This window comes from Hevea brasiliensis, chromosome 1, assembly GCF_030052815.1.
Source record: "Hevea brasiliensis isolate MT/VB/25A 57/8 chromosome 1, ASM3005281v1, whole genome shotgun sequence".
Lineage (NCBI taxonomy): Eukaryota > Viridiplantae > Streptophyta > Magnoliopsida > Malpighiales > Euphorbiaceae > Hevea > Hevea brasiliensis.
The window spans coordinates 16,209,399-16,281,487 of NC_079493.1; the positions used below are offsets into that span (position 1 = coordinate 16,209,399).

Genomic DNA, 72,089 nt, shown 5'->3' on the forward strand with positions numbered 1-72,089 from the left:
GCCCCAAGAAAAGATCATTCTTAATAAGGACGAAAATACGATAGTTACCAAGCTGAAGAGCCAGGCGAACACTCATTGTTACTTGTGCTCGGATGTAATCTCAGTCGAGGTGAAGTGGTGGCTTATGAACGTGATCGCCCAGGAGAGTGTTCTGCTCTAGCTCTTTGATCTCGGGCCCGAAAAGGGTAAAACCCCTTTTCCCAAGTCCTATGATCAATATGATCTCACTTTGTTTCTTTTTGTGTGCAAATATGGTGGGAGGCGATGCTAATAAAGTAGCTCAGAAAAGGAAAGAAAGCTCGCCAAGAAAGTCCTCGAAAAGAAGGAAGCCACCACCACTATCGCTGCTGCTACTGCTACTATTGTAAGGGCCAAGCTAGAAGCCCAAAAATGAGCTCGAGTGGAAGGAACGTGCTCCCCAGCCCGAGCTCAAAATGAAACAATTGACAAGAGATGGCTTCCGCTCCAAGTCTGCCCACGCTTCAACCGCTGATCTCTATAACTTCTGAGGGTAGCTCTTCTGAGCAAGCGGCTCCATTTCGATGACCACTCTCCTGAGGTGCTCAAATTTTACTAAGTTCTCTAGAGAGAAATCGCATCATAAGGGTGAACATTGATTTTGCTCGGGTTACTGGTGCTACTATATGCCTCTCAAAGGACTAAACTCGGACGGCCCCCAAAAGCATTGAAGATCTCCTCCACCAATCCATGAGCCTGAGCTGGGAGGTGGTTCCCACCCAGCACATGATTAAGGAGAAGGTCAATTTCCTAAGGGCGGAAATGTCAAGGGCGGTCCACGAGGCCTTAACTTACATGACCTAACTTTTTTCTGCCAATACTTGGGTGCAAGAGCTCGAGCAACAGATGCAGTCTTCTGAGGGGCTCGTGGCTCAATTACAAAAGGATCTGGAGGACACCCAAGCTAACCGAGCTATTAACTTGGCTAAGTTCTTCAAGGAGCTAAAAGTGAAGGAGAATGAAGCCCTCGAGAAAGAAGCCAGTGCCTATGTGCAGACTCACGGCGATCTCCTAGCTAAGCTATTTAAGCGCTACCCTCAAGAAGACATCTCTTAGCTTGAGAAGCTCACCTCGGGTGTTGAGGATGAGGGTGAGAGTGAGCAAGAGGAGGATAGTGTAAATGTATCTAAAGCTCAGGCTGGGGAAGACCTGCCCACTGATTACCTTTGTAAATTTTTAAAAGGTTCAACAAAACATCTCTTCTTTGAGATAGATCTTTTAACACTTTATGCTTTCCAACCTTTATATTTTAACTGAGATTGGATAGTCATAAGGTGAGTCAATAGAGCTTTATTGAGATCGGGTAAGCAGCATAAAGAGACCGAAACTCAAAACAAAATTGAACTTCAATTGAAACAAATGAAATATGAAATTGAACTTTATTGAGATCAGATAACCTCAAGACCAAGCTTTTACTTGCAACAAAATTAAAGTAAAATATTATTGAGATCAGGTAATTTACATACGGAAATCGAACTTGAACTAGGAAATCAAACTTCAATTAAAACCAACTGAAACTCAAACAAGAATGAGGTTAAGCTCGGAGATCAAATAATCAACACTCGAACTTTGATTAAAACTAGAACAAGTTGAAGGAGCGGAAGCATGAAAAACACAAGTTTATACCATTGAATTCAAAAATTTTCACCTAGCGTCACATGCATCATGCAATATTTATTTTTATCTATTTGATTTCAATGATAAACAACATATTAAAACTCTTTTAATATATTTTTGGATCTGTATTTGCCATTTAAGATTTTAGAATTAATCAGATTAATTTTAGAACCCTAGATTAAATAAACAACAAATACACTAACCTCTTGATGCACTGCAGCATATTTGTACCTTTGGGATGCGTCTTTAGGACATCAGATGTTGTCCCTCTAGCTTTTCCACACCAAGATCACCTATGGCAGCCCTTGAACAGCTTTTAAAGCTTTTTCTATTAATTTAGAAAATCAAGTTTTGCCTTTTAAGAGATTAAAGATGTAAATAGGACACTAGAAACAATTTCTAGTATTTTTAATTCAAGAGATTGTTTGCTAATCTCTTGGAATTGATGAGGGATGAAGAAGAAGAGAGAATGGGAGCCTCAAGGGTGGCGGCACAAATGGGAGGCAACAGCTGGTTGTTTTTTTTTTTTTTTTTTCATAACAACACTTATATAGCTAGGTCACCACTTAAAACCCTTGCCATATGTCACCTTCTGATTGGTTCTAGGTTTAATTGACCCAATCATATTGTGCCAAGTGTCAAACCTATATTTAATCTTAATTTTAATCATCTTACATGATTAAAAGACATTTGGCAAGTTTATATGTAGTGCCATGTGTCACCATCTCATGGTGCCATATGTCACCCTGTGAAATGACCAAAATGCCCCTGTGTCTTAATTTTGAGTTCTCAACCCAAAATAATTATTTTTCTTCTTCTAATCAATTTATATCAAATATAAATAAATTAATTAATCTCTATTAATTAATTTTTCATTAATTAAATTCATATTTAAAGACTTTAAATATAAATTTAACTTATACTGTACATCCAATAACCTAGATTTGGTTTCAAGTCATGCTAGGGACTTTGCAATCTAATTGCAAACCAAACATATTTAATTAATCAATTAAACTCTTTAATTAATTAATTAAATCATATTTAATTTGGTGATTACTTGTGTATGTGTGTGACTTACTAGGCTCATCACTAATTGGCAATGAGACATGATATCAACTCTTAATATCATCAGAACTCTTTCTTACCATAAATGATTTCTCTAAATCATTTTATGCACCTCATAGACCATGGTTAACATCTAGCATAGCATGCCATAGGCACCCAATTAGTAATAAGGTTTACCTTAAATGAACCTATAATCATATGTTACCATGCACTAGAATCTCTCTGTTACAAAATCCTAACTCAAGCTAGAGTCATGATTTATGTCAAACCTCATTTGCTATGAATATTATGTTCTCTTTTAATTCCAGTTCTTGATTAAAAGATTTTCTCATCAGAAACTCTTTTCTGATTAAATCTATCTGTCCTGGCCAGGAACCTAAAACATCAAGAACAATTAAATGAACATAGGATTTTATCCCTATTTACTTAGAGGAACAGATTCTATCTTGATCAACACCTACCTCCATATATAACTAGTAGGAGCCAACACATGCCCATATACCCATACACAGTACAAGTATGAAAGCAGTACTAAACTCAAACCACCTATATACAAGATAACTGTGCTATCTCAGGTCTAAAGATTATATGCATTGATATGATTTATGACAATACATTGACAAGAGTAAACTCCATGTGCTTGTCATAAGTGTCACTGGTTCGGCCTACTTGTCTTGTATAAGTGCCTATCATGTTTGTTATATGGCATGAGACTCACCATTCCATCTTATTTATATCTCATATAAATAACTTGAGAACAAACATGAATACAATCTTTCTGGATAAGTCATGTCCTTATTGTGAAGTATCCTCGATTGTTAACCTATTTATGATACTCTGTGCTAGAAATACTGTCACTTATATTCTTAACAACTTAAGAATAGAATTTCTAACAAAATATTAATGGACCTTTTCTATTACACATAAATATATTATGTAAACAGAAAAGTGAAAATGCCTTTTATTAATAAAAGATGTACAAGATACATACTAAATGATATGCTCTAGGGCATACTACTAACAATCTCCCACTAGTACTAGAGCCATTCATTATAATATCTTAGACCCATCTTCTCAAGATGTCGGTCTAGTTGAGTCTGTGACATGGGCTTCGTGAATGGATCAGCTGGATTTTCAGCTGATGCTATTTTCTGCATGGCTACATCGCCTCGCCCAACTATTTCTCTGATAATGTGGTAGCGCCTTTCTATGTGTTTGGATTTCTAGTGAAAGCGGGGTTCCTTAGCCTGTATGACTGCTCTATTGTTGTCACAGTAAAGTGGAACTGCTGACTCAATGGAAGGAACTACTGCAAGTTCTGTCACGAACTTTTTTTCCAAACAACTTCCTTTGCAGCATCTGATGCAGCAATATACTCAGCCTCGGTAGTGGAATCTGCAGTCGTGCTCTGTTTGGAACTCTTCCAACTGACTGCACCTCCATTACAAATGAACACATATCCAGAGGTAGACTTTCTATCATCGATATCTTATTGGAAATCAGAATCAGTATAACCATCCAATTGCAAGTCTCCACCTCCATAGATCAAGAATAAATCCTTAGTTCTTCTCAAGTACTTAAGGATATTCTTGTGACTATCGATGTTCCAAACACGGATTGGATTGATACCTGCTAGTCAAACTAACAGCATATGCGATATCTGGCCTAGTACACAACATTGCATACATTAAACTTCCAATAGCTGAAGCATATGGAATCCTGGCCATTTTATCTCTTTTTTCAGGTGTCTTTAAAGACATCTCTTTAGAAAGATGGATACCATGTCTCACTGGTAACAATCCTCTCTTGGAATCAAGCATGTTAAACCTCTTTAACACCTTTTCAAATATAGACTTTGGGATAAACCAATTATTCTTTTCGCTCTATCTCTATAGATGCAAATCCCAAGAATATAGGTTGCCTCCCCTAAGTCTTTCATGGAGCATGTATTTGACAACCATACCTTTACAGTTGTCAACATACCTATGTCATTACCCATCAACAGTATGTTATCCACATATAAGACAAGGAAAGTGATAGCACTGTCACTAACCTTCTTATATACACATGGCTCATCCTCATTTTTGATAAAACCAAATGATTTAATGGCTTCATCAAAATGGATGTTCCAACTCCTCGAAGCTTTCTTCAACACATAAATGGATCGCTTTAGCTTGCGCACTTTGGAGCCATCTTGGGATTCAAAACCCCTAGGATGTTCCATGAAAATGTTTTCTTCAATGTATCTATTGAGAAAAGCTGTTTTGAAATCCATCTGCTAAATCTCATAATCATAGTATGCAGCTATTACTAATAGAATCCTAATTGATTTAAGCATGGCAACAGGCGAGAAAGTCTCCTCATAGTCGATACCTTACCTTTAGCAAAACCCTTTCGCTATTAGCCTTGCCTTATAGGTCTCTATCTTTCCATCAAAATCAATTTTCTTCTTGAAAACCCATTTGTTTCCTATAGGTACAATACCTTCAGGTGGGTCAACAAGATCCCAAACTTGATTCTTATACATGGAATCAATCTCGGATTTCATAGAACCAATCCATTTTGAAGAGGCTATATTTGATATAGCTTCTTCAAATATAGCCTCTTCACAGGTAAGTGGATCATCTCCATGATCTACTTCTTCATGAGTAGACAACTCTTGTTCTTCTTCATGAAGGAAACCATATCTCACTGGTGGGTGAGATACCCTGGTTATTCTACGAGGAATAGCTGTAGATGTTTCATCAATGGGTATAGGTTGACTAGATGGATCTATATCCATCTGATCTGTTGGTTGGTCAGAATTCTCCAATTCTAACTCTATTTGCCTTCCTTTGCCTCCTTCTTGAACAGACTGTTGTTCAAGAAATATGGCATCTCTACTCACCACAACCTTTTATGAAGTAGGCAAATAAAAATAATATCAAAAACTATCTTTTTGATATCTAACAAATCGACCCTTTTCTGATCTGGTTTCCAATTTATCAGTGTTCAGCTTTTTGATATAAGCTGGACAACCCCAAATCTTAACATGCTTAAGACTTGGTTTTCTTCCATGCCATATCTCATAAGGTGTGGAAGAAACTGATTTTGATGGAATCCTATTCAGAATATACAAAGTTGATTCTAATGCAAATCCCCAAAAAGAGATTGGCATATCAGTATAGCTCATCATACTACGTACCATATCCAATAGGGTATGATTTTTCCTTTCAGATACACCATTCAGCTGTGGCATTCCTAGAGGAGTCAGCTGGGAAACAATGCCGTGCTCTCTCAAGTATTCATCAAATTCAGTACTCAAATATTCACCTCCACGATCTGATCGAAGAGCTTTAATACTTTTTCCTGTTTGATTTTCTACTTCAGATTTAAATTCTTTGAACTTTTCAAAGGATTCATGTTTGTATTTCATCAAATACAAATACCCAAACCCTGATTTATCATCAGTAAAGGTAATAAAGTAATGAAAACTGCCTCTAGCCATTTCCTTAAATGAACCACATACATCACTATGTATTAGTTCCAAAATATTTTCAGCCCTTAGCCCTTGTCCAACAAAGGGTGATCTAGTCATTTTGCCCTGAAGGCAGGATTCACAAGTTGGAGTAGGCTCAGAGCGCAATAAGGATAAAATCCCCATTTTCTCCAATTTTGCAATCAACATGACCTAATCTTAAGTGCCAAATATATTTTGAACTTGAGTTGATTTTCATCATGGCATTGCATTCTTTTTTATTACTTGCATGCATTTTGTGTTTGTCATTATTATCTAAATAATAAAGACCATCATTCATATAACCCGAACCAACATATTTATTTTCAAAATAAATATTACAAACATCATATGTGAACTGAAATCCATAGCCATTTCTAGTCAAACTAGATATAAAAATGATGTTCTTAAAAGCATCAGGTACATATAAAATATTATCCAAACACAAAACATGTCCAGACATGTAAAAAGATTTAGATCCTATAGCTAAAGCTTCAACAGTTGAGCCATCGCCAATCCGGACTCTAACATCTCAAGAACGTAAGCTGCTACTATTTGCTAGTTCCTGCATATCATAAGAAATGTGAGAACTGGCACCAGTATCTAAAACCCAAGCTGTAGATAAACTATGAGTATCATCAGAATCTAAATAACAAGATATGGACATATCGTTCGAAAGTGTATCCTTCTTGTTCTTCAGAGAAGCAAGATACTTTGGGCAGTTCTTTTTGTAGTGCCCATCCTTCTGGCAATGGAAACACTTTCCTTTCCCTCCATCAGCTTTAGTCTTCCCTTTCTGTTTAGCTATTTTCTTGGAAGGACTAGGAATCTGAGGTTTCTTTTTCTTATTGCCCTTCTTCTTGTTGGACTTTTTAGTAGAAGAAGATGCAATCAAAGCTACCTCTTTTCTTTTATTGCCCGGCATATTCTTTTGGGCAATAACCAGCATGTTGAGTAAACCAGCCAAGGTGAATTCCTGTTTAGTTATATGAAAATTTGTCACAAAATTCCCAAAAGACTAAGGAAGGGACTGAAGGATCAAATACGTTTGCAGTTGGAAATCCATGTTAAAGTCAAGATGTTCCAATTGCTCAATGAGCCGAATCATCTTGTGGACATGATCCTTAACATTCTATCCCTCAGACATCCTCATGCGGAATAACTGTCTAGATATCTCATACCTAACATTCCTGCTGTGCTCACCATACAACTCTTGTAGGTGAAGGAGGATCTCACTCACACTCTGCATGTTTTCATACTGCTTCTATAACTCATTACTCATAGAAGCAAGTATGTAACACTTAGCTCTCATATCATGCTCCTTCCACTTGTCCAAAGTTTTATATTCCTCTGGAGTGGTATCTGGAGGTAAGGGACCAGGAACATTTGAATCTAGAAAATATCCTATATGTTCAAGGTTCAGGGCAAGTTTCAAATTTCTTAGCCAATCAGATAGATTTGGTCCTGTTAACCTATTTCGATCAAGTATGCTTGCAAGGATATTGGATGGTGGTGGTTGTTCTATGCTCATTGTTATCAGAAAAATAACTGCAGAAAATAACTAGATTTATTAGTAAATGCATCATGTAATTAACCAAAATGATTATGGTCTTTTAATCAAATTGGTCCTCCCACTAACTTAGCAAATCCTACACTTCCAAAGTAGAAAACGGAAATCCTAGTTGGATGGATTTCTAGTGGGTGATTGAATTCTTATAATTCTATTGATCATCCTCAGGTACATCCATTATTGGAATTACAATAAACTATAAAAGTGAGCAACTCCTTGCCCATCACATCTCATGTGAGGTTCAATACTTTACCTAGCCCCTAATGCTCAAAATCTCAGGTACATCCATTATTGACTTATCTTGCATTAGTTAAGTTGATCCCATTGAGCTAATAATTATGCAAATAATTTTAATGTCCTCAGGTACATCCAATATTGGCCACCAAACCATTTACATATTTACAACATCTCATGCTTAACAATTATTCTTAAGAAAATCTCTTAAATTAATTACATTTTATGCAAGTATTTAAAATTTCTTAAAATAATTGCCTCAATAGAGGGCGCATGTTATAATTACTTTAATTATAACATTTCCAACTTAATAATTTATTTGGAAGATTTTATGGTCATCCTAATTACTATTAAGGTCTCACTTTGCACATTATCCATTTAGCATGCATATATCATATAATTGCATACATTCCCATACATCTCATGCATTCATGGATAAACAGTAAATATGGTATGATCATGGACTTTCTAAGGGATTCAATTCTGAGCCACCAAGAATTGAATCAGGGCATTCCTAGGTGCATTTCATTTATTCATATTACAAGAGTTGTTGAAAGAATACATAATCAACACTTGATCTTAAATTCCTCCCACTGGTCTCACCAATGCTCTTGACCTCCTTGATCTTCTTGCAATCCATTATTACATAGTAATCCTTGGCATACCAAGACGAATTTACAAGAACTAAATAAATGAAATTACAACCCAAAATTATTACAACCTTAATAATACATACCCAAAATAAATTAAAATAAATAAATTAATTTATAATCCCAAAGAAACATAAAAAAATAAATCCAATCACATTGGTCTTTTATAGTCCATGATCATCCATCATGCACATCACCATTTAACAATTAAATAAAACATACATACTTAAATTAAATTAAATATCTCATATTCAACTTAAAAATCTAGATTTGAATATGATTCAAACAAATTTAAAAATTCAGATTTGAATCACATTGAAACAAATTTAAAAATTCATATTTAAATCACATTCAAACAACCTTAAAAATTCAGATTTGAATCACATTCAAACAATTTTTAAAAAATCAGATTTGAATCACATTCAAACAATTTTTAAAAATTCAAATTTGAATATGATTCAAACAACTTTAAAAATTCAGATTTGAATCACATCCAAACAACTTTTAAAATTCAAATTTGAATCACATTCAAACAATTTTTAAAATTCTGATTTGAATCAAAATTTAATTGTGTGATTAAAACTCTAATTAAACAATTTAATTAGACATAGGATGAGTTTTTAGATCATACAACAATTGCAAATTAAAAAGTCAAACCTTGCGCCACCCATGAAGGCCAAAGATAGCGCACCAATGATGGTGTTCTTCACCAAAACCGCCACCTTTCTTGCAACCAGCAATGGATCTATCATCTCATGATTATTCCACACAATTAAATCATATAATCAACAATCTAAATAGAAAATATAGTAGCTCTGATACCAATTGAAGGAGCGGAAGCATGAAAAATATAAGTTTATACCATTGAATTCAAAAATTTTCACCTAGGGTCACATGCATCATGCAAGATTTATTTTTATCTATTTGATTTCAATGATAAACAATATATTGAAACTCTTTTAATATGTTTTTGGATCTGTATTTTCCATTTAAGATTTTAGAATTAATCAGATTAATTTTAGAACCCTAGATTAAATCAAGAACAAATACACTAACCTCTTGATACACTGCAGCGTATTTGTACCTTTGGGATGCGTCTTTAGGACATCAGATGTTGTCTCTCTAGCTTGTCCACACCAAGATCACCTATGGCAGCCCTTGAACAACTTCTAAAGCTTTTTCTATTAATTTAGAAAATCAAGTTTTTCCTTTTAAAATATTAAAGATGTAAACAGGACACTAGAAACAATTTCTAGTATTTTTAATTCAAGAGATTATTTGCTAATCTCTTGGAATTGATGAGAGATGAAGAAGAAGAGAGAATAGGAGCCTCAAGGGTGGCGGCACAAATGGGAGGCAGCAGCTGGTTTTTTTTTTTTTTTCATAACAACACTTATATAGCTATGTCACCACTTAAAACCCTTGCCACATGTCACCTTCTGATTGGTTCTAGGTTTCATTGACCCAATCACATTGTGCCAAGTGTCAAACCTATATTTAATCTTAATTTTAATCATCTTACATGATTAAAAGACATTTGGCAAGTTTATGTGTAGTGCCATGTGTCACCATCTCATGGTGCCATGTGTCACCCTGTGAAATGACCAAAATGCCCCTGTGTCTTAATTTTGAGTTCTCGATCCAAAATAATTATTTCTCTTCTTCTAATCAATTTATATCAAATATAAATTAATTAATTAATCTCTATTAATTAATTTCTTATTAATTAAATTCATATTTAAAGACTTTAAATATAAATTTAACTTATACTGTACATCTAATAACCTAGATTTGGTTTCAAGTCATGCTAAGGACTTTACAATCTAATTACAAACCAAACCTATTTAATTAATCAATTAAACTCTTTAATTAATTAGTTAAATCATATTTAATTTTGTGATTACTTGTGTATGTGTGTGACTTACTAGGCTCATCACTAATTGACAATGAGACATGATATCAACTCTTAATATCATCAGAACTCTTTCTTACCATAAATGATTTCTCTAAATCATTATATGCACCTTATAGACCATGGTTAACACCTAGCATAGCATGCCATGGCCACCCAATTAGTAATAAGGTTTACCTTAAATGAACCTATAATCATATGTTACCATGCACTAGAATCTCTCTGTTACAAAATCCTAACTCAAGCTGGAGTCATGGTTTATGTCAAACCCCATTTGCTATGAATATTATGTTCTCTTTTAATTCCAGTTCTTGATTAAAAGATTTTCTCATCAGAAACTCTTTTCTGATTAAATCTATCTGTCCTGGCCAGGAACTTGAAACATCAAGAACAATTAAATGAACATAGGATTTTATCCCTATTTACTTAGAGGAACAGATTCCATCTTGATCAACACCTACCTCCATATATAACTAGTAGGAGCTAACACATGCCCATAGACCCATACATAGTACAAGTATGAAAGCAGTACCAAACTCAAACCACCTATATACAAGATAACTGTGCTATCTCAGGTCTAAAGATTATATGCACTGATATGATTTATGACAATACATTGATAAGAGTAAACTCCATGTGCTTGTCATAAGTGTCACCAGTTCGACCTACTTATCATGTATAAGTGCCTATCATGTTTGTTATATGGCATGAGAATCACCATTCCATCTTATTTATATCTCATATAAATAACTTGGGAACAAACATGAATACAATCTTTCTGGATAAGTCATGTCCTTATTGTGAAGTATCCTCAATTGTGAACCTATTTATGATACTTTGTGCTAGAAATACTATCACTCATATTCTTAACAACTTAATAATAGAATTTCTAACAAAATATCAATGGACCTTTTCTATTACACATAAATATATTATGTAAACAAAAAAGTAAAAATGCCTTTTATTAATAAAAGATGTACAAGATACATACTAAATGATATGCTCTAGGGCATACTACTAACACAAGTATATGGGATTGAGCTTGATTGAGATAGGGTAATCTTAAGATCGGACATCAATTAAAATGAAACAATTTAAAACCAGTATTATTGAGTTCAAACAATCCTAAGATCGGGCTTGAATTAAAACTTGGACAATTGAAACCTGTATTATTAAGATCGGACCTAGATTAAAAATTAAAATTCATGAGTACATAAAATTGATTAACATTAAAACTTCATCACAACTTATAGAATCAACCAATTGCATGTTAATTAAACTTTGATTTTTGTTTTTGCTAAATGAAGAATTTATTGACCGGCCAAAATATGGTGTCTACAGGTTTGATAAAAGGGCTTTATGTTTCATCATAGTCTGCACAAGTTTTTTTATCTTTTATTTTTCTTTTGATGTCATGAGGTATATCCCAGCTATTAGCCAATCAGACTAATGACCCTCTGGGCCCTTACAATAGCTTGGAAACCACTGGAGCTAAATAGCTAGTTGTAAGACCCAAAGTCAAATGGTATGCTTATAGTCCCTAGGCTCGAACTTGGGATCTCTTCTAAGCCCACCTCATCATTAACCACTAGGGCAATGAATCATTGTTTAGTCTAAACAAGTTGCTCACTGTATGTCTTGAAATCACATATGCATACATATGAGAATAAGAAAAAGGAAACAATCAAAAGAGAGACACGTAAATTTTACTTGGTTGGACAATTTGCTTATATCTAGGAGTCATTTGCTACCTTTTTACTATGAGAAAATGTACACAAATGCTATAGCTTACACCTTCTATTAATTATACTAAGGAAGCCATTTTATATGGCTAAAGTTATAAGGGTCCAAAATATAATTTAATCTCTTTCCCAATAGTATAAGTTAGCCCTGACTCAACCTTCCTAATTAGAGTAAGAATTCTAACTTGATCTTCCAAGAATCATGATCTCAACTCCTACATGGTCATGGGAGGTTATATAGCTAGACAACATAACCTACTAAACAGTACCTCTCATATCGATCAACATCAACATGGTTGTGGCATTTTGTATGACTAGGCTGTGTGACTTTCTAGGTAAAACCTGTCGAAGCATATAGTGTCCATATGGCCTTGGGATTTTACACGCCCAGGCCATGTGATTTTTTGGACAGCATTGCTAATTGCATATGGATAGATACACTGCCATGCAACTTTTTTGGATCTAAAGTGCTTCTCATACGGCTAAGTTGTATGTCTTCCTCATATCACATGCCCAATCGTGTGGCTTACTACCTTCCCTTGCTTTGAAGTCTCTAGCCTACTGTATCATTCTATGGAACGTTATTCCATACCCCTAACTACCTTTTAATTTTCATCATTTGTAATTCTTCATTCCAGGACCTTTAGGTGTTTAACAAATTCTTCTGAATATGAGCCACAATAACTCAATAAACTATATACCTTTGCAACAAATCATGCTTTGTAGCACTTAAACCACCATTAGCTTTGAAAACCTAATTACAGCCAATGACATTAACATAAGATATTAGTTTGGAAATAAAGGACCAATTTTATGAATAAGGTTTAATTTGAGTCTGGTTAGTTCTCAAGAGGAGGGTATGAATAAGGTTTAATTTGAGATGAGTAGGGAGAACCTTCCAGTCATGTCTTGTGCCACACCTCAACCAGCCTCAACTTTAGTATCTGAGCCTTCACCTTCTACAAGTTTAGTTAATCTTACCTCTTCTCTATCCTTATCCCTTTCTTGTAGAAGAACTCTGTCCTCTAAAATAGATAATTTTGTTGAGATCTCTCACATCTTTGAAGGTGCTCAAGTGGAAGAATCTCTTCTTCCCCCTTTAAGCCCTTATAATATATACAGGAGATCTGGTTCCCTTACCAAAAATATTCGATCTCTAATCTCTTCAAGAAGATCTATTACCAAAAAATGTGTATAGACTTCTCATCTTGACTATTGTGCCCTCAGATCCACTATGCTGAATAGTATGTCACTCTGGAGATTCCTTCTCCTTTTATCCCTCAGTAGAAAAGACAAGGATACTCTCATCTGCACTTTGGAGTAGTCAGAATAGTCTTCACTCTACATAAATGAAGAGGACTACTAGTTATGGCCAGACTCTCTTTAATGGATACCAGATTTCTCAAATATGAATACGCTGTGATTGGCACTTGCATCTCCACTCTCTATGGTAGAAGCATGGTACTTACCTTTTTCTCCAATAACAACATGTCTCTGCACAATCCAAATCTTCTCACATCCCTAAAAGTTCAAGTTCAACTAGTTTGAGCTAAACAGACGATATCCTCTATGGCAGCAACCCTTCACCAACAAATCATTTATTTCCTTCAGGATCATGCTATTGATTTGTCCCAACCAGGAGTCTCTTCAAATGCTCTGTATATCTTTGCAGACACAGAGTCCACTCCCATAATTGTTCAAATTCCACGACAGTTATCTAGAGATGAGTTGGTAAAGCTAATCCTTACGGAATGGCTGACCAACTATGAGAAGCTCCACAACAATTCCCATCCTATACAGGCTACAGAACCTTCATTCCATAGACAATCTGATGGAACCATTAAAATGGTGTTCAAAGCTCCAAAAAGCTCTTCTGAATCTTCATCAGCAGTTTTTCACACTATAATGATCTCTCCTATCACAAAAAGGAGAGACAAAATTCCTATTCATGCATTTATGACAAATGGAACACCTGTTTACACTGATAAAATCAATAAACATTTCATTTGAGATGTCCCTGGATTAGAAATGTGTAATGAAGGTTGCAACTGCATTCATGAAATTGAAGAATATGATGAGTGTCGCCATAAAAGATGAATAGTGCAAAAAAAATTCTCTTCATGTAAGACCTACAAGCCATGAAGAGGTTCATCTCCAGATTTTGGTCCATGGATCAGCATTAGCAAAGAAATACAATGGCAGCAAAGAAATACAATGGTGTAATCCTTTGCCAATTTATGAAATGGCTTTAGAAATTTTGAGGAAAGAAAGAGAAAAAGAGAATAAATAGAAAATTTCTTCACCTCCTGCACTTCCTTTAGTTTCTCCTTGTATGATGTTCTCTCTAGAAGACTTTGAAGAAAATTTTAATTTTCCTTCTTTATGCCACAATATTGATGCCATCTAAAGGTTGGCTTCTCATCCTTTTGTCCAGTTATCCACTATTAATCTAGAAGGCCAGTCAAAACCTCTATCCCAAGCAGAAAAAGTGCTGAATTGGTAGACTTTAAATGCCAAAGCTTAAAACAATTTTCTTGAGAAGATTAACTCAAAGATTGACTTGGTGGTTAGTCAAACTCCGTTAACAGAAGCCAAGGTTGATACTTTGTCTGTTAGTAGTATGCCCTAGAGCATATCATTTTATATGTATCTTGTACATATTTTATTAATAAAAGGCAATTTCACTTTTCTGTTTACATAATATATTTATGTGTAATACAAAAGGTTCATTGATATTTTGTTAGAAATTCCATTCTTAAGTTATTAAGAATATGAGTGACAGTATTTCTAGCACAAAGTATCATAAATTGGTTTACAATCAAGGATACTTCACAAAGGACATGACTTATCCAGAAAGATTGTAATCATATTTGTTCCCAAGGTATTTATATGAGATATAAATAAGATGGAGTGGTAAGTCTCATGCCACATAACAAATATGATAGGCACTTATACATGATAAGTAAGCCGATCCAATGATGCTTATGACAAGCATATGGAGTTTACTTTTGTCAATGCATTGTCATATATCATATCAGTGCATATAATCTTTAGACCTAAGATAACACAGTTATCTTGTATATAGGTGGTTTGAGTTTAATACTGCTTTCATACTTGTACTGTGTATGGGTATATGGGTATGTGTTGGCTCCTACTAGTTATATATGGAGATAGGTATTGATCAAGATGGAATCCGTTACCCAAAGTAAATAGGGATAAAATCCTATATTCATTTAATTGTTCTTGATGTTTCAAGTTCCTGGCCAGGATAGACAGATTTGTCAGAAAAGAGTTTTTGACAAGAAAATCTAATTAATCAAGAATTAGAATTAAAAGAGAACATAATGTTTATAGCAAATGGGGTTTGATATTAACCATGGCTCCACCTCAAATTGGGATTTTGTAACGGAGAGATTCTAGTGCATGGTAACATATGATTAAAGGTTCATTTAAGGTATTCCTTATTACTGATTGGGTGGCCATGGCATACTATGCTAGGTGTCAACCATGGTCTATGAGATACCTAAAATCATTTAGAGAAATCATTTACGGTAAGAAAGAGTTCTAATGATATTAAGAGTTAATATCATTTCTCATTGCCAATAAGTAATGAGCCTAGTAAGTCACACATCTACACAAGCTAATCACCATTTAAAATGTGATTTAATTGATCAATTAAAGAGTTTAATTAATTAATTAAAGAGGTTTGGTTTACAATAAGATTGCATAGTCCCTAGCATGCCTTGAAACCAAATCTAGGTTATTGGATATATAGTATAAATTAAATTTATATTTAATTTGATTAAATATGAATTTAATTATAAGAAATTAATTAATGGAGATTAATTAATTAATTAATTTATATTTGATATAAATTGATTTAAAGAGGAGAAATTATAATTTTAGGTTGAGAACTCAAATTAAAAAGTAAGGGCAAATTGGTCTTTTCACATGGTGACATGTGACACCATGAGATGGTGACACATGGCACCATATGATCTTGCCACTTGTCTTCCTATGATGGAAGACCACATGTCATGATTTAAATGGAGCTTAACACTTGGCTTCATAGGATTAAATCAAATAATAACAAGATGGGATCTTGTGATGATATGTGGCAAGGAAGTTAGTGTTTGACCTAAGTATATAAAGAAAGGTTATAAAGAAAAATCAGCCACTCCTCTCTTTTCTCTCATGTTGGACAACAACATGGAGTCTTCTCCTCTTCTTCAATTTCTCAATTGATTCAAAAGGAAAAACTTTGATTTCCTCTTGAATTAAAATTATTAGAAAGTGTTTCTAACACCCAATACATTCATACAACCTTCACAAAGCATAAACCCCATCTCATAATTGGTTGACAAGGCTTAAAAAGCCAATCTAGGGGCTGCCATTGCAAACTTTGGTGTGTGCTTGTGGTGGACAAACTAGAGGGACAACATTTGAGGTCATAAGTACATCCTAAGAGGCTTCAATTGTGCATCAAAAGGTTAGTACCTAAAAATCAATCTTTTAGTTAGGGTTTAATTGAATTAAATGTTAATTTATAATCTTTAATGGCAAATGAAATTTTAATGCATGCTAAAATATGTTTTGGTATACAATTGGGCATTGAAAATTGATTAGGATCATAAGATACTTGGTATGGTGCATGTAACCTTAGAAATAATTTTTGAAATTCAAGGTTCTAATGCCCTAAGTCCACGTTTCTACTCCTTCAATTGGTATCAAAGCCACTATATTTGCCATTAAGATTGTTTATGAGGTTTAATTGTGTGATTGGATCAAATTTGGATTGATTTAAAACTGGTTGGGTGCTCAAGAGAGACGGTATGAATGAGAAACACGCCTCAAGGGTGTGTTTGAATTTTGGGCTTGGTTTTTGGGCCCATTATGTAATTGTTGTGTATTTTAAGTCCCACAATTAAGCCCATACCTAATTAAATTGTTTAATTAGGAATTTTAATCACACAATTAATTTATGAAAATTGTTTTCATAGAATTAAATTTAGAAAAGGGTTTCTAAATTTAAATTATTTGAATAAGATTCAAATCTGAATTTTTAGCTGAATATGTGATATTCAATTTAATTTTTAGTATGTATATTTTATTTAATTGTTAAATTTTAATATGAATGATGGATGATCATGGACAATAAAAGTGCAATGTGATTGGATTAATTTCTTTTATTTTTCTTTGGGATGTAAAATAATTAATTTTATTTTAGTAGCATGTATTATAAATGTTGTAAAAATTTAGGTTGTAATTTCATTTATTTGAGGACTTTAAAGTTCATATTCTTGTAAACTCGCCTTGGTATGCTAAGGATTACAATGTAATTGGATTGCAAGAAGATCAAGGAGGTCAAGAGCATTGGTGGGACCAGTGGAAGGAAATCAAGATCAAGTGTTGATTATATACTCCTTTTTGCAACTCTTGTAAAATGAATGAATGAAATACACCTAGAAATGCCGTGATTCAATTCTTGGTGGCTAAGAATTAAATCCCGTAGAAAGTCCATGATCATACCATATTATTTATTTATCCATGTATGCATGAGATGTATGTGAATATATGCAAGTATATAATATATGCATGCCAATTGGATAATGTGCAAAGTGAGACCATAATAGTAATTAAGTCGATCATAAAATCTTTCAAACAAATGATTAAGTTGGAAATGGTATAATTAAAGTAATTATATCATGGCCTTCCATTAAAGTAATTATTTTAAAAAATTTTAAATACTTGAATGTGATGCATTTATTTAAGAGATTTTCTTAAGAATAATTGTTAAGCATAAGATATTATAAATATGTAAATGGTTGGTGGCCAATTGGGGTGTGCAAACGGTCGGTTCGGTTTTGAACCAAATCGAACTGATAAAATTGAAAATCGAAAATCAAAAATTTTAAAAACCGAACCAAACCGATTAATAAGAAAAAATCGAACCGAACTAAATCGATAAATATCGGTTCGATTTGATTTTAAACCGATCAAACCGAATTTTATAAAATTTCATATTTTCAACATTAAATCTAAATAAAAAAACATAAAAACAAAAAAAATTAGAAATAAAAACTCAAAAATCTTAGGGTTCGGTTCTGTTTTCTTCGATTTCCTTGATATATATATATATATATAAAATTTTGGTTCGGTTCGATTTTTTTATTTTTTGTAAAAATAACCGAACCGAACCGATTAACCGAAATTATTAAAAATTATAAACCGAACTGATTGAACCGAATTGACTCGGTTCAGTTCGGTTTTTCGGTTTAAACCGAAATCTGCTCTCCCCTAGTGGCCAATAATAGATGTGCCTGAGGACATTAAAATTATTTGCATATTTACTGACTCAATGGGATCAACTTAACTAATGCAAGATAAATCAATAATGAATGTGCCTGAGATTTTGAGCATTAGGGGCTAAATAAATTATTAAACCTCATATGAGATGTTATGTGTCACACCCTATTCCTTGTAAAAAGTAACATGCTCCCGTAGTACACCTAATGAATTACCGTACTTTGCCTACCGATAACCCATTAAATATACTACAAGGGATTTTAAAACCATTTTCTTACATTTTGGAAGTGGTAAGCGTTTTGGTAGAAATTAAAAACATTTAATTGAAGTTTCAAAATTAGTAAAAAATTTTATCCATTTTTATTTTTCGTAATTTTTACAAAAATTTCGGCAGAGTGCCGTCTATATTTGAGAAAAACAGTTCTTCAAAACCTGTGAAAAGTACTTCCAAAAAATTAATTTCAACCCCGTTTGCAACAACCAAACTTCAAATCAACAGCAATAGCAACACTTCAATTCAAAATCCAAATTTCAAATCAAGAATTGATATCTCAAAACATTTCATAAACTCATGCACATTGCATTTTAAATATTTAATTTACATTCATAAGTTAATTTACAGACGCAAAATCTTAAAAATAATATTATTATACATTGACTGTAAAACTACTCAATCTACCTTAATACATATGACATTAAACCATTTACATCAAATAATTACAAAGGTATTAACAAATACCTGTACAAAATCTCCAAACTGTGCCCCTCTCTTACTGTAGCAGCTCACTCTGCTGCTATGTCCTTTTCTCTATCTGCGACAGCAAAAGAAGCTATCGCTGAGTATAAAAATACTCAGTGGTGCATAATATAAAAAATTTATGAACAATTCATAATTTAAAAATCTCACAATCACATTTCACAAATTTTCAAATCACAATTATAGCAAATCATAATTTTCAAAGCTTAATATAACACAAATTTAATCAAACAATTTAATAATCATAGTGTTGCCAATCAATAACACAACTTAAGCCATGACACAAAATTTCCAAACATGCCGTGTTGTGCACCACGACAAGGCAAACTCACCCCACTAATCGAAATCAATGAGGGAGGTGGCTAGCTAGGTAATGAGTACTAATCCAAACTCACCCCTCAGACTGGGAAGCGAGAGAGGGAGGAAAGTGATCAAATATCAAACTCAACTCCACAAGTGGAGGAGGAACATATTAATATTGCCATGCCAAGTGTGAATTAAAAATAATTTAAATCAAGTTATTCAAATATTTTATGCAAAACACAATCAATTTCCAAAGTCAAATTTCTATTCTCAAAGTGGCAACACAGTAGTTCTCAAAACCCATAATTAACACAATAATTTCACAATGCATTACTAAACAAATTTTCTATGAGAAAACGATAAATTAAGATTTATTGTGCACAAACCTAATGTGAGTTGCCTATTGGCCTTGACTCGATGTTTCGGGTTCTTTCCCGGTATTCTTTTCAACTGAACCACACAATTTCACAGTGTTTCAGTAGCACAACTTATCATAAGTCCAAAACTAAAATCAAATCTATTTATACCTAGCTTTAATATGCTAAACTTTACATTCTTTAAAATTTGTATTTCAGAGTTACTATTCAAGACACTATTCAAGTTAATTTGTTGACTTTCTAATGCTTAAAAGGTATGGGAACTCTAATTATACCCACATACCACATTTTAGTTACCTAACTTATTGGTTTTGGTCACTTTTTGGGCATGATTCCTAAATGAAAAATGTGTCATTTTGTGTCTAGTTTCATTCCCAATTAGCCTCACACCAATTGGGTTGGTAAATTTTTAATTTTGGTCCCTGAAAGGGACCTTGGTCATGCTACCTGCAGAATGACCATATCCAATCCGAATTTCAATTTAGTTCTAACACTTCCAACACACCACAATTGGTCATACATGACCATTCTTCAACTCAAGCAAGGTCAAACACACCATTTAACTAATTCTCACATTTTTCCTCCCAAAACCCTAGGTGCCGAACCCTAATTTTCATGCAATTCAAATCTAATGCATTCCAATCACCAATACATAGTTTACATATATAATTCAACTTAAACACCCATTCAAATGCATCAAATTCATTCATTCTCAAACCCTAACCTACTGCTGGCCGAATTTCTATTTGGTCCACCATGCTTGATTTTGTTTAATTTTTCCACAATTTCTAGATTAACTCATGCATATAAACATAATTCTAAAGAAAAATCTAGTGGTTAATTATTAACCTTTATGCAGAATTTTTCACCTCTCCAAACTTCTTCCTTTCTTTTTCTTTTTGTTGTCAAACTCCTTATCAAGATTTAAATACAAGATTTAATGATGGAAAGTAAGGTTTCTGTGGTGGGATTTAGGGTTTCTTCAAGCTCAAAATGAGCTTTAATGGAGGATGAAGTGAGAGAGCTTTGGGAAAGAGAAGTGGGACGGCAACCTAGGAAGAAGAAGACCAAAATAATTTTTCTTTTATTTTGTTGTTTTATGTGTATTTATCATAAATTGACTTGGTCAAATTAATTCATTAATTTAATAATTATTTATGAGGTCATCCATGATGTTATGGAAGGTGATGTCACAAACTTGTTCTTTTTTTCTTTTTCTTTTACATTTATTTTTTCATTAATTTTTTAATTTAATTCTTGATCCCAAAATTTTCTTTGCTCCAATTTTGTTTCACAGTTAGATCAGGAGTCAGCTCTAGGGGTCAATTGACCAAATTGCCCCTTGCCGGTTTGACCCGGTTTGCAAATAATTTAATATTTCTTCCAGATCCCTGACCTAATTATTTGACCTACTTAACAATTCTTTGTTGTGATTTTCTCTTTTTCACTGTGTTCACAATAGTCCTAAGGATCGCGGCGTCACATTTTACGGTTCGAAATTCGAGTTTAAATCGACCTCGCAGTCCTTCCCGAGAAGGTCACCCATCGCTGTGACTCTCGGCTCATTTAACTTCTTGTGTTCTATTTTTCTTATTTATACTTAACTATTTGACAATTACTAATTATTTGTGTTCAAGGTTTATCTAATTGTCTTAGACATGGTTCTAATCCCCTTAATTATCCGGACCGACACCGTTCACCGGAACAGTATAATTTACTAGGCTATGCAAATAGGGGTGTTACATTATGGGCAAGGAGTTGCTCACTTATAATTTATTGTAATTGCAATAATAGATGTGCCTGAGGATGATCAATAAAACTATAAGAATTCAATCACCCACTAGAAATCCATCCAACTAGGATTTCCATTTCCTACTTTGGAAGTGTAGGATTTGCCAAGTTAGTGGGAGGACCAATTTGATTAAAAGACCATAATCATTTTGGTTAATTACTTGATACATTTACTAATTAATCTAATTATTTTCTACAGTTAATTTTTCTAATAATAATAAGCACATAATAACCACCACCATCCAATATCCTTGCGAGCATACTTGATCACAATAGGTTGACGGGACCTAATCTTTCTGATTGGTTTAGAAATTTAAAACTTGTCCTGAACCTAGAACGTATTGGATATGTTTTAGACTCAAAGGTTCCTGGTCCCTTACCTCCAGAGGCCACTCAAGAGGAACTAGACACTTTGGACAAGTGGAAGGAGCATAATATGAGAGCCAAATGTTACATGCTTGCTTCTATGACTAATGAGTTACAAAAGCAGCATGAAAATATGTAGAATGCAAGTGAGATCCTCCTTCACCTACAAGAGTTATATGATGAGCACAGCAGGAATGCTAGGCATGAGATATCTAGACAGCTATTCCACATGAGGATGTCTGAGGGACAGAATGTAGGAAATCATATCCACAAGATGTTCGGCTTATTGAGCAGATGGAACATCTTGATTTTTACATGGATTTCCAACTGCAGACGGATCTGATCCTTCAGTCCCTACCTGAGTCATTTGGGAATTTTGTGGCAAATTTCCATATGACAAAGCAAGAGTGTACTTTGGCTGGGTTGCTTAACATGTTGGTTATTACCCAAAAGAATATGGGGTTTGACATTAACCATTACTCCACCTCAAATTGGATTTTATAATGAAGAGATTCTAGTGCACGGTAACATATGATTAAAGGTTCATTTAAGGTATTCCTTATTACTGATTGGGTGGCCATGGCATACTATGCTAGGTGTCAACCATGGTCTATGAGATACTTGAAATTATTTAGAGAAATCATTTACGGTAAGAAAGAGTTCTAATGATATTAAGAGTTAATATCATTTCTCATTGTTAATAAGTAATGAGCCTAGTAAGTCACACATCTACACAAGCTAATCACCATTTAAAATGTGATTTAATTGATTAATTAAAGAGTTTAATTAATCAATTAAAGAGATTTGGTTTGCAATAAGATTGCATAGTCCCTAGCATAACTTGAAACCAAATTTAGATTATTGGATGTATAGTATAAATTAAATTTATATTTAATTTGATTAAATATGAATTTAATTATGAGAAATTAATTAATGAAGATTAATTAATTAATTAATTTATATTTGATATAAATTGATTTAAAGAGGAAAAATTATAATTTTGGGTTGAGAACTCAAATTAAAAAGTAAGGGTAAATTGGTCTTTTCACATGGTGACACATGGCTCCATATGATCTTGCCACTTATTTTCTTATGATGGAAGACCACATGTCATGATTTAAATGGAGTTTGACACTTGGCTTCATAGGATTAAATCAAATAATAACAAGATGGAATCTTGTGATGACATGTGGCAAGGGAGTTAGGGTTTGACCTAAGTATATAAAGAAAGGTTATAAAGAAAAATCAGCCACTCCTCTCTTTTCTCTCATGTTGGACAGCAACATGGAGTCTTCTTCTCTTCTTCAATTTCTCAATTGATTCAAAAGGAAAAACTTTGATTTTCTCTTAAATTAAAATTATTAGAAAGTGTTTCTAACACCCAATATATTTATACAACCTTCACAAAGCATAAACCCCATCTCATAATTGGTTGACAAGGCTTGAGAAGCCAATCTAGGGGCTGCCATTGCAAACTTTTGTGCGTGTTTGTGGTGGACAAACTAGAGGGACAACATTTGGGGTCCTAAGTACATCCTAAGAGGCTTCAATTGTGCATCAAGAGGTTAGTACCTAAAAATCCCTCTTTTAGTTAGGGTTTAATTGAATTAAATGTTAATTCATAATCTTTAATGGCAAATGAAATTTTAATGCATGCTAAAATATGTTTTGGTATGCAATTGGGCATTGGAAATTGATTAGGATCATAAGATACTTAGTATGGTGCATGTAACCTTAGAAATAATTTTTGAAATTCAAGGTTCTAATGCCCTAAGTCCACGCTTCCACTCCTTCACTGTCAACTTAGGTTCATCAATTGGTGGTTAGTCAAACTCAGTTAATAGATCAGTCAACTTGATAAAGGCCTCACAGCCATGATTCATTAAAAAAGATTCGGACAAGACTTCATGCAAAATGATTCAGAAATCAAAAGATTTAAATCTCAGATTGCTCAAATAGAAGCAGACCTTGCCTATCACAAATAAACTCATACACCTGTTGATAATCTATTTTCATCTTACAAACTATCTCCTTATCAACCTAAATCATCTATGACTTTTGGACCCTCTATTTTTAATATAGCCCCTAAACCATTTCAGGAAACTTCCACACCTAAACAACTATCTTTTAATCCTTTTCAATCATAATCCCAACCATCAAAAAACATTTCTTCATCTGAATCAATGGAGGAAGAAAAACCTTTGCCAAGAGACCATAAAAATAAAAAGCCCATGTATCCTCAAGACCTACCTCCTCAGATGACCATCCAAATACCACAATCTGAGATAGGAGAATCTTTTGAATCTTTAAAGGACGAATATTTTGATTCTGACCCTAAAGCATACCTGACAGACATTATCAATATTCTCATGGCTAATTCCACTGGGTCTAATGCAAATGAAATCCCTCAAGAGACTATGGAAGAAGAAACATATCCTGCCCAAACTTCATAAGCAGGATCTTATACTTCCAACTAGTAAACCCTAATTTATACTTGATGATGTTCCTCCATCAAAATGGAGAGAAAGGATGCTTGAATTTGTAGCCTGGATTGATCTACAGCTAACCAAGCCCAATGCCCTTATCGATAACTCCTTGATAATTTACCACTAGAATGACTGGATCACTCTGAGATTGGTTCTCTTTCTTGGGACAATACAAACAGCTTCAATTTTACTAGATGCCAGACACTTGAACTTTCCTTAGAACTATCCATTCAGAGTCCCTGGGTAACATAGACCTGGGAGAATAATAGAAGAAGTAAGATTTTTTTGAAATGAAGTGTTGCTCTTTAAAAAGGAAAGATCTTGAGTTCCACTATCAGCACATGTCCTAGCTCTTTTATAAGCTTAGTGGACTGGATGATATTAATCTCAAAAGCACGTATATTGCCTCTCTCCTTGAGCAAATACAGTTTGATTTGTATCGAACAATTCAAGCAACTAGCAGGAAATTAACATAGATCTCTATTGGAGAAATTTACTAGATGCCTGTCCACTCTTGATAAATTATGTGAGCATAAAAAGTTGTTCAAAGAAATTATAAACAAGACTAAGTTTTTGTAGAAAGCCTATAATAAGTCCCATCTTTAGATTAAATGCAAAGAAAAAGCCTGTGCCTACAAAAACAAGAAGAAATTTCATCAGAAGAAGTATATGCACAAGCCAGAGAAAGGTCCCAAAAAGAAAGCTTTTCAGTTCTTCAAGAAGAAACCCGTTCGAGGCAAAACAAAATCAAATAGATGTTTTATCTATGGAAAGAAAGGTCATTTCTCTAAAGAATATCCTCAAAATCCGAAGAAGGTAGCAAAAAATGATTCAGCAAATCCATCAGAGCACTCATTTGGATCTGGAAGACACAGATATTGAATCCCTATTCTCAGCGCAAGATGAAGCTGACAAAGAAACTATCTTTACTCTTGAGATTGTTGAACCATAATCTACATCATTTGATAATATTGATACAAATGTCTCTGATATAGAATTTCTAAATATTCATGCTGCTTCTTTACGCTCTTCAGCTCAACCAGCTACTCTAATTCCTTTAGTCCAGATTCATGTTCTTTCATCAAAATATGAATGACCTGTTTCTGTTATTGGATTCATTGATGTTGGAGCTCATAAGAGCATGATTAATCCTGCAGTTCTTCCTGAAAAAGATTGGATTCCTCATTCCAAATACTTTCATGTAGTAGATGGAAAGGTATTCAAGACTGATCTTATTACAAAAAATTTATTAGAATACAATTTTTTTCTAACTGTATTATTTGGACAAAGGTAATTGGCACAGACCTCCCTGATAAAGACTTGTTGATTGGTTTTGATATATATCAACAAGCTCAAAAACTTCAAATCCTACCCACTTAGATAAAATATAAAAGGTTTTTTAAACCTTTTATCACAATTTAGAAGATGTTCTCACTCTCTAAAGCTCCTTTAGACTTTCAAAAGCGTAAGGATCTTTTAATGCCTTCTTGTGTGGACTCTCATGCAGATTTTTCACATCCTACGCCATTATAGAAAAAAAAAAGTTCTTTATTAAGCTTCCCTTTAAGCTCAATGAAGACATTAATTCCATAAAGGCAACTCATCATAGAATGACTCATTCAGATCTCTCTTTGGCCCAACAAGAATGCTGGTAGCTCCTCCAACAAGGTCTCATTGAACCACAAACTCAGCATGGGCGTGCTAGGCCTTCTATATAGAGAAAAGATAAAAAAAAAAAAATCAGAGGAAAGAAAAGGCACGTGATTGATTATAAGCCTTTAAATCATTTTTTGAGAGATTACAAATTTTCTCTGTCCAAAATCAACTCCCTGTTCACTCATCTCTATGAGGCTCACATCTTTTTAAAGTTTGATCTTAAAGCAGGATTTTGGTAATTGGGTGTTGATGTAGAAGATTGATACAAAATAGCTTTCAAATGCCTAGTATCAGTGGACTGTTATGCCCTTTGGGCTTAAGGTGGCTCCATCCATATTTTAAAAGGCAATGATTCGGATTTTTGAATCTTACAAAATGACTTGGTCTACATTGATGACATCCTATTATTCTCGAAATATGTCTCAGCCCATAAGAAACTTCTGGCCCAATTCTAAGCTTTAGTCCAGAAGTATGGGATCATGTTATTTGAAAAAAAGAGTCACTTGGCTGAGACCAATATTAAATTTTTGGGAATGCAATTTAAAAATGGAAAATACCATCTTGGACCCCACATTGCTCAAGAGTTATTAAAGTTTCCAGATAAGGATTTACTACTAAACAAATTCAATAGTTTCTTGGAATTATCAACTATCTGAGATATTTTTATTCCACATGTGTCCAGATACACTTCCCTCCTATCAAAAATACCGAAAAAATAGGCCCCTCCTCAGAGCATTGCACAAATGACAGCTATATAAAAATTAAAGAACATCACACAGAATCCACCCCCCTTAAAGATCCCTAGCATGAGAAAAAGGATCATACAAATTGATACTAGTGATGAATATTGGGAAGCTATTCTTCTCAAAGAAATAGAAGGAAAATGACATATCTATGGTCATGCTAGCAGACAGTTCAAAGATTCTAGAAAGCATTACCATACAATCTATAGAGAAATCCTGGTAATAAATAGAATAAAAAAATTTGAATTCCATCTCATAGGGCACTGTTTCCTACTCATCATGGACAACTCATCCTTTCCCAAGGTACTAGACTTTAAACAAGAGCCTTCCTGAATCACATCTCTTAAGATTGAAAAATTGGTTTTCCAAATATGAATTTACTGTCTAGCATATAAAAGGAGACCTCAGCTTGATTCCTGATCTCTTCACCCGATCACCTTCTATCCAACTTCTTACTTCTCTTCAAATAATTTCTCTAATTTTTAAGAGGACTCCTCCAGCTCCTCTAAAGCTCAAATATCACAATTCCTCATCCCTGCAATAGAAATATTTCATTTGGATGCACACCAACAATGACCATGTCCCAAATCGTTGAATTTGCAAAAAAACCCATATCTTTCATTTTCAAAACTTATCCAATGTCCTTAGACAACATAAAGAAAGCCAGACTCAGTTCCGTTTAAATGCTCCATTTCTCACAGTTTTCTATTTTAGTCCCTAAGATGACCTACTACTTGAAGAAAAATAGTTCTTATGGTGCATGATGACTCTCTATGCCATTGGTTTCGAAGTCCCCACCATTCCCACATACTATTCCTAAATGACAAAAACAACCAGCAATAAAATCATATGAAATTTTCTTGAATGGTTCAAGACAATCCCTTAATGGTGTAATGACTTAAAAAAGATCATAAATCACTATTGTCTATGGCATAGATCATCAGACATTGGTAAGAAATTCTGCTCACTGTTCATCCTACATCATCATTTTTTCAGAAATCCTAAAGGGATGCTCTGGACTCAAAATTCAATATATGAATATCAGAATTATTTCAATTCCATCACCACAAGGGACCCTTCCATTATTCTTAGAAAGAAAATTACAGCCTATCTACATAAGCTCAACTAGTTCAGACCAAGGCTCACGTTTTGGAATCAACTTCTATAGGTCCAAAAGCAAAGCCTAAAGAAGTTTCAGACTACAGTTCAGAGATATGGCAAGATTCACAGGATAGGGACACTAAAACCAAACCCTTTGATGAGTCTGGAAGCTCCTGGAAGAAGAATCTGTATGGCAAGGACATTGATTCTGATGACTTAGATTATTATAATAATAATTTAAGTCCTCGTCGGAATTTCTTCTAGACAAAACAGGACCAAAGGATGCCTAGAAAATCTAAAATTAAGCCTAAAAACTGTATTGTCACAAGCTTCATAGTGTATAGCCCATGACAGATGCCATCAGAATCCTATGTGAATTGACAGTAGACTGTCCCCTTGAAGCTAGAAAGATATATATCTATATAATTAATTTTAGTAAGATAAGTTATTTGTCTTCATGTATGACTTAGCCAGGCATAAGTCATGTGCCTACCTAATTAGTGCACAGTGTATAGCCCGTGACAGATGCCATCAAAACCCTATGTGAATTGGAAGCAGGCTATCACCCTAAAGCTAGAAAGATATATTACTGTATAATTAATTTTAGTCACATAAATTATTTGTCTTCATGTATGACTTAGTTAGATATAAGTAATGTATCTACTTAACTAGTTCTTATCTTGTTAGATGTCTTTACCTAACTATTAGGTAGACATGTGTTTGTATGAAAAGTAGTTGTAATAGTTTCAACTCTTCTCCTATATAAAGGGAGCTTTGGTTTCATTTATAGTAAGACTTAACAAGAAATAATATTTCAGTTTTTTTGTCTTATGGCTTTCTAAATTTCTCTCCCTCTCTTGAAAGTCAAAAATTCTATCTTATTCATATAATCCTCTACTAAGGCATGAGTATGCTCTACACTTGTCACACTTAGTGGATCCTGTGTATTAGAAAATGCTAGATCATTGATCCATTGCTACGGCCCTCTAAATCTAGTTCTGTATAATAATATAAAAGGGTAAAGCCTTGAGATTTGTTTGGCCATAGTGACTTATTGCATCTCGACACTACATGAGCATTATTATGCTTAACTCAGATTTTGGGGCTCCAACCAGCCATATTAAACTGAATCAAATCGAATTTTCAACTAACCAAACTTTTAACTGATTTCAAAAATACTAATCGAATCAAATCGAAATTAAGAATTGAAAAAAATTGACATTAATCGAAATAAAAAAATATTTGATCGGTTCTCGGTCATAACTAAATTAACCGAAAAATACAATATATATTTTAAATGATTAATTAATAAAATATATTAAATAATCATTTTTTATTTATAAAAGTAATAAATATGATTTATTATTAACAAAAGAATATTTACAAGTTAAATGTTATTATAAAATTATAAAAATTATAATTATAAATAATATATTATTAATAAAATTAAAATTAATATATTAATTAATGAAAATTTAATTATTTTAATAAAAGGATAACAAAATCAAATTTATCAAAATAATTAAATTTTATTAATTAAATTTAATTATTTAATTATAACCGCATAATAAATACCAGTAATCAATCATGCTGAGCTGCCATGGCTTGAGGTCATTATTTTTATTTTCTTACTTCACTATGGCAGGACCAAAATTTACTTTCATCTCGTAACTATCATCAATTCCTCGCATGAAGGTCACCGATCTCGACCCTAGGCACTCGTCCTTAAGGCAGTAGGATTCAGGACAAAAACGGCGCTGTTGGCGCATTAGAGGAGAAATTGAAGCGGCAGAGAATGTGCGTTAGCATCGTTATCAAATCCGATTGTCAATTTTTTTTTCCAACTTTTCTTTTTTTAAAGGAAAATTTTCGGCTTCGATTCGCAACCGAACCAGTTAATTCTGGTTTGATTCAAATACATTTCGATCAATTTGCATTTGATCAATTTCATATTAAACCGGTCTGATTTCAGTTTGGACCGGACCGTGGCCGGGCGCAGGGCCATCTAATACGCGGCCTGCAAATTCAATTTAAAAAAAAAAAAAATCCATGGCTGCAGGAAACTACAGTTGCTAGTGCAAGTAGTGCTACATCAATTCAAAGCGAAAATGGCAGTGGACGCCAACTTTGCTTCCTTGTTGGACAATCTGAAGGTCGAAGATCCATGGCTTCCTCCTACAACTTGGGAGTCCATTCCTTCTCAAAATGGCGCTCGTGTCTCCTCTTCTCTTCCCCCAAATTCCTCTCCTCCACAACCGCCCCTACATCGGCCATCCTCCGTCTCCGTAAGTGGGTTCAAGTGTAAACTCGTTAATTTAGAGAAATCTATGAGCATATGTGTTGTGTGTTAATGTGTTGCTCTAGATTTTAGTTTGGGTTGATTGTTGTTAGCTTGAATGGATCAGTAATTTTCAAAATCCCAGTTGAAGATATAGTTCAGCTATGTTTGCGATGTAAACGTTTCTTTGATTTCTATGTAAATTACGTGTTGATTTTGTAAGATGATGCTTTTCTATGACCCAATTTTACATTTTGTGGTTAAAGTGACAATGGAGGTTCTGCTTTGATCCAATAATAAATGGATTTTTCACTTCTTTATCAGAAGTGGTATGTAATGCGTAATGTGTATTGCATCTCTCAAGTCATGGACATGATTTTTTTTTTCTCAGGAGGCAAGTTTAGTGAGATTAGCGTTGAACGCACTGCAAGGGATGCAATCAGCTCTTCTTAGTATCGAAAACCTTTCTGCTGCATTTTGTTCTGATCCTGCTGATAGGTCCTACCATCAAATTCCTAGTCTATGGAACCGGTCTTCAAGCACTCATGCATTGGGAAAGATTCTCAATTCCATAGGCTGCTTGGGTTCTCTGGTATTTCTTCTCCGTAAATTTGTAGATAATTTTATGTATATGAATGTGGATGTGCGTTCATCAGGAAATGGGTATGAACATTCTGAATCAGTATGTGAAAGCCAAAATGACAGTAATGTGCAAAAGCAAGAGCATCTTTCTTACAGTCTAGTTAATCAGGCATTTGCTGTAGCTGTAGGAAAGGTATTAGATGGGTACATATGCTCTCTGAATACAGTATATGCATCGGCAAGATTGAGGCGTTCGTCAAAAATTGTTGATGTGGCTTTGCAAGAGTCTTATGAGGAAGCATGCCTCACAAGCATAGTGCATTCTAAAGTTACGCTATTGGAGGTGTATATGCACACAAAGGAATTGAGGACTCGGATTGAAGCTCTTGGAAACATATGTAACCTGTATAATATAGCACTTTCCTTCTCAGTGATTTCTCTAGAGGAGTTAACTGCTAAAGCGGTCTTGGAGTTTTCTAACTTCTACAGAGGAGGATATCTTCTTACATACTTATATATGCAACTAAAGGTCTGGTTAAAATTGTTCATAATGTTTCTTCCTTTTATTCTTCTCCAGTTCTCCCCCTTGTTTTCTCTTGATGCACAAAAGTAACAATCTCAAGACTGTTTGTTTAAATTAATTTTGCTTATTTTAGTTATGAACCTCTACAAAGTAAACATCTTTTTACATGGTAATACATTTTGATATAGAAATTATTAATCTTTTTATTCAAATACCAGATTCTGGTATCGTACTAACTTTCAACTGTTGGAGAAGTATATGAGGTCAGGATGAATCAAGTGCACTCATTTCTTTGTACTGTTGTCTCTGTAAAAGGAGATGTATGGATGGCTTCTATCACAAATGTTGCATTTATTACTTACTATGATGTCAAGGATCATATTTTGTCATGCTCTTCCTTTTCAAAAAAAATTCAAGTTCTTTTTTCTTGCAAGTCATTCTTAACTGCTTCCAAGTTCTGTATTTTTTTTTTCTGTTAAAACTTGTTTCATGTTTCTCATGATTCATTTGAAACATACTTGTGAACATTATCCTGTAGGTTGCTGATCCTGCTCACCATGCTCTACTCAAGTTCCTCTTTCTTCGCTCATGCGAACCATATTGCGAATTTATAAGATCATGGATATTTAGGGCTGAGACTAGTGATCCATATAAGGAGTTCATAGTAGAACGCATTGATAATCCACCGGCTGATCTCCATTGTAATGCTGGCGTCCCTTTTGATTTCCCATCAGCGAGTGTTAGGGTATGTTTTCATTATTGACTGCTTTCAATTCCAAGAGTCTTTTGTATTTGATTTACTCTCACTATTCTAAGTTAATGATGTTTCTCATGATATGGTTGGGTAGCAGGATGGAGTTGCTGTTCCTTGCTTTCTGAAGGACTTTCTGATTCCAGTTATCAGGGCTGGTCAGCAGCTTCAAGTACTAAAGAAGTTGCTTGAATTATGCAATTATGGTGGCCCTGGTGACTATACTTACGAGGATTTTCTTCCCATTTGCAGTGGATATTTAAGTGATGATTTGTTTTGTGCATCTCCAATGACTTTCAGCAAAGGACATTTAGAAGCTATGGTAACTGCAAGGAACAACCATTACAGAAAATTGTTGGAAAAACTTGAAAATCTGTTGACAAAGTTGGAGTTTAGATATCAGCAGGTAATGACTGTTGTACTAGGGGCTCTTTTAACACTTCTGTGTTTTCTGCTATACTTAATTAGCTGAATAGTTTGACATACTCTCTCTTGTTGTCACATGTTGCTGTCTAAGTGCGAATAGTGATGGACTTGGCCATTGGCTGGCATGGCATTTTCAGTATAATTTTTTATCTAGTGGCCAGTATAATAAAAGACCAACAATTTTCATTATATCCATTAAAACTATGATCCAGGATGAGACCATTCATAATTTCATCCCTCATTAAGATCAAGTATTTTCTGCTATAAATCTACCCCTTGGTTCATTCCATCACTCAAAATGTTGAAGTCTTTTTCACTTCCTGTTTCTCATAAGTAATATGTTGTACCATGATGCATACTATCTTGATTGTTTATTTCTTAGCCAGATATATGTTTAATTCTCCTGCTTAACATCAATTTTGCAAGTTTAATTCTCCTGCTTATCATCAATTTTGCAAGTGAATATAATGCTTTAACTGATTAGCGTTGTATGAAGCACAAAAATATCAATGCAACTTGTTCAACCCTTGAATATTTATCAAACTTAAATTTTCTAATGCATCTACCAGAGTTTTGTTGTTCTAATTGGTGAAGATGTTATAACATTTGTATTCAGCATATTGAATTGTTTTCCATGAAGCAATTCTTTTTCCCCTAGAAAACAAACTGCAAATCCCCTGCCTTCTAGCACAAGGCACTATTTTTCTCATAAATTGTTCTTTTCCTATGCTTGTATCTATATGTTCTTTTGTCTGTTTATAATGCATCTTTTTCTTGCAATGCTTAATTTTTGAAGGAAACAAGATGCCAATAATTCTGTCAAATGCTCAATATTTCATAAACTTATAATAGAACTGTTATTTCAGCATTGAGACTTTCTCATTTTTTTCCAAGACTTCCTTGTTTAACCTTGCATCACATGCTATTTTATTCCTGGAAGTGATTTTCATATAAGATCAGCATTCCAGCATATGATGTTGTCACACTTTTGCATTTGTTAAATCACATTGTTGGTTCCCTTGTTCACCAGAAGGTCTCTTTTACTGCACGTGCTCTTGGTTTGCTATAATAATGAGTCAACCAGGTTTTGTGAAATTGGAAATGTTCTTTCATGACAAGTAGTTGATTGTTTAGTGTACATGCATTTTAGGTAGTTCCACATGGTGCTATGCCTATCTTTGTTGACAGCAGTGGAGGGAGTTTAAAGAGTGAAGTTTCATTCACTTTGAATGATGGGTTGATTGTCCCTTCAACAGCTAACAAATGCAGCTCAAATGTGTAATCTCTCTCTTTCTCTCTTTCTGTTTATTTTTGATTCATGTGGCTGTGTGTTGTTAAACTTTGTCTGTAGGTATATATGCACTTAACCTTACCAACATTAGGAGAGTGCTTGAAGCATTCGTTATGAGGGTGAATGGGTGAGAATCCACAAGGGTTCACTGTTTAGTTTGGTCAGTTTTGGATGTGAGTCCTAAATTGAACCATCAAGTTGGTTTTGGCACTATATATATCAATTTGGATGGAGCAAATATGCCAAGTCAATCAAACCATGCCTAGATGGTTGGTATGGGTGTTCTTAAAAGCCCAAATTATTGGATTATGCAATTGTAATTTGAGTTTGCAATATCTAAAATCTCAAGTTTGTATCCATTTATGCAACTTGGGCTGTGTGGTTTTAGATGGGAATATAGACTATACGCAAAACAATGGGTTTTATCATTAGTATCAGTTCAAGTTGTCCAATTTTAAAATTTCAGGATCTTTTACTGGTTCAAATTTTCTGATTGAATGCCTATAAGCCTAAACGACCATGCTGTTTTTAAAATTGAAATTTTCAGGTCAGTTTTGAGTTTGATGGTTTAGTTTGTTGCTCACCATAATTATCTTGTGACCTGAATTTTATTCATTAAAATATTTCTTTCATTGTCATGGTTTTTTGTGGGTTATTTTCCATTTTCAATTTCTGTAATAGGCTGGTTTATTGTTAGATTTCTCTGCTTCTCAGGGCTGCTGATAAAACAGGTTCTAATCACTCTAATACAAGAGATGAATTCTATTGGTTGGATACATCTGATGTGTCTGAGTGTTCGTCTTTAAGTGGTTCTGAAGAGCATGTTGATGCTGAGCAACTGTCTGAGCATCCTAATAGCTTGGTAGGGCAGGAACAAAGATATTTATCTTCATTAAGGTTTTCCATAAGTATCCCCATTGACAATACATTGCAAAAGAATCCTCAAAGTGAAATGTCACGTGATTTAGAAAGCAATTTGCCTCAAGATTGTCTAAAGAATTATGCTCTTAGCTACTTTGTGCAATCCTATCATAATAAAAAAACTTTCAGTCACATGTTTGTGCCACCAGGTTTGAGGGAGTCAAACTTGCCGAGGATGTCTGATAGTCAATATACAGATTGGTTAACAAATAAATGCTGGTCAATTGACTTTCCAAATATTTTATTTTGTGATGATGAAGGGTATAGATCTTACTGGAGGTTACACCAATGGAACTCGGCCCTAGAAGTGAATAAAGAAGATATGGAATCCATAAATGAAGGTCTACCATATTTTAGCAAAATGACTTCTACGATGGATGTTTCAATAGAGTCGTTGGGTGAGGATCAAATTGCAAATGGCTTTCATACTTCAAATTCATCTGCATTGCAGCCGTGGAAGGATAATTACCACAGCAGTTTTTTCAGTAGAAACCCAATGCTGAGAAAAAATGCATTCTTTCACCCTACGAACAAACCTGGAAAGAAATGCAGCACAGTGTATGGACGGTCATTACCTTGCTTTGACTTTTCAACTGTAGAAGTCCCTTGCAATGTATCTGTGGAGAAGCTAGCTGGCAGTTCAGGACAAGAATTTGAGTCTCAGCTTCCTTCCCCTGATCCCACTGGTAAGAGTCATGACAAAGATAAACAAGACTATGGTGGAGATAGTTTTTTGATCGATAATGCCAGAATGTCTTGTCCTTGCTCACCCTTAGACTCAAAGAAACAAGACCAAGAAGGTCATATTACAACAAATCTTCTAGGTGGGAGGAATTGGGAGAGTCTTCTTAGTAATTATAGTTTCACTGAAAAGGAAAGTGCTGGACAGCACAAGGAGGGCTTGTTGGCCATGTTTCAGATTCCACTTGATATCATTATTGACAAATGCCTGCTGCAAGAAATTTTGTTCCAGTATCCTTTTATCATTTTTCATTTCCTTAGGATGAGACTTTAATAAATATATGCGTCTATGCATGTATATATGAGTTAATTTTTATATGCAAGTATGTGCACTTGATGTATAGGAAAGATTTTTCTGCTAATGCTTGGTTTTTTGTTCTTATATATCTATTTAATGGTACACAAATGACTTCAAACCTAATGGGATATTTGTTTGTGAAGAGACATGTAGCTGTGATCATATTGGATTCACCATGTTTACTTGGTATTTGTTCTCTGTTGGCCATAGCTTTTTTTTTTTTTTTTTTTTGCATTATGCTGTCTAGATGGCATGGAAAATGGATAGTTATTATTCACTTTTTAATGCATTAAACTAGCTGAACAATTTGCCAGGTAAATGTGGTGTGAGTATATAAGAGGGTGTCCCATCACACAAGGTTTCCCACATTTAGTGCTCCAGGATGGGTTAGATATATGGAGTCGTAATTAGCACTGCAAGGAGTGATTTAGTGGTTTGAACCTATGACTTCTAAGTCACAATGGATCAACAATGCTGTGACACCATGGCTTTTATGCTATGGATGCAACAGTATAATACTGTCAATTTTCTAATATCCAGTTGTGAAAAGCATGTTTGGAGTGCCTTGATTTGATGTCATCATTTATAATGTGCAGACCTTTAATTTTTTGCCCTTTTTCGTTTGTTTTGAATTCTTGTATGCTTTCACCATACTAACAATGTCCTTTTATCTTCCTTTGACTAACTTTGTTCTTATGAAAATTTCTTAAAAATCAGCACATTGTTATATATCCATTTGTTGGTTTGGGATTTTGCTATTTGATCTGGTTCAAAGAGGTTTTTGTCTGCCTTTGTTTAATTCATATGAAAAATTGACAATAGAGTTATGTTTAGGATCTAATTGCAAAGTTCTTTTCTATATTTCTTTGAGCAGCCTATGAAGCTCTATTTCGATACTTGTCTGTGTCCATGGTTCTGACAATGATAAGAAAGCCTTTATATGATATTTTTTTCAGCTCTTCTGGAGAAATCAGGAATCCTTTGTTAATTGAGAAAGTGTCAAGGATTGAAATCTCAAGAAAGTTTCTTTTTGGAAGTGATAGTTTTCTTTTCATGAATAATTTTACTGAAACACAAGGGTTACGGAAATTCTCTGATATTTTGAATCAAAATGCATTATGCATATTTCTGACATCATGAATTTGTGGTTCTCTCTTATTCCTTGATTAACTCTTTTATTCTCATCATTCTTCTCTGTTTCAAAGCATACTTACGAAAAATAATTGCTATTGTGCTCAATATGGTACTTTTGGCATATTAATCATGTTCAAAGTTATTTATTCCCTTGACAAGGCCTAGGTACAAATATGTTAGTAAGTTATCCATCAAGCTGCTTGAAGGGTTTGATTTATATGAACATTTACTGGCACTGCGACGGTACTATTTTATGGAAGTAGCAGATTGGACAGATTTGTTTATCATGTCCCTTTGGCATCATGTACTTCTTGTTAATCACTTTAATGTGTTATTTGTGGGAAATTGTCTTAATTCTTTCTAAATCCGTTCCATTTTCACTTGAAACAACAGAAATGGTGTGCTTTGGAGGCAGATCAGAGAGTTTCTGTGATTCAAGGGTTCCTCGAGTTGTCAGTTCAGAGGTCTTCATGTGAACGAGACCCTAATAAGGATCGGTTGTTTGTGTATATAAAGGGAAATTCCGTGATGCCTCTTTCAACATCTGCAATTGGTGAATTTCTTTTTCCTTGATAGTACAAACATAGTTATTATTGTGCCAAGACACAATCCTAGATTTAGCGAGCTGATGGGTATAATGCTGACATGCACTAGGCCCAAAACATTTGTGACTTGCCTTTTTGTTGAGACACACCATTGCTTTACATCTAGAATGCAAAAGAACTTTTCTTTGGTTACTTTCTGTGTCTCTGCATCTTATTGTTTATAAAGCCTTTTGTTTTTGAAAAGTAACAGTGTCAACATCCCTGCATTTGTTTGGCTGGACTCTGCCAATCTTAATGATTCAAATTTAAACTTTCACCTCGACAACAATAGAATTCGGTAGCTTCTAGTTGACTGAAAAGCTTTTACAGTGCCAGACAATTTTTAGTAAAATATGGACCCGCACTTTGTCACGGCTGTGGTAATGGTAGTGATGATGATTTTCCTGTAGTTAACCTTGGTCCATCGATACAACCATGGAATCTTACATGTGATTGGGTTTTTTTTTTTTGTTTTTCAGTTTTTCACCTTTTACTGATTAGCAATCATAATATCGAATTTATTGCGTTCAAATATTAATAGATATTTTTAATGTAATTTAATTGGTACCAAACTGATAATTGAACTACATAGTCTTTTTCGTTCTTTCCTTTCTAACTTCTAAGCTAAAATGAATATATATTTCTGAAAAAATTTCCAGTCTTTTAAGCATTTCTCATATATCATTTGAGTATGATATAGCTTGCCACTATGATGTGTGTTTCTTTCCCCTTTACTTCTAATTCCTAGAAAGCAAGTTTCTCTAATTTTCCTTTTAGTTTTCTTCGTGCACTAATAATGAGCTTTTCAATGTGTTAGGAGTCCATTCCTTCGATTTTTTGGGTTTGGGTTATCGAGTGGATTGGCCAGTCAGTATAGTTTTGACTCCCAGTGCATTGAAAATTTATGCTGATATATTCAATTTTTTGATTCAAGTGAAGCTTGCGGTTTTCTCTTTGACTGATGTATGGTCCTCATTAAAGGTACGGATCTGTAGATAGTGCTGTATATATTTTCTTTCTATATGTTATATATCAGTTTCATACTTTTATCTTTCCATTATGTGCCTTATGGTATTGTTTTTGAAAGATGGTAGATGAATGAACTTGTGCTAGAAAATTGCTCTTTATGAGAAACACAAAGCATGTAGGAGGTTAGAATTGATGAGATTTTACCTTAATTTATGGGTATGCTTATGAGAAAATCATGTGATTGATTAGCTTAATTAATGCTTGTAGTAAGAAGTGATTTATGGAATGCCATTTATCTTGTACCTTCTAATTATAAATATAGACTCTTATGTATTATGCCAATTTACAAGTAAATGAAAATATAACCCTTTGAGGTTCATTTCAATTCTCTCCCTTTCTCTCCCTTTTCTTCTTTCTTATTAAAAAATCAACATGGTATCAGAGTCTGCAAAAAATTCTAGGGTTTCTTCTTTCTTATTGTCCTCCTTCTTTACAAAGCTACGGGTTTGAGTCCCAAAAGCTATTTTCCTTCTTTAGGGTTTGAGTCCCAAAGGTTTGGGTTTTAGTCCCAAGCTATTCATCTTCCTCTTCTTCTCTTTCTTCATGATTTGAGAATCTAGGGTTAATTTCCCTACTCTCTTCTTTTCCTTCATTAGAACCTTAGGTTTGAGCCTCAAAACTATTTTTCTCCCATATTCTCATTCTTTTTTCATTTTAGCCTAGGGTTTGAGTCCCAAAGCTAATTTTCTCTCAAATTCTCATTCTTGATGATGGATCTGTAACTTCAGCGAAAATCTCGTCAAAGGGAGAGTGTTGGAATTGATGAGATTTTACTTTAATTTATGGGATATGTTTATGAGAAAATCACGTGATAGATTATCTTAATAAGTACTTGTATTAAGGAGTGGTTTAAGGAATGCCATATATCTCGTATCTTCTATTATAAATATGGACTCTTATGTATTATGCCAAGTACAAGTAAATGAAAATGTAACCCTTTGAGGTTCGTTTCAATTCTCTTCCCTTTCTCTTCCTTCTCTTCTTTCTTTCTAAAAACTCAACATAGGTGTTCAGAATTTCATTGATAGGTATTTATAGAATTCACCGTTCTACTACTACTCTCAACAATTATCTTAATAAGTACTTGTATTAAGGAGTGGTTTAAGGAATGCCATACATCTCATATCTTCTATTATAAATATGGACTCTTATGTATTATGCCAAGTACAAGTAAATGAAAATGTAACCCTTTGAGGTTCATTCCTATTCTCTTCCCTTTCTCTTCCTTCTCTTCTTTCTTTCTAAAAACTCAACATAGGTGTTCAGAATTTCATTGATAGGTATTTAGAATTCACCGTTCTACTACACTCAACAATTATTTCAAGTGCTTCAATGCATCCTTCTGGATCTGAGGATTGTTAGTTTTGGATGCAGATTGCTTTGACTTAAAGCTCTTATGGTTCAATTATAATCGAAAATTGAAATTAATGCAATACCATATTAAACATTTCCTGGTTACTCTGATCTCTGAGTTTCATAGTCTCTGAATATTTGCTTGTTTGTATCTCTTCATGTAGCTAATTCTCCTTGTTTTGTTGCTTGGGGATTCAGTTTTTGAAACACCACTTAGAATTTTTTTTTTTCCTTCTCATTTTCTAAAATTTATTTGACATATGACCATGAAAAAAATGTTTTAGAGGTTGCAGGAGTGTTGCAATTTCTAGAAACTTGAATAAAATATTCATTGTCAGTCCCTGATGGAAATCTGAGTTCTTTTGAGTGTTTTTGTCATATATTAATGTATATGGTTTGTTTTTACAGGATTTGATTCACTTTATTAGTAAAAGGAGTCGCTCTGCAGCACATGAAAGGGAAGTGAACCAATTTAATATGTTGATAAAGATGAGGTATGCAGAACTTTTCCTTTTATATGCAAATATTACCATATACATTTTTTTTTGGTTACATTTTGTCCTTAAAGAGTAACAAACAGTGGAAACTTTTCTTTTCCAACCAGTATAGATATACTTCTGGCATTATTTTTACATCACCCAGTGGTCATGAATAACTTGCATGCATTGTAGAGGAGAATTTTATGGAAACGTCCATGAAATAGTCAAAACTTTAACCTGAAAGCTTGTGTTTGGTGTGATCTGGTCAAGGATATGAAACAAAAATCTATGCAATGGTCAAAGACTACTTGTTTGACATGACTTTTAGAGAGTGATATATTTTAACTTCCTCTGGAGTTTGATGTTCAGCTTAGCTGTAATTTACTGGAGTTTTAAATGTGAGCAAATCTAAGCAAGAATGTTATAAATTTCTAAACGGGAAATTGTAGTTATTTAATTTCTGTAACATTTGACAGGCACCAGGTCAATCATTTTATCTCTACTTTACAACAGTATGTGCAGTCACAATTGTCTCACATATCTTGGTGCAGGTTTCTTCACAACCTAAAGTACAAGGTTTGAAACTCATTGCTTTTTACTTCATTTTCTTCAGCTGTGGTAACTTTCTTTTGCTAGCTGTGTGCACTTAATAAAATTTAGTGGGGTTATATTTGGTACTGCTCATGATTTTCCTGGTAGTTCCATGCTGAATTGAGAGTTAATTTTATTTGAACTTTCATCCATATCACTGCCATGGTGACGAAATAATTTTACTTTTCCCTACTGTTGAGACAAATGAGATAATGTCTAAATCTAAATCATGGTTCTAGGACGCCTATCAACTTATTTGACATGGAATTTGAGCATTCATAATGACTACAGAAATTGTTGCAATCTTGACTAGAATTTCTCTTTTCCCGTGCAATCTATGTGGTTGTGGTTGTTATGATTGGCTATAGAAACGTGAGTGTGCAGAGATATGTTGCTAATGTTGTTATTTTACTTCTGAAGTTTCTTCTTTTTGGATGGCCTCTTTTTATCTCAAGAAAAATAAAAAAACTTTTCTTCTCTAGTTTTTCTCATTTAATTGTTCTAGAACTTGCCTTTGGTTATTTTAGGTCAAAGACATGATGGATCTGGAGTTAGTACACATGGAATATCTAACTGATTCGCTAAACATGTAAGTTCAGGTCTTCTTGTTTGATGTATATGAGTTGTCATTTGTTAGTAAGAAAATATATTCAGTGAATATCATAATGAAACTTTTGATAAATTTTTTTCCTTAATATTCATATAGAACAGAGATGAACAAATTAACAGTGTTTGTAAAGTTAACAATCATTATCTAGTAGACATTTTTACCTGCTAAAAACCTCATACCATTGTTGACATTGCATGAATTAAGCTGGCAAGATAACCTTGTTTAGCCTCAGTGCTGTAATTATTATTGTTATTATTATTATTTTTGGTTTGTTCATGAAAAGTCCAAATGGGCTGTGTGTGTCGTAAATGGGGGTAGCTATTGCTGTTTCATAACTATTACCGTAATGGTGAAAACTGTCAACATATTGGTTGATGGGGAACTTAATGCAGAATAGGAAGTTTAGAATTTTATTTAGGAATTTTAATTATTATAGAATTAGGAAATTTGAAGAATTTTATTATATAGGAATTTTATTATTATCAGATCTATTATTTCTTAATTTATCTTATTTAGTATTCCTAATTAGAGTTGAATTAGGATTTCTATTTTTAATTTGATTAGGGTTGTAAGATCTACAAATAGAGCTAATTTTCTATTATTGAGCAGCTTTGGATTGTGATTATTATTGAAATTAAATAAAATTATTGAGAATTAGTTTTCTTTTCCAAGGATCGGTCCTTGATTTCTCTTAGTTCATTATTCTTCTTTATTTGTTCTACATCAATTTTTGGTATTAGAGCCTAAAATCAAGCCAACGTTTCATCGCTTTCTGCAAAATTACTAGACCTCCCATTCAATTCTTCCCATTCCTTAGATCCCCACTTGTGTTTTTGTTCTTCGAAATTTTTTCTTGCTGACTACAGTTCAAAAAAAAAAAAAAAAAAAGAAGAAGAAGAAGTCAAAAATCAGAAGAACCTAGCAACTCTTCGTCAGCCAATTGCTTTCTTCGCATTGTCGGAACTTCAGTTTGATGCACCTGGAGTTTTAACCCTACGGATCAGGTATTTCGATCTGCTTTCACCAACAAGCTCATCCTTGTTTTCAGTAGAAACAACTCTTAAAAGCTGAATTTTGAGTTTTTTTTTTCTTCAAGTAAGGTATTTTTTTTAACTTCAAATGCTGTGGAAACTTATATTGAGAGGCTAGAAGAGGAGATCAATTACTACAAAAATGTTCTCGAAGAAGTTAATTATGACATTGGATTTCATAAGGGTCAATTACTATCTTTATGTCATTGGATAGATAATTATAGTTATAGACGTGATCATGAAAGATGTTCTTTCTCACACGATGAATATCAAGAAGTTAGACAGATTTTACTAGATAAGGAAAGGGAATATGAAGATTTACAATAATTCTTACAAGTTAAGGAAAGAGAGCTTGAAGAATGTAGGAAAGAACTTGTGATTTCAGGTATGAAAAAAATTGAAAGCACAACTTGATAAGTTATCAAAAGTTGAAGTACAGATTGATGAGTATCAAAAATAGAGCTTAATAAATTATCGGTAGTTGTACAAAACTTACAGAAGAAATTCAAATTGTAAATCAAGGAAAGAAGCTTAACGTTGAAGATGAGTAGGAAGAAAAATTCGAAGACCAACTTGAAGATGAAAATGAGGAACAAAAGGAGCAACCTAGGGAAACAAAGGTTAAAGAGTATGAGATTGAAGAATCCAACTATTCAAGTCTTGAGCATCACATGTTAAGAAATTGATAAAACTGCACAACCAAAGCTTGAGGAAGGTATATTGGGGAATGAAGAAAATTCTATGGATACTTGACTCAACTCAACTCAACTCAACTCAACTAAGCCTTTATCCTAAAAATCTGGGGTCGGCTATATGTATTCGCTCTCTCCACTCTAAACGATTTTGGGTTAAATCCTCAGAAATGTATAATGCTTCTAGGTCATGTACTACTCTCCTCCAAGTCAATTTAGGTCTACTCCTTTTTATCTTTCTATCCTCTAACCTAATGTGCTCTACTTGTCTAACTGGAGCTTCTGTATGTCTACGTTTCACATGACCAAACCACCTCAATCTCCCTTCTCTCAACTTATCTTCAATTGGCACCACTCCTACCTTTTCTCTAATACTCTCATTACGGACTTTATCTAGTCTAGTATGACTACTCATCCACCTTAACATTCTCATCTCTGCAACTCTTATCTTAGACGCATACGACTCTTTCAGTGCCCAACACTCACTACCATATAACATAGCCGGTCGTATGGCTGTACGGTAAAATTTTTCTTTCAACTTATTGGGAATCTTACGATCACATAAAACTCCCGTGGCACATCTCCACTTCAACCATTCGGCTTTAATCCTATGAGTAACATCCTCCTCACATCCTCCGTCTACTTGAAGGACTGAGCCTAGATATTTAAAGTGATTACTTTGAAACAGTACCACTCCATTCAAACTAACTCCTAAGAAAATTCTATGGAGACATCAATGAAAATTAAAAATCCTATTGAGTTAAAGGACATTTCAACTATTGTTCTCATTGATTTTATCTGCCCAGATGTTTCTAAGAATACAAAAACAAGCACAAACTTCTTCAAGCCATTCTTATTGCTACTATTAAAGAATGATCGTACTGTGTGTTCTCCTTACTTGATTCTTGATCCTTCAACACTTTAGAATTGGAGGTCAAATTTTCTCCAACCAAGGGAGAATAATGCAGAATAGGAAGCTTGGAATTTTATTTAGGAATTTTAATTATTATGGAATTAGAAAATTTGAAGAGTTTTTATTGTTTAGGGATTTTATTATTATTAAGTCTATTATTTCCCAATTTATCTTATTTAGTATTTCTAATTAGAGTTGAATTAGGATTTCTATTCCTAATTTGATTAGGGTTGTAAACTCTATAAATAGAGCTAATTTTCTATTATTGAGTAGCTTTGGACTAGGATAAATTTCAACAACTGTCCCTGAAGTAATATGGTTGTAATACTACAATCTTCAATTTTAAAATATAACATAAAACCCCCCTAAACTTTTAAATTTTACACAGTAAAATCCCCGACTTTCAATTACTGATTTCCAGTTAAAAATTGACGTGAACAGCTCCCATATGACGCTTAATCAACATTTCTTTTTCCTCTCTATGCAAAGTGTAAAATTATTCTCTCTATACGTGAAAAATTATTATGTCTACAGAGAGGAGAAAGACTCAATATACATATGGCTTGAGAGAGAAAAGAGAAATATTGACTAAGCTCCATGTTAGAACTGTCCAGGCGTGAACAGCTCCCACATGACGCTTAATCAACATTTATCTCTCCTCTCTTATGCAAAGTGTAAAATTATTTTCTCTACACGTGAAAAATTATTATGTCTACAGAGAGGAGAAAGACTCAATTTACACATGGCTTGAGAGAGAAAAGAGAAATACTGACTAAACTCCATGTTAGAACTGTCCAGTTCAGTGTCTGATTGAAAAACCAGAAATTGGAGGTTAGAGGAATTTTATTGTGCAAAATTTGAAAGTTGATGGGGTTTTATATTATATTTTTAAGTTGAGGGACTGTAATGTTACAACTAGATAAGTTCAGTGACAGTTGTCAAAATTTATCCCTTTGGATTATGATTATTATTAAGATTAAATAAAATTATTGAGGATTAATTCTTTTTTCCAAAGATTGGTCCTTGATTGCTCTTAGTTCTTTATTCTTCTTTATTTGTTCTACATCAGGACTCAAACCTATTTTTCATTTTCACATGATGGTTGCAATGATAGTGTGGAATGGAATTTAATTTAGTCGTAGATGTGGAAGGAGGAAGCTGGAAGCAGGGGTGTTCATTTGGTTGGTTCTGTTAAAAACCAAAAGTTTGGTTTATCTATATATATTTTCCTCATTTTCAAAATTCATATTTATAAAAGTAAATTATACTTTTATTGTCCTTAAAGCTAATATCATTCTTTGTCTTTTCATTTAAAAAAAAAAAGATTAGCTTTTAAAATATTTATGTATCATAAAATCATATTAAATAAAATATTAAAATTAATAAAAACATATTTTAATCAAAGCCCAACAATTCTAAGAACCAACACATAAAACTAGGGTGTGCAAGGTTTCTAGGGTCTAAAACCAAAAAATAATACTATACTGATTGGAAATGTACCTAACGAAGCGTATTTTACTATTTTGCTTCATTCCTGGTTCTTCATTAAGAACCAAATTGGAATCATATCGAACTTGAACTGAATTCAAACCGAACCAAACTCATACAAAACTAGAACCAATTTTATATATATGTTTTCTATGACTTTTGGATACATTATATACTTTCAATATTAATTATATATGTTAAGTGAATTGATTTTCTTGTATTCTTTAGGAATTAGTGTTACAAATATATATCTACCTATTTAGGAATGTAATCCCTGTAATTATGCTATCCTAACTAATTAGGAATCTAAGTCTATACAATTATATATAGGGCTCAACATTATCTATAACACTTCCCCTTAAGTTGGAGCAACGATGTTAATCATACCTAACTTGTTACAAATGTAGTTAACCTGAGCTCAATTTAGAGCTTTTGTAAAAATTTCTCCTAACCACTCTTTATCTTGACATGGTCTGTTGAGATAATCTTCTGTTGAATCTTTTCACGAATGATATGATAGTCAATCTCTATGTATTTAGTCTGCTCATGAATACTGGATTAGAAGTAATATAGAGAATAACTTGGTTATCACACCACAACGGAGCAAGTGGAGATGTCTTAAGACCAACTTCATTTAGTAACTAAAGTGTCCACATTACTTCACACGCTGATTGTGCCATTACATTGTATTCTGATTCAGAACTAGAACGAAAGACTACATTCTGCGTCTTACTCCAAGATACCAAATTATCTCCAATAAAGACATAATATCCTGTAGTTGACCTCTTGTCAGTCTTTGATTCTGGCCCAATCGGCATCTGCAAAAAAATTCAAAATTCAAGTGTCCATGATTACTGTATAGTTAGTCTCATTTTGGAACTCCCTTCAAATAACACAGAATTTATCCCAAGGCTTCCCAATAAGCAACAATTAGGGAAGACATAAATTGACTCACTACACTGACAGAGTATGCAATGTCAAGACGAGTTGTTGCAAGATAGTTTAATTTACTCACAAGTCTCCTGTACATTTCAGGATCTTCAAGCAACTCATAATCTGCTGCTATAAGTTATAAATTCGGAGTCATTGATGCATTGCAAGGTTAGCATCTAATTTCCCTATTTTTGTTAATAGATCAAAGACATACTTTCTCTGAGACAATAAATGCCTTATACTTTCTCTGAGACAATAAATGCCTTTCTTACTCCTCATATCTTCAATAACCATGAAATACTTTAATAAGCTTAAGTCTTTTGTTTCAGATTGGGTTTGGGAAAAGATTTAAGGGATGAAATACCTATGGAATCACTTCCTAATAACAATATCATCTACATAAATTACTGGCGAAATTAGCCCAGCCTTTGATTATCTATATAACACTGAATGATCACACTTACTCTTTTGCATATCAAACTCATTGAATCTCCCAAATCAAACCTGGGGACTTAGTTTCAAGCCATAAAGAGGCTTTTGAAGTCTGTAAACTTTACCCATCTCCCCCAAAGCAAGAAATCCAAGTAGTTGCTTCATATAAACTTCTTCCTAAAGGTCACCATGAAAAAACACATTCTTGATATCTAGTTGATAAAGAGGCTAGTCATGTTTGGCTACTAGAGAGATGAACAAACAAACAGAAGCAAGCTTGGCCGCAGGAGACAATGTATAATGATAGTCAATTCAATAAGTTTGAGCATACCATTTGGCAACGAAGTGGGCTTTTAATTGAGCCACAAAACCATCTGGATGCACCTTTACTACAAAGGCACACTTACAACTAATAGTTTTCTTATTTATGGGCAAAGGTATCAAGTCCCAAGTACCATTGGCATTTAAAGCCTCCATTTCCTCTATCATAGCAGCACGCTAGCTAGGATGTGTCAGAACTTCAACAACAATTTTAGGAACAAATGTATACTCTAAAGATGTAATGAAACACTGAGACAAAAAAGATAAATGGGCATAAGAAACAAAAAATGATATAGGATAAGTACATGACCACTGCAAATGCAACCTAAGTGATAGGCAGCTGGGTTTCCTCCTTGGACAGGTGGTGAGACAACCTGACCACTGGAGATGGGTCACCTAAGTGACAGTAACTTCGGCACCCAGAAAAATAGAGTAGAGGAGGAAACAAAATTTTCTTCAAAATCAATGCTATTATGCCATGTTAAGTGAACTAATTTTCTTGTATTCATTAGGAATTAGTGTTGCAAATATGTACAATTCTATCTACCTATTTAGAAATGTAATCCTTGTAATTATGCTACTGTAACTAATTAGGAATTCTCAACTAATTCGGAATCTAAATTTATACAATTATATACAGGGGTCAACATTATCCATAACAATATATAATTATATATATTCATATGCAATTTAAATTATATATATATATATATATATAAAATCTTTCACATCTCTACATTTTTTAAATAATTTTAGTTATAGAAGCATTAAATCACCTTATAATTCTTAATTATATGTGTACTTTGTGCTTAAAGGCTATATAAATAAAAAATAGCTAAAAGGTATGTTATATGATATATTGTATGTTAGCAACTAGCTTTAACGCTTAAATAACAATTCAAGTATGACTTTCCATAACAACAATTGCATAAAATTGTTTTAGGAATCGAAACTCAAATTGGAACTAAAGAAGCAAAAACTGAACCCAAACCTTACCAAAAGTTCAATTTGGTTCCCGTTCTCAGGCAGTTCTCAAGCCAGAACCGGAACCACGTACTCCTACTTAAGAACTCTCAAATCCTGTCTTGCAAATATTAATTACGTTTATTCTTTTTTTATGTGTAGTAAGTTATACCAAATAAAAAAAAAAAAAATCCTAAAACTAATAGCTGAACCAAAAACCAAATTGTGTCAGTTCAGTTTGGTTAATTCTGTAGAATCTGAATTATGAACAACCCTAGGAAAAAGTAGAGATTATGTAATTAGTCAACCTAATTAGGCATTTATATGCTCATGTACTATAATGGAGAAAGTATTCTTCCCAAAGCCTCTTGTCATGAAAAGATACATGCTATAGCTAGCTCCTACATAAACCTTGAGAATTGGAAGATGACATTGTCCTTTGTTGTCTTCATCATCATGTTTTTGCTTTATGCAATGCATCTCTATTTTCAATTTCTCAAAGTGTTCTAAAACATTTTGGTCTTCTCTTAATGCCACATTTGGTTTAGACAGAACATGAATTTTATACCTATATTTAGGCATGTTTGACAATGTAGTCTCACTTTTTTCCTTGTAAACTTATGTTCATCTTGGCCTCTTTTTTTTTTTTTTTTTTTTCTTCCTCGGTGATTAAGAGAATATGAGTTAACAGTGAATGCAAAACTTTGCAGATGTTTTCTATCCGATGAAACACGGTCTGTAGCCAGCATCATAGAAAGCATTTTGCAGTGTGCCTTGGACCTTCGGTCTTGTCTTACCACCAGCATTTGGGATGTGGGACTGTATCAAGAAGACTCACTGGGTAAACTTTCTAGAATCAACATGTCCCAGGTGATCTCTTGCTTCTTTCTCCATTATGTTGATTAGCAACATGAAAGTTGCATTCCATATTTATAAGCATAGGGGAAGAAGCTTGCGTGAATATGGATATGATCTTAAGCATCAGGCTGGGAAGTCAACCAAATGCTAAATATGAAGAAAACTCATGTCTTTTTTAAATTGTTTTACTTGTGAAAACAAGCAGATCCAGCCATTTGCTTGGTTGCATTTATGTAAATGAATCATGACTATTGAATGCATTTCCTTGTCTTTTAGCATCAATAGCCAACATATACTTTGGTTGAGGAAGTTGGTAGTACTAACTACTGATGACAACAATTATTGAAGGCTTGCTGGTACCATTGATAGCGCTTGTTTGACTATGCAAGTTGGACTATGTCGCCCAATGTGTTTCAGCATGTGTCCAGCAAACTCCATTAAACATCATCCTAGGCTGAAATATTTTTTTGATACAAATAACAAAAAGAATAAAAACATTAGAGAAAATAATTTCCTTCATTCTGAAATGTTAATGTTGTGTAGTAAAAGGGATAAAAGTATCTTTTTATTTTATTTTTTATTTTTTAACATGTAAGCATCAAAGGTGTCTACAAGTTGTCTTTTACCATATATTTTCATGTGTTGCTACTGCAAAAGGTATTTTTATGCTTATAGAAATTAACGAAGTCTGTGATGTATGCTTGAAATATATCTGCACATAGCTGCATAATATGGTTGCCAAAACAATTATCACTCGCAACTGCTTAAGTTAGCTGTTGGAGGCATACAATCGGAAGGATGTTACTGAAATGAATGTGTGCATTCGTTTCCTATTATTGGGGTTATAATTTCCCTTAAAATGTTAATAAAACAACTAAATATAAGAGTATAGTTCATAGTAAACTACTTAGTGCTTCACTTTTGCAGGTGCTTTCCATAAAGCAGAAGTTCAACAAAAATCTGAAAGAATTGCATCTATGTTACCTCAAGTCACCTAGACATGGAAAGTTTGGGCTTTCTTGTTTCTGGGGTTATCTCAACTACAATCAGTATTACACAGACAGGTAACCAAATGGACCTTCATGCCTTTTAGGTTTCAAGCTTTGCTTGCTGAACCATGGCGAGGGTTGTATGGACTAGAAATGTGCTTAAGTTTAGTCCAATTGAGTTTGATAACAGAAGGGCATTGTCAATAATTGTTGATTAACTCAGCATGTATGGTATTTGTGTTATGTTGGTCTCCATCTTTGGGTTTTTGATTCCATTTTGGGTTTATAGTGGGTAATAGCCTACAGTCTCGGGGATTTAGTGTTTTAAATGATAGGCAGAGAATTTTTGCTTTCTTCTCCTAGCCCTTTATGGGATTTGTATTGCAATGGTGGAATTGGTGTTCATTGAGTTGGGTGTTGATAAGGCCTTGCTTATGTTTTGCAGTTAGAGCAAGGGATTTTATGTATATAGGATCATGGTGATGATCATGAGCACGACCATGGTGATGCATTTGGAGGCACCTGCATTATGTCAAATGTGTATTTAATAATTTATTTTGTTCAATTGGATACAGTATTTTTATTTTTGTACAATTAAGCTCTCTTGAGAATTAAATAATGTATAAAAATGGCCTAGTGTTAAAAAAAAAAAAAAGACCTTTTAACAAAACTGCAATTTAATCAAATTGTTTTAATTTTGGCAATTTAGGTCAATTTTAGCATATTTGTTGTAATTTTATCTAATTGAGCAAACTTAGGCTTTCAATTTGGGTAATTTTTATAGTTCATTTTTGAACTTGATCCTGTATTTCACTTTTATCCTTAATTTTAATTTGTTAATAAAAAAATCTCTGAACTTTAATTTGTATCACAAGAAATCTTTCTAACTTGCAATAATATGTTTTTAGATTAAAAAAATTTATCTAAATTGCAGTATGATGTCTATAAATATAATATTAGCATTTTTCGATGAATGGTAAATCTTTCTTCTTTGCAGCAAGCATATCGTTGTAATAGCATTGATATTTATGTGATAGGTTTATATGGTGATTAAAATGATTGGTGTTTTTTTTTTCAATGTAAGAGGAAAAAAGGTAAAAATGTAATTTTATTGTTTTTTAACTTGCAAATCTGCTATAGTCTGTTAAATGGATTTTTATGAAATAAAGTTAAAATTTAGAGATTTTTTAGTAGCAAATTAAAATTAAAGGGCAAAAGTGAAATATGGGTCAAAGTTTTATTAATCAGAAAATTCGGTTAGCCTATTTTTATAGGTAGGCTAATCATGTGGTAGATAAATTTGCCAATTTGGCCATGGATGCTTTTGTAGGCTTTCATATTCTTCATTTTTCTCTTGGAGAGATCTTGGAGTTGCTTCAATGGGGTAATCAAAGTGTGGCTTGGCCTAGAGTTGTTTCGACTGCTAGGTGAGTTTGTTACTTTACCCTGCTGGAAACCTCTTGAAGATTGAATAAAATGTTTCAAGTCAGCATTCACCAACGCCTAATATGTACCTAATGTAACATAAGACATAACTAGCTTTACCTAAGACTCAACATTGAATCATTATTATTCTTAAAAAAACTCATTCCACACTGTCACATGCCTTTGCCATGTCATGCTTAAGGGACATGAAATGTTTTTGTTTGCCACCACAAAATTTCATGTGATGGAATGCCTCAATTGCGATTAGAACATTGTCTATAATAAGACATCTTGGAGCAAATGCACTTTGGGATTCGTCAATAATTGCATTTAAGATGTCCTTCAATCAATTAGTAAGTACCTTTGAAACTATCAATCGATTAGCAAGTACCTTAAAAACTATCTTATAAAAAACATTGCAAAGGCTTATAGGGTGATACTCATTAATAGATTTTGGATCCTTCACCTCTGAAATAAGACATATATGCGTATGGTTCAAACCAATTGGCATATAACGTCCACTAAATACATAAATAACCAATTAGACCACATCTACTCCAATAACATCCAAGCTTGGTGCCTTGGATGGGTGCATTTGCAGCTTGATGGTTAAAACAATATCTGAAGCCTCACTTAAAACCACGCCTACTGCCCTATGCCACTTACAACATCAGAAGGTTCCTCTTCATGCATAACCTTGTCACCAGAACCATTACCTCCCTCAACAATACCAACATTCAGCATTGAGGAATTATTAAGGGCTTCCACACAATACATAGCTTCAACCCTAATAGAGCATCATCCCTATTACCTACACTATCTTAGACTGATGATGCCTTAGGTGAAGAAGACTGAGCTATTAACCTTTTACCCAACAAATACAATTCATTTAATAATTGATCTTCTTTATATTTTTAACCAGCATTATATAACTTAAACAACTTCTCTGGAACCACTTGTAACAATTCACCATATTGAAGATTATATCATTTGCAATACCAGACATACATTCAGATATCACATAGCCCATATAGCCACACTTATAGCAAAACTGCAGGAGCCTTTCATATGTCAATGCGCCCATACTACTTCATTTGATGTAAATTTCATAAGCATCCCTCTCTGTATTGGTTTGTCAACCTACAATAACATTTTGAATCGAAAGGAGCTCGACTAGCCTCGTGAGTCATTAGAATCAAATGCAACAAACTTACTAATCATTCTAGCAATAATTTTTGTTGTTATGCTAGAAAGGAATTGGAATGGCATCTTTTATGCTCGAATCCAAAAAGGCCATGACTGGGAAACAATAGAAGATGCCAAATCCTTCTCCCCCATTCCTAAACAAACAAAAGCTTATCATTATAGCACCAAGGACCCTACTCTAAAACCTTCTTTTATCTAAGGCTAAAAATAATTGAAAAACAAATAAGTTATTCCCCAACTATCGAAAAGTGCTCCATTTCTCCAATCTCCAACTACGTAACATAATTATCTATAATGCTGGAACATTAAAGTCCTTTTAGCAAGTAGTTTACCCATAAGACAAAGAGAGATTTTCAACTTATATGTCTTATCAATATCACTCTTCGACACAAACTTCCCTACCAATGCTTCATCATCTATAAGCAGAAGAGAGGAAAGGATCTCCTCCACCGACTCTACAGTCATCTTACAATCTAAAACCATAAAAAACCTATGATCAATCATTGACAACAAAACCTTAGCTTTCAGAAGTATAGAGGAAAGAGTCCCACTAGGGAGAAAGGACCTACACAAAGAATAAACTAAACCAAATACTTTTTATGATATTAATATAATATTAAATGTACTTTTTGGGAATTTGATAAATAAACAAAACAAAATACTTAAAAAATACAAAATTTGAACATTCATAGCAATAGGAAAGTTAATTTTTCTTATGATCAACTTCACAATACATAGTGCTAAAATTTCAAATGCATAGATCTCATTTAGTTTTTAAATTTATAGACTTTCTCATCCATCAAAATAACATCATTCTTATGTCTATACCATTGTTGCTAGATCTTCTTGAGTTGCTCCTAGCATTGTTGAAGCCAAAGTCTTACTTTGGTTGATTGGTAATGTAGATGATGGATACATATTGCTCCTCCCTTTGATTTCTGTATAGAGATTAAAGAAAGACAAAACAGTAAGAAACCTAAAATAACTTGCAATGGCTTTAATAAGTGATGTTGTCGTGAGCTTCATAAGTCTAGTCCCAATGCCACGTAGATCTGTAAAAAAGAAAATGTGAGGTAGGTGGCTTTCTAGGAAGCCACTCTAACGCTCAAGTTAGAGAACTAGATGTGAAAGAATGAAGAAGAGTTGCAATTGGGATATGCGCATCTTCTTCTCGATCTTTCTTCAATATTTATAGGCTTTTCAGAATTAGTCGTTGCTTAAATTATGGAGGTGATCTCGAATAGACAGACTGAGATTGCCTCTTAAAAATCTAGCTGTATCTTTGTTTGATGTTTCCTTTGTTCAGTCACAGTTTTGGTCAGTCTATTGGATGAGCGAAAGTGTTGTCTCTTGTTTGGTCTGGGCCCTGTTTTATTCGGATAGACTCTGTTCGAGTTTGTTCCTTTCCTTAGTGAATGTTGACATTTTAACCGCAGTGTTGGATTTTCATGTGCTGACATTCTGACTGCCATGTTTGATTTCAAGGCAAGTAATATCATTAGTCCTCCCTTTAGCTTTTAGAATCTTTAGGTTCATGTAGTTTGTCCATTCGTTTGCTTTAGGCAGGATGCCTTGGTTAAGCATTGATCGTGTGTTGCTTCTAGGGTGCCTTTGTAAAGTTCCATGGCCAGCTATTAGGCGTGCTTTCTGAGCGATGTCTCTTTGATATGAATTGTCACCATTAATGTTTTCTCGAGATATGAAAAGGTTATTTCAACAGCAAACTTTGATGGTATGAAATTCTAAATCATTTATTATCCCTTTCTTCTTATATAAAAACTCATTTCTCTCTTTCTTTCTTTTTTTATTTTCCTATTTTTCTGCTACCTTCCCTCTATGATTTTTGACAACCTTCACTAATTTTTTATCTTAGGATTTTGGTATTCCATTAAAGGTATTTCCTTTTCCTTTTCTAACTTACTTCTTTCTACCCTTGTTTTTGGTAAAAAATGAGTGATTTTAGTGAAAATTGTGATTCGAGCGCCACCCCCCAGTCACCGGCAATTGTTTATAATCATGATACTAGGCAATTGTTTATAATCATGATACTAGTAACCGTGAACTGTTTTTGGAGTTTGACCAACGTCTGGCCAAAGTTGCAAAAGCTTCAGAAATTACTAGATGCAGTTTTCACTATCTAGATGGGATCTTTTGGACTTTTCAAAGTCTTATATATGGGATAGATATGGAAAGATTTTGGCTCTCTCTTATTGGTCATTAGGGTCGAGTTGATAGCACTTTTCTTCATCTTGTTCGAGTGGCAGTATGTGACAAAAAATTAAAGTCTAGCCTACAGCTAACACTCAATCTCCTAGATGTAGAAGTTTTAAAGTATTATCAACTGCCTGTTTCTCAAATGTACCCAAATTCATGGAGGCTTCTTTCTGCATTCCGAGCATTATGCCAGAGAAAAAGGTTACAAGCATTTACTTGGGTTTTCTCTGGCTTTTTTCTCCAGCTGAACGTTCGAGAGAGCGAGGAGTATTGGCACTTCCATGGTTGGAAAGGGATGGGTTTATTCGCTAGTCTTCTATCCTCATTAAAAAAAAAATGGAAATATCAGTTTTTCTTTATTGAAGACACAACTGATGAGCATTGGGGTGGTATCCAGACATCTTGAATTGCATGGCCAATAAAAGAACTGGGAAATTAAGATTGAATGCCAAGGAAAATGAGGTTGTTAAGGAAATAAAAACTACTATCCAATAGGACAAAATATCTATTTATGCTCTTTTCAAAGCTGAGGCTCAGTGGTGGGAGTCGATATATGTGACTAGGGACCCTGTGGCTGCTAAGTATTATAATAGTATACCATTCGAAGGTATAACCTTGTAACATGGCTTGTATTCATTTTTACTTACTAAAATTCTTTTCTTTTTACAATAATGATGAGTAGTGCCAGAAACATTGAGCAGCTGATAATAAAAAAGAAGAAGGTTAGTGTTCATCTAGCTATTGATACTCCACCTACTATGAAGAAGGTCTAGGTTGCCACTCCTTTGGCTTCTCCTACCAGTGTGGAGCAACAGACAGCTATACTGGCCACTGAGCTAAGAACTTAGGAACAGGAGAATCTAATCACTGCATCTTCTCAGCCTTCTGGGCAACAAAATATTAGGCAACAAACTAGACAGTCGGTGGTTGAGAATTTCAAGCTAGCCGCTTGGTTTGCCAAATGGTATACTCTTTCCATCAACGGGCTCACCTGGATCTTGGTGATGACAATGAGCTCACCCTCCAAGCTGTAACACTTCAAATGGAGCAAATTGCTTGCGCATAACTCCTCTATGAGAGAAATCGAGCTTTAAGGATCATGTTGGTACTCAGGAGATGGAAATCACTCTGTTAACTAAGTCCATCTCTTCCTCTGAGAAGAAGATCTAAAGCAAGAGGGTGAGCTACAAAAATTGAAAAAAAAAATGCTAGGTCTAGAAGGCGAGTTTGCGATTATTCTAAGCTAGAGAAAAAGGTTGAAGAGCAAGAAGTTGAGCTTGCCACCATCAATAATCAATTGGCAGACATTTATGTCAAGGCTTAAAATGACATCATCATTAAGCTTGGAAAGCATTGCCCGAGAGATGACTTCTCCTAGGTAGAGGATTTATGTGGTGGTGAAAGCGAGTTTGTTGATATAGCAGATGTGCTCAAGCAGGGGGGTGCAAGTGATGTGTAGGCCCCTCTGCTCGGTAACCTTCTGTCTCCTTTTCTCTTTATCAATGAATGATGTTGTCCTTTTTCTTCAATTTTTATTTTAGAATTCTTGCAAGTAATTTAATGTTCGGACCCCCAGGCCAAGTAACAACTTACCGATTGAGTGAAATTTGACCTTTTAAGATATTCCATGCTCGGGGCAAGACCCTGCCGTTTGTTTCAATCAATTTTTAGGACCCCAAGTAGATGAATTTGGATATGACAGAAGGACTAACCCAGTTGCTTCCTAGCTTCCCTACCTCAACCATGCTGTTAGTGACATCATCCCTTTTAAGAACCAACTCCTCGACCATGAATGCTCAGCTTTTGAGTTTCCTATTGTACATGATTATCATCTTTTTCTTGTATTGTGCCATTCGAACAAAGTCTATCTCTCTTAGTTTTTCTGCCATATCAAGGTTAAATCACAGGTCATCTTCTTATGAGGCTTCTCCGGGGTGTTTTGTTCAAGTTGATGGGACATTAACCTTTGTCAGGATTATTGCTTCTAATTGTATGCAAGCGAAAATGGAGTTTCCCCTATCGCTGATTTTGGTGTAGTTCGATAAACCCATAAAATGTTCAGTAGATATTCGTGCCATGATTTTTACTTTGCCTAACCTTCTTTTTAGTCTATGGAAAATTATTCGATTTGTGACTTCAGTCATTCCATTCGTCTATGGGTGGTAAGTTGAAACAAATCAAAGATCGATCCCCATTTGACACATTGCTCTCTAAATTTATTACTGCAAACTAGGTGCCATTGTCTGTTATGATGACTTTGGGGACTCTGAACCTGCAGAATATGTTTTCTCTAATAAAGGTGGTTGCTTGATCGGCTATTACATACCGTGATGCTTTGGCTTTTGGCCATTTAGTGAAGTGATTAGTGGCCATAATGGTGTATTTTTGAGATCCTAATGCTATTGGAAAAGGTCTGAGGATGTTAATTGGTAGAATGGCCATGGACTTCCAGTTGTTTAAAGTTTTTCTGCTAGCTGACAAGGAATATTACTATGTTCTTGGTATTTTTGGCATTTCTGTACCAAGTCTTTAGCGTCCTATACTGTGGTAGGCCAGAAGAATCCCTATCTAAATGCTTTCTTGGTGATCGTTCTTGCTCTCTCATTGTTGCCGCATAGTCTTTCATGGATCTTAAGCAAAACTAATAGATCATCGTCTCTGCTGATACATTTAAGCCATGGTTGGAGGTAAGATATCTTATATAGCCATCTGTTGAGTATGTTGTACCTGGCTAATCTTTGCACTATCTTCTTGGCTTTAAGTTGATCTTTTGAAAGTGTATCTTGATCGAGGTAGTAGAAACTGGGTGTCACCCATGTTTCTCTATTATCGATTGGTAGTGCTTCCTATTCGTCCACAGTTGGTGTTGTTATTTCTTCTAGAGGAATGGGTTGGGTGAAGTGTTGTTTGCCTGTTGCTACAGTTTTTGCCAAAATATATGCTTCTTAATTCTCCTCCCTTAGTATTTAGAGAATGTTAACATCTCCATTGTCTACTCGAATTTGTGCTATCATGTTTTGGATCCATAGCTTCTATTTGCTCAAGTTTTGATCTTTTACTTAGTAGTTTACGTACAATTGATTAACGAATAATTGTGAGTCATAATAAATATTGACTTTTTAGGCCCTTACCTCTTTGATGATTCGTAATGCCATAAGGATAGCTTCGTATTAGGCTACATTATTCGTTGCTCGGAATGTAAGCTTTGCTGCATATTTTAACTTTGGTTTTTGAGGTCCTTTAAGGACCACACCTATCCCTACGCCAAATGAACTTGATGCTCCATCTGTCCAGACATTCCACTATTCCTTTGGTTTTTCTTCAACATCGGGTATTGGAGTCAGCTCAGCCATAAAATTTATGAGTATCTATGCCTTCAGTGCTGTCCTCGGTATGTATCTGATGTCATATGCTCCAAGGATGATGGACCTATTGCTAATCGCCCAGACGCTTCTGGTCTATGTAAGATTTTTCCATAATGGGTAATTTGTTCGGACTTCGATGGTTTGTGCTTCAAAGTAAGGCTTCAGTTTAGTTACCGTTGATAATACTGCATAGGTGAGCTTTTCCAAGATTAGATAATTCAGTTCGAATCCCTTTAGCACTTGGCTAGTGTAATATATTGGCTTTTGCTTGCATTCTTCCTCTCTCACAAGAACCAAATTGCAAGATAGAGAAACAATATCTCAACGATTTTAGCGAATCAAGTAACGAAAGTGATGATAGAAATTATTTCAATGATCAAAAGCTATCTGGCATTCTTATACCAATTTGAAGTTATTTTTTGCTCTTAAAGCTCGGAAGAAGGGTAAGCATTTTCTAATCGAACAACTCATGAATCGTCCGAGGGTTGTAATTTGTCCATTAAGCTGTTGTACTTCTTTTATGTTGCTTGGAGGTTGCATGTCAAGAATTGCTTAGATTTTTTTAGGATTTACCTTTATCCCATGCTCAGATATCATGAAACCGAGGAACTTGCATGCTTTTACTCTAAAGGTACATTTTTCTGGGTTCAGCTTTATTTTTGCTTTGTCTAATATGTCAAATGCCTTGGCTATGTCTTTGGCATGATCGTCTATCCTTCTTGACTTTATAATCATATCGTTGATGTATACTTTGACTATTCAACCTATTTTTTTCTTTAAACATATGGTCCACCAGTCTTTGGTATGTGGCCCTAGCATTTTTTAAACTAAACGGCATGGCTTTGTAGCAGAACACTCCTAAATCTGTCATAAAAGCAATCTTTTCTTCATCTTCTGGATCCATCCTTATTTGGTGGTATCCTGATACAACATCGATTAATGACACTACTGCATGCTCGGCTATTGCATCCACCAACTTATTGATGTTCGACAACGGATAGTGATCCTTCAGACATGTTTTGTTTAGCTTTGTGTACTCAATGTACATTCACCATTTTTCATTTGCCTTTTTGACTAAGACAATGTTGGCTACCCATGTTGGGTATTAACTTCCCGAATCAAACTTACATTAAATAATTTCTTAACTTCATTTTCAATTACCTGTTGATGCTCTAGTGCAAAATGTCTCTTCATTTGTTGGACCGGTTTTACTTCCAAATTGACACTTAGCTCATGAGTATTCCAAGCAAACGTGGTAATTTTGTCTTTTAATATTTAGATCTTCTCTGTTTGGCCCACTAAATGCAGTCACAAGGTGAACTTTCTTCCATTATTCTAATTCTTCCTCTATTACTAGGTCGACTGGTTCAAGTGAAATCTTACTTTTTGGTTTTTTCCAGTAGCTCAATCGGTAGGGTTACTTCAATGACCACCTTTGTTGATTTCTTGTAACATTCTTGTGTTGATTTTTGATTTCCTTGAACTACTGCTATCCCTCTGAGAACAGGCAGCTTCATACACAACCACTGCATGTTGATCACTATGTCATTGTCATTTAAGATAGGTCAACCGAGGATAATGTTGTATGATAGAGGAATATCGACCATCACAAATTTTGTGTAAATCTCCCTCCCTTCATCACCTAGGACCACTGCCAAGTTAATGGTTTTGAGAACTGGGACTGTCTTATCTCCTAAGCAGACTAGAAGGTGTATGTTTGGCCAAGTTTTTTGACCTGTGCCCTAGTTTCACTAAGATTTCTTTCATCAGGAGGTTAATTAAGCTTCCTATGTCGATCAGCACTCATCATACTGTGTACCTATTTATCTGCACAGAAACAACCAAAGTGTTAAAATGTGGTTGTTTTACCTCATGGCCATCAGGACCAATGGTGATTATCTCCTTGCTAAATTCATTTTTATTGACCGAGTAGATTTTTCAACCTCCTGTATTGTTCGGCTCGGCTGGTCTCTTATTGCCCACTTTGCCCGTGTTTGGGCCATCTGCGATTACATTAATTACCTTGATTGGACTCTCATCTTTTTTGTGATGGTATCATTGCTTCTGGAGGTGGACGCTTTTCTTTCATCCTGACTTTCCCTTATAAATCTCCTGAGTTTTCTATCTCTAATTAATCATTATATCTCATCTTCAAGCTATTTGCACTCGTCGGTGGTGTGACCATGATCTTCATGGAACCTATATGTTATGGAATATCATTATTTATATTTATATATATGTATTATATTATTGTTATTCTATTTAGGATTATTTATTTTTTCTTTCTTTTAATTAGTATATACACAATATAGGAATCAATTGTATATAAATACCCATGCTGATAATTTTGAAATCAGGAGAATCATCTCTTTCTAAATGGTATCAGGCGGTCATCATCTCTAGGGTGACTATTTGTTCTCACATCTCTTTTTACATATGATTTGCCCCCCCACCAATGGGATATCATCAAGAATGCTTTTTTTCATGGTGATCTTGGGAGGAGTGTATATGGAGCAACCACCGAAATTTATTGTTTGTTGTCACTTTGAAAGAAGAAACATTCAACAAGATCATATCAGACATATCATCAAATGAGGAGGAGATATTTTTAATTTTAAAGCTCAGAGAAGGGATTGACTTTATTTGTAATAAGTTAAGCAGCATGATAAACATATATATGCTCCTTGATGAGAGATGTTTATGGAAAGTCAATATTATTATTATTTATATGTATATTTTGTTATTTTGTATTATTATTTTTTTTTATTATTTATTTTTTTTTATAATTTATATAACACATTATAGGAAATCAATGTATATAAAATACCATGTATGCATTAATTGAAATCAAGGAGAATCATCTCTTTCTACACTATAAAACTTACTTTTATCTCTCTTCCCTAATGTATTAGGGTTAAGCTTTTTCAGCCATTTGACCTGTTCGCCATTCTTCTGTATCCACATCAGGACTTTCGATCTTGCTTCATTCAATGGCGTGTAGTTATGGAACCTCTCTCTGCTTTGCTCGGGATATGTATTCGAGCTGTACACCCTCTGATCTGAGCTGTAACTTTTCCTATTTTGTCTCCTATCATTATTTTGCCTAGATTTCCTTTCTTTTCTTAGAACTTGATGCTCGTCATCCAACTTGATGTATTTATGAGCCCTTTCCATTAGTTGGTAGTAGTTCACTGCCAGGGATCTTATTAAAGATTTAGAGAACTTAACGTTCCTTGCCCCCTTTTTCAAAGCTTCACATGTAGTCTCGTGGTTCAAATTTTCAATCTATAGTGCCTTGGCATTGAACTGAGCAATATACTCCCAGAGGGACTCTCCCTCCAGCTCTTTTATTTTCTGAAGATCCAAAGATAACTTTTTCTGGGGAATATAGGAAATGAATTTATTCTCGAACTCAATGGCGAGCTGATGAAAATTTTGAATCAATCCAGGTTTAAGGCTTTGATACCTTTTTGGGGCTAATCCGGTTAGTGTCATTGGAAATTCTTGGCACAGGTGATAATCGTTCACATTTTGAAACATCATTATTGTTTGAAAGTTTACCACGTGACTTCTCGGGTTTATTTTTCTAGCATATTTGTCTAGTGCAAGTAGTTTGAATTATGATGGGAACTGGTCAGCCAGATTGGTTCGGAAAGTGGAGACTCATCTCCAATACCCAAGTTTTCTTCTTTTACTATTTTTGATACCTCTGTATTGCTTTCAATAGTCCCCAATTTACCTTCGGCCAACGCAATTCATCGAATTGTTCCTCTTTCTCACTCATTGTGGTTTGTTCGGTCTTTTTTCACCGAGTTATTATTTATCGATTGAGCAATTCCTTACTTGGTCTCTTTGGATCAGGCTAGATATGCTTATTTGAAGGGTGTCATTAAGACCAGTCTAGCGTTTAGGGCAGGTGTCCTTGGGGGAGTGCTGGTTCCTAGGATTAATCCCTTAAGGAAGGCAATTTAGGCTTCTATTTCCCAGATGTGTTGGAAAACCTGCTCTGGCATCATGCCTTGAAATGGGCTCTATTGATATGTCATGATAGTGCCATGCAGTGGATTTTGTCCGCCAATGGGGATGGTGGGCATGGTCAAATTTTGGGTTGTTGCCTCCGCTGGTGGTTCTCCTCCTCCTAGTGTAGGGGTGACAGATAGAGATAATTTTTTTTGTTGGGAGTCCTTAAATTTGCAACCATTGAAATAACAAAAGCCATAAAAAAAAAAAAAATTTATTAGGACTAGAGATCAAAACTCACTGGTAGCGCAGAAAATAAAAAATAAAGAAAAGTGATCTCAGGTGTGGGTTTTCAGCCGGTGATCAGAGGTTTTCCACAAATGGCACCACTGATGCTGCCATGAGCTTCAGGAGTCTAGTCCCAATGCCATGTAGATGTACAACAAAAAAAAATGAGGTGGGTGGCTTTCTAGCAAGCCACTTCGATGCTCAAATCAGAGAACTGGATGTGAAAGAATAAAGAAGAGTTGTAATTGGTTTCAAAATGAAGAATATGTGTACCTTCTTCTTGATCTTTCTTCAATATTTATAGGCCTTTTAGAATTAGTCATTACTTGAATTACAGAGGTGATCTCGGATAGACAGGCCGAGATTGCCTCCTAAAAATCTGACAATATCTTTGTTTGATGTTTCCTTTACTCGGTCACAGTTTTGCTCGACTTGTTGGGTGAGTGAAAGCGTTGTCTCTTGTTCTGTTTGGACCCAATTTTGTTAGGATCGACTCTATTTAGGTTTGTTCCTTTCCTTATTGAATGTTGACATTTTGATCGTCATGTTGGATTTTCGTGTGCTAACATTTTGACCGCTTTGGATTTCAAGGAAGGTAATATAAATAAGCCATTAGTATTATAAGAATCTATAGGATTTCCAACTGTAGCTGCCCATATCAATATATTAGCAATACATGCACGTGTAATAGGCATGATTGTGATGCAGATAAATGATTCCTTCGACTTCTCATTTAAACCTGTTCAAATAAAGTGAGTCTAATTGAAAATGTCAGGATTAAAATATAATGTTTTAAAATAAAAAATAATAAATAATTTTATTAGTAACTAATCCTATTATATTATCTAGATAGATGACCATATATAGGAGAGTGGGATTTAGGAAGATTGAATACCTTGGTGTTTATTGCCATAAGGCAATGAATCATGGTCATAGGATGATCCATTAGGCAGTTTTCTTGATTTTGCTAGGAATGAGCCTGCTATAAGACAACTTAAATTGATTGAAAATATTGAAAATTGAAGACTATAATTTCTCAATTGTCTTAATATAAATAAAATAAATTAACTATATATAATAATACTTTATAACCTGAATTCATCTAAAATTCTTGTGTTAAGGTGGTAGAGCTTGACCATAATATTTAGAGGAGTCGAACGGAATTATAACATAATTTTTTAACTATTTATTATTTACTCATTATTAAAAAAAATTATATTGTATAAAATATTGTTATATTGTATAAAATCAATATGTTCATTCAAAATTGCACTTAGAAAATAATAACAAGTTCACCAAATTATTAATTCAATCTATTTTATTCATTGATTTACTAAAAAATTTAATGAAACATAATTTAAAAAAAGTAAAAATAAATAAAATTAAACATTTTTATTTTAAATTGAGAATGATCAATGAATAAAAAGTTTATTATAACTAAATTAATATAAAATAACAAATAAAATTTAATTGTGATTTATGTTTATTAGTTAGATTCATGATTATTAATAAATACGTTTTTATACATTATATAAATATTTATATTTTAAATATAATTAAAAAAAATTAATTAAAAAATTTAAAGGTGGTGAGGAGCTATGGGGATTGGGGAGTGATATCTTATAATTAGATTATAATTAGAAAATCAGAGAATGAAGAAATGAGTGGGTTTGCGTTTACCTTCTGTTTTAACTGAAGTAGATGATGACGATGGTGGTGCGATCTTCTTGTCGCCGGCGGCCACCGTGGAGTTGAGTTTATCCCTCATCTTGGTGAAGAATTCGAAAATACCGAGCAAGCATGAGAATGAAAATCATAGCAATAAACAACTCATCCCTAAAGTCAGGTAAAATTGGCTTCCTTTGTTTTGTAGAAAGAAAACATTTTTTTAATCTCCAAACATTTAGGAAAATAAGTTAATAGAAAATATTTTTAGAATTAAAAAAAAAATCATTTTTAAGAAAAATAATTCTCTTTTCTAAAGAAAAGTTATTTTTGAATTTTGACAATTTTAATAAAATTTAAAAATACTGTATATGTATAATATAAACACATAAAATAATAATAAAAAATATTAATAAAAAATTAATAAAGACATTTATAACAAATAAAAAAATTTATTTTCAAGAAAGTATTTTCTAATAAAAAATTATTTTTTAATAAAAAAATTTTAATTAATAATAAACAAAAATTATAGCTCTTTTAAATTAAACATTCAAATAAAGTTTTCTTCATTATTACACATTTAATTTAATCTTATAATTAAATGTTTGTACTATAATTAATCTTAAGGTTTGGACTCAAGTAATTAATTGGATCTATCTCTTCGTCTATTTTTATTTATTGCATTTGGACTTTTCTTTTATCTAAAATTATCTGTCATGTTTAAAAATTTAATAAATATATTTTTTTTAATTTTATCATTTATCTCTACTCAATTTTACCCTTTATCCAAATATTTTTTTATTATCGTGCGAAATTCAAATGCAATAAATAATGCGACATATAAAAATGAAATCAAAATCCAATCCACAACCTAGATCCAAGACTCATAATCCAAGTTCCCTACCAATTTACTCAAATCCATGATCATTTTAAATTGAGTGGCAGTGAAATAAAGACACAGATACGTGAGCTAAAATTAGATTCTAGATAATTTGAGAAGTAATGCATGTGAGCCGTGAAAAAAGATAAGATGCAATTGTAACATGGAGCAGTTGTGAAGTCATCGTGCCTTTGGAGCACTTAGAGAAAGTAAGTTAGTTGTGGATGAAGGTGAAGAGTGCAACGCTGGAGTCGAGCAGTTAACGACGTAGCTAGCTTCAGAGCAGTTTAAAAAAATAAATAAATAAAACCCTCCCAATCCTATTCAAATAACACATACACAATTTTAATTTCAATTTAGTTCAGCTTTTAATTTATATATTTGCCCAAATTTATGATTATAATCTATTATTTAAATCTTGTATAATAAAACCGAACCTTGATAAGCTGTTGCAATTGTAGGGTTAATTTAAATTTAATAAATTAACGATAAATTATAATATAGTATTTAAAATTTTATTTTGTTAATAAAAATTTTTTAATTTAAACTTTATATTTAAAAAGTAAAATTTTTTATATTTATTATATTATATAATAAATATAGTATATATAATACATATTTAGTATATATGAACTCTTCATTTAATAAATATATTTATTTTATATAAAAATATTTTGTTTAATGCTTATTTTCAATACTATTGCAAATAAAATTAAATTCTCAGGGACTTAGTATATTAATTAGCATAATGTTTATGCTATGCATGGATAATTTATAATTTTTATTTTTTAATTTAATTTTTAACTATATTTTAAATAAGATAAATTATTATTATTAAATTAATTTTTAACTAAAATTTTTCTCTTATTTAATTTAATTTGAAAAAATTTTTATTTATTATAATAATAAAATTTTAATTAATTTATGGTGTAATTAATAAAAATACCTATTTAGTTCTTTTTATACATATATTAATAGTAGTTTCTATGATTACTTCGATTAAAATATAATAAAATTACTTTATTCAAAAAATAATTTAAATTTCATGAAGTTTTTATATTTTATCTCTAATTTATGTAAATTGAATTTTTTTAGATTACAAAAAATATATTAAATTAATGAGAAAATAATGTTGTTTAAAAAATATATAAATATAATTTTTTATTATTAATATAATAAAAATATAATAAATTACTAATAATGAATTGAATTATTTAATTTTAATAATAATAAAAATATATAACACTATTATTAATTAAAAATAACATTTTATTATATTATTTTTTAAAAATATTATATCTTTAAATTTTTATAAAGTGTAATTTTTTTATTAATCTGATATATTTTTTCATAAAATAATTCTTTCACAAAAATGATTATCGTTTTATATAAATTTATAATATAAGATAAATATATTTCATAAAAATTAAAATTTTAAAATATTATTATTTTTTATTAATATAATAAATGTTAATAATATATACTATTTTTTAAAAAATAGATTTCATAAATTTAATATTATAATTTTATTTTTTTAATCATCTTTACTTGTAGTTAAATTTTTTATTTAATCATATTTGTATTTTATTTCTGAAATTCTACTTTTATATAAAAATATAGATGAGAGATAATTTATGTATAAAAATTTAGATATTTAATTAAAATTTGAAAATATTTATATTGAAAAATTAATGATAATAATACATGAATAATCAAAATATTAGTTATAATTGTATTCGATATATAATTATAATGAAATAAAATATTAAAAAGTTTAAAAAAAATTAAATAAGAAATTTATTAAAAAAATAGTTATTAAATAAATATTAATTAAATATATTTAAATAAATAAATTTTGAGAATGATAACTAATAACTTTTAAAAGAAATAATAAAAAAAAACAGAGTAAATTAAAAAAAATATTTGAGAACACTTAGATAAAATAAAAGTACTTAGTGAGAGGAGAGCAGCTGATATGTATCAAATAACTCATATGATATATTATATATGAATAAATAAATAAAATTTATTTAAATAAAAGTTTAATTTTATAATTAAATATTATTTAATTGAGAAATGGAAATAAAATCATTTAAATTCAATTTTTATAATAGTAAAATATTTCTCATTTATTTGGCCTCTTCAATTCAATGGTCATAAGTTAGCCATAATGATAATAATAATAATAAGCATTAATTAATATTAAGAAAGTGAAATAAAAAGATATTAAATAGTTAACATAAAATTAATACATACTAATTATAAATAACTCAAATTTCTATATTTTATTTTTATAATTTTTTATGTAGACTATACTTTGTGTCTCTCAAATTTTTTAACAAAGATTTCATAATAAAAATAATAAAAAATACAACAATATAATAAAAATATCTATTAAAGATATGAAATAATTTAAGGTTAATTAAATTATATAATAGTTGATTATGAGATCATAAATTTATAGCTAATTTTTTTTAAATTAATAGTCATTATTGACTTATTATTATTATTATTATTATTGATGACACGTGATAAATTTTTTAAGAAAAATACTACGCAATTATTTCTTAGAAATACAACTCTACTTTTTGTATATATATTGATTGGGCTTATTATTTGATGAACTATGTGTGAATGCGGTTTTCACTTTTACATTAATTTTTTTTTTATATAAATTAAAGTTATTTTTAAATTTATAAATATAACATAATATAACATAATTAAGAAGAAATTCGTAGTTTAAATTATTTTTTCTGCCACCTTCACAACTAATTGAAAGAATGATTATGGGGACCAACAACATTCTAATTGAAATAAATTAGTATTCAAATTATTTTAATAAAATAATTTCTTAATGATCACAATGTGATTTAGCTAGTATATCAATAAGTAAATTGGCCATGTAAATAATAGTCTCCTCTCTTCTTTTTTCCTTGTGAATTTTTGTTGCATTTTTAAATATTTTATTTTAAATTTGGATAATTTCTCTCTCATTATAGTTTTTATTCTTTTAAATAAATAGTTACTATTAAATATTTTTAAACATGATAAGTTAGACTAGCACAAAACTAATGTTATATAATATACACATGATTTATAAAAGTGCTAAATACTTAGACTCTCTTTTTTTTCATGAGAAATAATTTGTATATAAAAAATATTTTTTATGAAAAATATTTTGAAAAAATTTTTTTTATGAAAATATTTTTTATTATTTGATTACTATGTTAATGTAATGATATATATTTATATTATATATGTATAAGTTTTTTTTATATTTTAATAAAATTATCATAAAGTAGAAAATGACTTAATTTTTTTCTCCTTGACTATAAAAATATTTTCTATTGATCCATTTTCCTAAGTATCACAAATATTAAAAAATATGAAAAAATATTTTATAGAAAAATATTTTTTGTGAAACAAATATAACCTTAATGAAATATTTTTATATATAATAGATATATAAATATATTTTTTTAAATATAAAATTTAAATTAAAAATTATTTTATTTATCAAACAAACTTTCAGAGACTATATATATTAAAACTGTGTATGAATGTTTTTTAATAAATTTTTTCTTCAATTTTTGTATTAAAGTAAACTTTTAAAATATATGAAATCACATAAAAAAATAATAAAATTTTTCTAATACTTCTTTGACGAGGAGGGAATTGGTAATAGGGCCTGTTTATCTGAACCAGGCTATGAAATAAATGAACATCATGTCATCAAACCTTGTGATTGAATAGCATTACTAATCATATAAGGTTTAATATGAATTATTTAGCATATATATTTTTTAATCTAATTTTAATTAAATTTTCATGATTCTAAATTCAATTTTAATATTATTGAGTTAAAAATATTTATTCATAATTAAAAAAATTATAAAATATATTGTATAAAATATTTTCATTCTAAACTATTATACTTAAAATTAATAATAAATTTACCAAGTTTTTAATTCAATCTATATTATTCATTGATTTATTAAAAATTAATAAAAAATATTTTATAATAAAGTAAATAAATATGATTTATTATATAAATATTTATATTTTAAATATAATTTAAAAGTCTTTTAGTTAAAATATTTAAAAATGTAGAGGAGCTATGGGGCTTGGGGGCATGGCGTCTCCTAATCCCCATGTAGCTCTGCACTAGGCAAGGGTATCTTATAATTAGATTATAATTAGAAATCAGATAAGGAAGAAAGAGTGGGTTTACGTTTACCGTGTTCACTGAAGTAGATGATGAAGATGGAGGCGAGATCTTCTCCTCGCTGGCGGCCACCGTAGAGTTGATTTCATCAGTCATCTTTAAGAATTCGAAAATACCAAGCAATGATGAGGATGAAATTCACACCCAAAAGTCAAGAGGTCAACTTAAATTTGTTTCATTTTCCGAATTCCAAGTGGACCTTCTTCATTTGCAGGCTAATTTTTCTCAAGTTCTTGCACCCATTCACAATCCGTTGATTTCTTTCAATGTTTTCTTCCAATGTCTTAGAATTATTTAATAAAAATGCCTTTATTTATTTATTTACTTATTTTAATTTGATTGCACCGTAATTAAATTTAAAGTTTGGGCTCAATTAATTAATTGAATTTAGACTTAAAATTAATTAAAAGTCCATATGCAGTCTGGCCCATGACCTGAATTGAAGACCCAAATTCAAGACCCATGATCTAAGTTCTTAACCCATTTGCGCAAAAATTTAAGATCCATACTTGCCCTTGTTAGGCGTCGGGAACTAGTTTTTTATTTTGATTCATCCCCAAACTAACACCGTATTACGAGAAGTCTTAGCACTATTATAATAATTGTCAAACTCCAATTTATTAGATAATATTGAGTATTGTCCGTTTTGGCTCATTTAAACTCATGAAAGCGCTACTTAGAATAAGGGGTCCTTCCTATTATTGGTATTTTAACCTCCTTTTCCATTTTCAATGTGCGACTCGTTCATTCCTACTCCCTTTTTTTGCCTAAAAAATTGCCAGCGGAGTCCTACTTCCACTCTTGCCCTCGTCGATTATTAGGGTGTTAGACAGTTATAACATGGAGCACTTATAAAGTTATGACCATGCATTAGTGGAGCAGAGTAGTTAACAAGATGTAGCTAGTAGCTTTACGAGCAGTTAAAGCAACTAAGAAACGTGGTGGAAATTGCAGAACATAATTTACATTTTCTTGTCAAATGATCTTTAATTTTTTGCCAATACATATTTGCAATTTTAATTTAGTCAATCTCACTTTTAATTCCCCTTTATAGTCTTTATATTTCAATAGCAATTATTTACTTTTCCAGAAATCAAGCAATCGTTAATTTTCAAGTGCAGTCATTTACTTTTCCAGCAATCAAATAATCTTTAATTTTCAATTATAATAATTTACTTTTTAGCTATCAGGCTTTTAATTTACAAAAGCAATCCTTTAATTTTCCTGCACAAGCACTTACTTCACATTCCAATAAGCAATTAACTTTCAAATTCAGCAAACTGAGTCATTATAGACATAATCTTGACAAAGCTTCTCCTAGTAAACTCAAGAAATCTTAGGAAAATTGAGTATTTATTTTCCAACTACACAGTCGAATGTCAGCTTCACAAATACAAAATGCAAAAATTATAAATGCATAGATTCTTTTGGTTTTCTAATTCACGTGCACTCTCTCTCTTCCATCAAGTTAACATCGATCTTGTATCTACACCATTGTTGCTAGATCTTCTTGAGTTGCTCCTAGCATTGGTGAAGCCAAAGTCTTGCTTTGGTTGCTAGGTAATGTAGATGATGGACACGCATTCTTCCTCCCTTTGATTTCTCTATAGAGATTGGAGAGAGCCAAAAAAGCAAGAAACCCAAAATAACTTGCAATGGCCATAAGAAGAAAGGTTGATATGAAAACAATGGTTAAACCAATAGTATCTTCATAAGAATCTATAGGAGTTCCATCTACAGCTACCCATATCAATATACCAGCAATACAAACACATATAATAACCATGACAGCATTGAAAATAAATGACTCCCTTGGCTTCACATTTAAACCTGTTCAAGTAAGGCAAGTCCAATTTAAAATGTTAAGAGTAAAATATAACAAAGAAATTAATAAATTTATAACAAAAAAAAATTATAAAGATGGAACCATATTATAGGTTAGTGGGATTTAGGAATATTGAATACCTTGGTGTTTATTGCCACTAGGCAATGAATTGTGCTCATCGGATGATCTATTACGTTGTTTCCTTGATTTTGCTAGTGCCACAGTGAAGGGGGAAAAAAATTTAGTCAAAAATAGGACTTTTAATAAAAAAATTTAATTATATTATGAATTTAATTAATTTAAAATAAAAAAATCTTAATTAATTTAAAATAATTTCATACATTAAAAAAAATATTATTTTTTTAATGAAATATTATTAAAGATAAATACTGTTCGATTTGGGTGGAATAAATCAAAATAAATTATCTTAATTTAATAATTTATGAATCTAAGATTATAAGTCCAATCAACAACTATTATTATGCGAATAATAATATTAGATTTAAAAATTCTCCCAAAAAATTCTAACAGAATATGCAACTTCAAATCGCAATTGAAATTAAAATTAATTGTTCTTCTTCCTTTTAAATTTGTTATTGGGATATCATATAAATAGAAAATCATATAAGGAAGAA

At 32.7% G+C, this 72,089-nt stretch overlaps 2 protein-coding genes across 4 annotated transcripts in view; one reads left to right on the top strand and one right to left on the bottom strand.

The window, feature by feature from the left end:
• Positions 1-30,211: 30,211 nt before the first annotated feature.
• LOC110648730 (uncharacterized) lies at positions 30,212-51,105 on the top strand. Of its 3 annotated transcripts, XM_021803061.2 has the most exons (16): positions 30,212-30,475; positions 30,860-31,579; positions 32,112-32,318; positions 32,425-32,730; positions 33,901-34,028; positions 34,756-35,648; positions 35,739-35,934; positions 37,301-37,439; positions 37,529-37,688; positions 38,537-38,700; positions 40,510-40,595; positions 41,057-41,156; positions 41,699-41,760; positions 49,265-49,424; positions 50,340-50,476; positions 50,847-51,105. In XM_021803061.2, exons 1-16 carry the CDS (start codon positions 30,299-30,301, stop codon positions 50,848-50,850), a joined length of 3,639 nt encoding a protein of 1,212 aa, XP_021658753.2. In that variant the 5' UTR covers positions 30,212-30,298; the 3' UTR covers positions 50,851-51,105. The 3 variants fall into 3 exon arrangements, with proteins under 3 accessions (XP_021658753.2, XP_021658752.2, XP_021658754.2); XM_021803060.2 differs by having other exon boundaries at positions 34,756-35,934; XM_021803062.2 differs by lacking the exons at positions 50,340-50,476; positions 50,847-51,105 and adding an exon at positions 46,941-47,006 and having other exon boundaries at positions 34,756-35,934; positions 49,265-49,406.
• A 19,776-nt stretch (positions 51,106-70,881) lies between these two features.
• Positions 70,882-72,089, bottom strand: part of LOC110651336 (uncharacterized) — a 1,382-nt gene continuing 174 nt past the window's right edge. The window contains exons 2-3 of the mRNA XM_021806637.2: positions 71,595-71,666; positions 70,882-71,459 (exon numbers count right to left, since the gene is read on the bottom strand). Coding sequence (XP_021662329.2) covers positions 71,116-71,459; positions 71,595-71,666 — 416 coding nt within the window. The 3' untranslated portion in view covers positions 70,882-71,115. The remainder of the gene's footprint in view (positions 71,460-71,594; positions 71,667-72,089) is intronic.

Excerpts from the sequence above, each read along its gene's own strand:
- LOC110648730 (XM_021803060.2), top strand. The coding sequence starts at position 30,299 with ATGGCAGTGGACGCCAACTTTGCTTCCTTGTTGGACAATCTGAAGGTC. Across the intron at positions 32,319-32,424 it reads TCCCATCAGCGAGTGTTAGG|GATGGAGTTGCTGTTCCTTG; the intron begins GTATGTTTTCAT and ends GTTGGGTAGCAG. Across the intron at positions 37,440-37,528 it reads TCATGTCCCTTTGGCATCAT|AAATGGTGTGCTTTGGAGGC; the intron begins GTACTTCTTGTT and ends TTGAAACAACAG.